At 33.7% G+C, this 72,089-nt stretch overlaps 4 protein-coding genes and 1 pseudogene across 5 annotated transcripts; 1 reads left to right on the top strand and 4 right to left on the bottom strand.

Moving 5' to 3' along the window:
- Positions 1-5,244: 5,244 nt before the first annotated feature.
- Positions 5,245-6,528, bottom strand: LOC123215392 (BAHD acyltransferase At5g47980-like). The gene has a single exon (XM_044635456.1). It carries the CDS (start codon positions 6,526-6,528, stop codon positions 5,245-5,247), a length of 1,284 nt encoding a protein of 427 aa, XP_044491391.1.
- Positions 6,529-21,453: 14,925 nt separating this feature from the next.
- Positions 21,454-26,075, top strand: LOC123217525 (two-component response regulator ORR21-like). 2 transcript variants are annotated; one of them, XM_044638599.1, is made up of 7 exons: positions 21,454-21,954; positions 22,764-22,916; positions 22,997-23,398; positions 23,565-23,641; positions 24,437-24,845; positions 25,167-25,594; positions 25,789-26,075. In XM_044638599.1, exons 1-6 carry the CDS (start codon positions 21,777-21,779, stop codon positions 25,592-25,594), a joined length of 1,647 nt encoding a protein of 548 aa, XP_044494534.1. In that variant the 5' UTR covers positions 21,454-21,776; the 3' UTR covers positions 25,789-26,075. The 2 variants fall into 2 exon arrangements, with proteins under 2 accessions (XP_044494534.1, XP_044494533.1); XM_044638598.1 differs by having other exon boundaries at positions 24,437-25,594.
- Positions 26,076-38,423: 12,348 nt separating this feature from the next.
- Positions 38,424-39,029, bottom strand: LOC123216560 (histone H4). Its single transcript, XM_044637012.1, has one exon. The coding sequence runs from the start codon at positions 38,889-38,891 to the stop codon at positions 38,580-38,582; it is 312 nt and encodes a 103-aa protein (XP_044492947.1). The 5' UTR covers positions 38,892-39,029; the 3' UTR covers positions 38,424-38,579.
- Positions 39,030-39,341: 312 nt separating this feature from the next.
- LOC123215382 lies at positions 39,342-53,276 on the bottom strand (annotated as a pseudogene).
- A 7,460-nt stretch (positions 53,277-60,736) lies between these two features.
- On the bottom strand, positions 60,737-61,321 carry LOC123215368. The gene is made up of 2 exons (XM_044635426.1): positions 61,129-61,321; positions 60,737-60,987 (listed from the first exon to the last, which is right to left on the bottom strand). Exons 1-2 carry the CDS (start codon positions 61,319-61,321, stop codon positions 60,737-60,739), a joined length of 444 nt encoding a protein of 147 aa, XP_044491361.1.
- Positions 61,322-72,089: the final 10,768 nt, after the last annotated feature.

Genomic DNA, 72,089 nt, shown 5'->3' with positions numbered 1-72,089 from the left:
ATCAAAAAATTCTTCGAAAATTTGGCAAATACGAATCGATATATAGTAAAACGGTGAAATTCGAAAAAACGAAATTAAAATTCGAATTCTAAAAGTTGAAATACCCTAGGATGGCAAAAATCAAAAAATTCTTTAAAAATCTGAAAAATACGAGTCGATATATCGTAAAACGTGAAATTCAAAAAAAGGGAATTGAAATTCGAATTCTAAAAGTTGAAATACTCTAGGATGACAACAATCGAAAAATTCTTCAAAAATCTGAAAAATACGAGTCGGTATATCGTAAAACCGTGAAATTCAAAAAAGGGGAACTGAAATTCGAATTCTAAAAGTTGAAATACCCTAGGATGGCAACAATCAAAAAATTCTTCGAAAATCTGGAAAATACGAGTCGATATATCGTAAAACAGTGAAATTCGAAAAAACGAAACTGAAATTCGAATTCTAAAAGTTGAAATACCCTAGAACGGCAACAATCAAAAAATTCTTCGAAAATTTGAAAAATATGAATCGATATATAGTAAAACAGTGAAATTCGAAAAAACGGAACTGAAATTCAAATTCTAAAAGTTGAAATACCCTAGAATGGCAACAATCGAAAAATTCTTCGAAAATTTGGAAAATACGAATCGATATATCGTAAAACGGTGAAATTCGAAAAAACGGAAATAAAATTTGAATTCTAAAAGTTGAAATACCCTAGGATGGCAACAATCAAAAAATTCTTCGAAAATCTGAAAAATACGAGTCGATATATCGTAAAACCGTGAAATTAAAAAAAACGGAACTGAAATTCGAATTCTAAAAGTTGAAATACCCTAGGATGGCAACAATCAAAAAATTCTTCGAAAATCTAGAAAATACAAGTTGATATATCGTAAAACGGTGAAATTCGAAAAAACGGAATTGAAATTCGAATTCTAAAAGTTGAAATACCCTAGGATGGCAACAATCAAAAAATTCTTCGAAAATTTGGAAAATACGAGTTGATATATCGTAAAACGGTGAAATTCGAAAAAACGGAATTGAAATTCGAATTCTAAAAGTTGAAATACCCTAGGATGGCAACAATCAAAAAATTTTTCAGAAATTTGGAAAATACGAATCGATATATTGTAAAATGGTAAAATTCGAAAAAACAGAACTGAAATTTGAATTCTAAAAGTTGAAATACCCTAGAACAACAACAATAAAAAAATTCTTCGAAAATTTGGAAAATACGAATCGATATATAGTAAAACGGTGAAATTCGAAAAAACGGAACTGAAATTCGAATTCTAAAAGTTGAAATACCCTAGAATAGTAGCATTCGAAAAATTCTTTGAAAATCTGGAAAATACGAGTCGATATATCGTAAAACGGTGAAATTCAAAAAAACGAAATTGAAATTCGAATTCTAAAAGTTGAAATACCTTAGAATAGCAACAATCGAAAAATTCTTCAGAAATCTGGGAAATATGAGTCTACATATCGTAAAACGGTGAAATTCGAAAAAACCTAAAATTTCATTTATAATGCTCCTACAATGTTTAATATCAAAATGCCCCCCAATTTTAATAACATTTCTTTGACCCCTCAATTATTTATTCCTAAAATTTCATTGAGAAATTTATAATGCTCTTATAATGTTTAATATCAAAATGCCCCCCTAATTTTAATAAAATTTCATTTAGCCTCTCATAATAAGTGATGAGGGTTTATATAAATGAGAGGAAAGGTAATTTTGGCATTTTAGAAAAAGTCATGGGCATTTTTGCTTAGGAATAGTGCTTTGGGCATTTTTGCTTAATGGGAGGGTATTTTGGTCATTTTTTATAATTTCCCTATTTTAAATTGTGCTGTACTAGACCATTTTGTTGATATCAATGTTTTCAGAATTGAACGGGATTTTGACCCCAGTAAAAGGGCACTCTATTCTAATAGATATTCAAATCGATAATTCGATAATAAGAGTAGTGAAATATTTAAAAAAATATTTATAATAATTTTATATAATTAATTATTAAATATATATTTTAAATTATTTATTAATTTAAAAAAATTAATTTTTTATTAATTAGAACAGACTTGGATTTTCACCTTATTGGATTTTTAAACCTATGGTGTAGATATTTTAAATTTTAAAGTATAATTTTTTGTTTTTGAAAATAAAATTTCCTTCATTGTTTATAATAATCGAGTCGTATATCATTTTATCTATAAAAAATCTAATTCTTTGTATTGTTAAGGTATTATATCGTAGGAGTAATCTTTTAATAAAGGTTAAATGACTTTCCCATGCAAGGTTTGATAAAATGACAGTCTCATTTGTTAAGTTTGAAAATGTCAATTTTTCATTAAAATCAATTGTTAATTTTAACAGTTAAAAAGTATTTATATTATTTTGTTTCAATATTATAATTAAAGTGTATTATGGGGTGTTCTTGTTATTTTTAAAAATTTACAGATAAATAAATATTTTTCTTATCTTATTTAAAAAATTATCATATTCACCAAGTATAATTTGAAAATATAATATACCTTCTATAGTTCATAATATAATATTTACATTTTTTATTTATGATGCATTTTAGGGGTGTAATGTCAATTTTGAAAATATTGGGAGGCATATTGAAATTTCAAATTTTCTAAAATACCCCTAAACTTTTTTCAAATTTCAAAAAACCCCTTTAAAAATTTCATTAATATCTCTAAATTTTCAAATGTTATAATTTACCTATAAATATATGGTTATATATGTCATTAATACCTCTATTTATATTAATATTAATAATTTTTTTATTATTTAATTAAAATTAATATACATTAGGATATAAAAATTATTTAATACACTTTTAGAGTAAAGTGTTATTTAGTTTGAAGAGTTTTTTGTGTTTTCAACAATTTTATTTAAAAAAAAAAGGTTAACAATATATTTGTTTAACAAATTAACATATGAACAGAAAATTAACTTTTTTTTTTAACTTAAAATATGTGAATCTGTCATTTCATCAAACCTTGGCTGAGAATTAATTATTTGATCTATTATAAATCATATAATAAAATAATAAAAAAATTTAGCTACTTTATATTTGTCTTGGAAGGTATTATAGACGCTACCTTAAAAATTAAATTTAAGATGTAACTCTATTATATTATCATTTCTTTAAAAAGTATCGGTAATATATATTTCATATTATACATCTATTATACTGTTTTTATTCGATACATCTTAAGATATATATCATTTTTCACTTATATTGTAAGATATATATCATACATTATAGAATACTAATAACCATGTCTCGAGGTGACTTCGTCGCTTCAAAGAGATCTGTGTTCAAGAAACAAATCTTCAAAGATTTCTTAACTAAGGTAAAGTTGAGTTGTCAGTCCAATAGTGTTGCAACTGAAATGCTTGATACATATTTCAAGATCAGCCAAGGGGTTTCCAAGGTGTTACATGATCAAATTCTGCGATAGTCAAATTCATGGAGAGGGTACCAAGAAATGGATTAAGCTGCGTAATCAATGTTCAACCACATCATCTCTCTAGGCCAACCCAACATAAAGGTCATTTACTCGTGGGACAATCTAATGTGCGAGCAAAATGTTTTACATTTAGAAGTGGTATAAAGAATGAGACTTTAAATGATCCCCCTTTTGTGTATACTGATGAGGATTATATTATATTCTGATTCATAGCATGTAATCACACCATTTTGTCCTATAAAGTAAGGATCATATGAAGGTGAAAGAAAATAGCAATCTCATCATACACATTGTTATGTTACTAAATTATATTAATCAATGTCGAACCTAGGATATTTATAGAGGGGTGGCCTTTACGACTCATCATGGTTAAAAGTGGATACGAATCGAGTCAAATTAGAAATAATTCGAATTTGATTCGAGTAAAAAATAGTTCAATTAGAATTTCAAGTTCATAACTCGAATTTATAGGTAAGATTCATAGTTTAAGTTCATGGTTCATTAATAAAACGACATCGTTTTACCTAGTAATAAACAAAACAATATTATTTTGATAATTACTTAACATAATTTCAATTGAACTATGAGTTAAGTTCAAAACATATTGAGCCTCTACTAGGCTCACAAGTTGGATTGAACCAAACTCTTTCTAACTTTAGTTTGATTTAAAAAATGAGCTGACTCACCCGATTAGAGTTCGATTGAAATAAATTCAAGTCAAACAAAATTATGTTAAGATAACTTTCGAAACCGAACCAACTCGATTCAAATTCAACCTTAGTAATTTTTTGTTAGTCAACTAGTAAAAACTTTTTAAAAATCAGCTAATCTTGAGCAAAGAAAATATTACAATGTCAAAGAAAATGAAAAGAAATAATGCAATAACATATGTATCTTTTACACGAAAAAACCTCTTTGATAATAGAGTAAAATAAAATAAAAAATCTCTTAAATCGAAGTTAAAATATTATATGTGAAGATTTAAATATTTGAATGTCGATTATTTAAATATGAAAGTATGTTAGAATGGTATACATAGTTATTTTCAATTTAACACAATTTTCCATTTTTATATATTTTGAAAACATTCAAAGATATTTTTATTATAAATTGTACGAAACTTGGGTAATTTGATATATCCAAAATTTTAATTCTTATTTTGAATATAACTTGGTTATTTTGTCAAACTCTTATATTTTTTTTATAATAAAATTATATGTACAAATAATAATGTGTTATCATGTATTTGAGTATTATTTTATTTTTAAAACAAATTTGAGGGTAACCTCGTGTCTACCCTCATAGTATAACAACTCCATGTCTAATATATCAATAACAAAATGAACCACCTCATTTTTAATTAGTATTTGTTTTTTTGCATAATACAAGATTATCCTTTATACTGGTAAGTCTATCTTAATTGAATGAATAATATATTTTTATAATAAAATTATGTGTACCAAATTTTAAATATTTACTTTGATATTTATATTATATATTATCATGTGATTGAATATTAATTTTATTAATTTAAAATTATTCAATCAAATGATAATATATTATTTAAATATTTAATTAAATATTTAAAATTGAAAATATATAATACTAATCGAACACTCAAAACTAAATATACTGTTCATATTTTTAAACCAGTCTAGTAGCTATTCAAAATAATTCATACAATATATATATATATATATATATATATATATATATATATATATAAACACTTGAATACAATGATAAGGTCATATTGTGTGTTAGGTTATTAGCTCATATTGCTACCTTTGGATTGACAGTGGCAAATTCAAGCAACTCTTGATCAGCTTCAAACAAGGCCATGTCTTCTCTGCTCAGACTTACCAGAGCTTCTACTCCTTCACCATCTCTCGCGTCCACCATGAAAACCGTATCCTTGAAAATTAGGCTAGGAAGGGTAACCCACGTCGGCTTTCCCCACCCAAAATCAACCTCATAAAGAGGAAATCTACACCAACTGGTAAACATATAATAATCTACATCATCTCTTCCAAGAAAATTTTCTATCTCACACATTTTTAGCCACGTCCTTTTCTCATCTTTAATCTTCTGCAAACCAGTTTTCTTAAATTCAGTTATTTCTTTTCTTAATTCACAAACCAATCCCTGCAAGTCGGTCTCCTTTTCAGTCGAAATTGCAGCGAAGAGCGTCCCCACAATGTTCCCGATACAGTTTTCCGGCAGTGGTGGCTCGATTCTTTTACGTAAGTTGGCAACGTGGCTTATTAATGACAGTCTTGGAAACCCTTTTGATGATTTTGAAATATTTATCATACATTTCCAGATTAACGCCGTGACAGCTTCCACACGCGTCGGCTGCTGCACGGTGGCTCCGGTTGCCTTGGCCTTGAGTGAAACAATCTTTGACGATTCAAAAACAACCCTCTTGGTAATTACGCCATCATGATGGGGAATTGTTATATGGGGCTTGGAATCTGATGGAGGAAAAATCGATGCTGCGTTGAATTCAGGAAATTTAACTCCATCGCTAGACCCCGAAATGGCTACTTGAGACCAACTATTTAAGACCATAGAAAGCGTTTCTGTGTCTGCAATTTTATGTGAAATGCAAACGCCGATTACCATTCCGCCGCATTTGAAGAAGTTGGCTTGAATAAATAGCAAGCAGCCGGTGTCAGCCTCCTCGGATTCAATCTCAACAGGAAGAAAACTTCTCAGCATTGAAGCATCAGGTTGATCAAGAATGTCAGATAAATTGCAGTTGACTTGAGCTTCAACGTATTCAGCTCCATTATCGTTGCACTCGATGGTGGTTCTTTCTTCCATTATGCCTGCAAGTGGATAAAACTTTGGGAGCAATTTCGATAAGGATGTCTTCAGGTGCTGCGATCTTTGGGTGGGCGGGCTTGGATGGTTGTTTTGTGGGTAGAAAAGAAGCAATGGTGTGTACATTACAGGAGCATTCTGGTCAATAAGGGAAAAGTTGAAATTTGTTGGGTGTTGGGGAGTTGGAGAAGATGGCTTTATTGTTTCTCTGGCAACTATCTCAATCTCCATTGTCATATGCTGTGTCTATTTGGCTATGTTTTCAAAATTTAAATCAAGTTTACCCGGGATGATGTGGTAATTAGCATTTACATATGTATATAGTAAGTCCTCCTATGAAACAAATATAGAAAGTAGTTAGAGGAAGACGGAACACTCCTGAATTTTCGGAATAAAAAATGAATATATATATATATATATACACACGCACACGCCCATATTAATTTTAGGTCCAATATCTCAAGGTCAAAATACTTATTCTAAACTCGTGATTGTTAAAAATTTGATTGGTATTTGTTAAGTATCGAAAATCTAAATTTCTATTTGTAAATTGCTAAAATTAACCAAATTAATTAATTTTAAAGTAAAATTATTATTTAACCATAATATATTAAAAATAATAAAACATTTTCTCGTTTACTCTCTTTATTTATAAAACTAACAATTTCTCTCTATGATTAAACCTTGAAAATTTATATTTTCCTTTCTAAGGCTTCAATTTTTTTCTTTCTTCTCCAATAACTAAATTTTGATCGAGAACGCCTTCATCCCATCATTCTCACTTTGCTTGATGATGAAGGTCAATGACAGACAAAGAAACCCCAATGCATGACAAATCAAAGACAACGAAGTGAAGAAATTGAATCATCGAATCGAAGTTTGTCTTTCTCTTCGTCGAATCAGCTCCAAATGACTAGAAATCAAAGGTGCTTCCATCGATTTGACTTCAAACGAAGAGAAAGAAGATGGGATTTGGCTTGATGGAGCACCAAACAAAGTACCGAGCCACGAGGTTGATCCACTTCAAATACCAGTAAGACCAATTACAAGGAGTCAAGCCAAGAAGTTGCAAGAAGCCTTAAATGGACTCATGGAAGAGCTTTGGTCCAAGTCAAGCATTATAGAGGTTGATTGGGTCAAGGTAAGCACTGAGGGACTAGTTAATTTGATCCAGTTCATAGTTCAAGAAGGAGTAAAGGAATCAGCCATAAGGGATAAAAGTCTAAACCAAGAGTAGCATGTCATATTCGATCACCAAAAAAGCATTCAAGGGAAGGCATCCAAGCATGCCTTGGTTAGACCTAGGATTATGTTATTAGTACCTTTTTGTAATGGATTAAGACTTGTTTTATTAAAGCCCAAACTTTTATTTAAGTTATGTGTTATATAATGGGCTACTTAAATTAGTTATTTTTAAAGCTTAAATGTCATGTTGGTTTTTAATTTAGATTATTGGGTATTTAATTAGTTAATGAGCTTAGACAAATTGGGTAGTCCATTGGGTTAAAGTCAAGTTAGGCCTTTAGGGTTTTAGACACCATTTTTGAAAATATTTTTTTTTGAAATAATGAACAGTAATGTATGAACAGTACCGTGAGTTCAACTTTGTTTCAAGATTTTAACTTCTTGATTCAAAACTATCAAGAATTTATCAAGGTTCATCTCTTGTGGCGTTTCAGTCACTAATCTATACCAAGATTCATATGAATCAAGGTCAAGGTGGAACTTGTTCCAATCCTAGACAAAGATCAATTCTTAATTAGGTTTCGCGTGTCATCGTTGAAGTTCGCATCAAATTTGGTATTAAAGTCACATCAAATCAGGTTCTTGTCATTCTTTTTGAAAAATTTTCTTGTTCTAGTGTTTCTTGGTGTTGCCAAAAATTTGTTAGCTATTTTCTTGAGTCTTTCTTTGTTCTCGTGTGAAATTCTTGTGTTTCCTTCCTTTCTACATCTAATCCGATCACCTAAGGAAGAGTTTGATCAAATTTCACCAAATCTTGATGAATCTTGATAGTGCCAAATTTAGGATTTATGATTCTTGTCTTGTATTTTCAATTTCTTTTGTGATTTTGATCCTTATTTCTTATGTTTTTTTGTGTTAATTGCCATTCTTGTGTCTTTTTCTTTGATTCTTAGAATTTTTGCTTGAAAAATTAGATTGATCTTTGATTAAAAAAAAAAAGCAGCAAACAAAAAACAAAAAAAGAAAAAAAAAAAGAATTGGTTATGGTCGAATAAGTGTGTTGTGTTTTGTTTAAGGTTTGATTGGTTTATAATCAAAATTTCAAACAAACCTTGGTGTGTGTAGTGTGAGTCGAATTGGGAAAGTAATATCTTGGGAAAATGTTGTTTTGTGTTGATCTTGAAATTCATAGAGAAAGTTTGTTTGCCAAGTTAGGAAAATAGTTTTTTGGTTGATCTTTTCTTGTTTTGTTTTTGAATTCTAGGGAGAATTTCAGGTTGGGCGAGAGTTATTATGAGTTTGTGTTGAATTATTTGAACTTTGGAAAGAAATATTGAGATTGTTGAAATTTAAAGCTTGAGTCTTAGCTTATTTTCTTTAAGTGTGTGAATCTTATTTGGAAAAAAGGTGTGAGTTTACTGAAATTGGGAAGTAGTTGACTAAATCCTATGTGAGTCACTTCATTCTTGATTTAAGTTTGTTTGCAAGTCATAAAAGAAAACAAAATCAAGAAACTAGTGTAGTGTAAATTTGGCTAAGTTGTTAAAAAAATTTAAAAAAAAAAGGGAAAAAAAAAAAAAAAAGATCAAAAAGAACAATTAGAATCACTTACCTCCTTTTAAGTTGACTCTTCATTTTTGTTGTCTCTTTCTAGTTTTCTTTTCTCGATTATTTCATTCTTTTATTTGTTTCTATCTTCTCAATTCTGAAAAATTTTCCTTCTTGAGTCTTTATTCCATTCGTTTGTCTTCATTAGTAATTGTGTTTGTCTCAAGGTTGTTCTTGGTGGGTTCTTTATAAAATTTAGATTATAGAATGTGTGAGAACATTAAAGTGAAAACACGAGCGTGAGTGTAAACACGCGAGTGAGCATTTGAGGATTCTTATTTATACATATACATTTTTTTTTTGTTATGAAATTTTAGACATGGTAGATCCAAAAAACATTAGTGTTGTGGAAGATTCAGGTAATACCGAGGCTTTTATAAAGCAAGCCATCCAACAACAATTTAAGTGTTTTTTTAACTTGATGAGGAATGTTAATGCTAGGTTGGATAGATTAGAGAAGCAACAAAGTGATAAATAGAGATCTAGTAGGAGTAACAGAAGAAGAAAAACACCTTTAGAGCGAGATGAAGAAAAGGTCAATTCTAATGGCTAAGGTGATGAGGGTAATGATAGGCAAATTACTTTAGAGAGCAAAGGAGGACGAAGATGGTATAAAAATAGTTTGTATAAAGGAGATAGACAGGGTGATAATAGCCTCAATAGTATTAAGATGGAAATTTCACCTTTTAAGGGTAGAAATAACCTGGAAGCCTATTTAAATTAGGAATGTAACGTAGATCAGATTTTCGATATCCATAGGTATATGGAGGAGAAAAAGGTGAAATTAGTGGTTTAGAATTCACCGATTATACGGGTATTTGGTGGGATCAATTACTAAAAAATAGATACTTGGGATAATATGAAGAGTGTGATAAGGCAGTGGTTTGTTCCAAGCTATTACCATAGGGATTTATGTCAAAATTATATGTGCTTTAGGCAAAGGACAAAAAGTATAGAGGACTATCACAAAGAGATGGAGATAATCATGATTAGGGCTAATATAGAAAAGGATAGGTTCACCACTATGGCTAGGTTCTTAAATGGGTTAAACAAGGATATAACAAATGTAGTAGAGCTCTAACATTACATAGAATTAGAGGATTTGGTACATATGGCAATAAAGGCAGAGAGACAATTACAATGAAATAGTAAAAGTGATATGGGGTCTTATTCTAGCCCTTGGAAACCAACTATGTTCGAACACTCAAAACCTAGGCGAGATGAACGCAATCGAGAGAAACCTAATACTAAACTGAAACCATCGAAAAGAAACAGTAACATCAAATGTTCTAAGTGTTTGTGTAGGGGTCAAAAACCTCTCAGTGTCCTAACAAAAGAACTATGTTGTTGAAGGAGGATGATAAGTATGAGACAGAAGAAGAGTTGAGTGATGAGTTTATGCCACCATTAGAAGATACTAGTGATGAAGAGTTAGAGTATACAATAGATGGTGAGGCACTAGTGTCTAGGAGAGCTTTAATTTTATAGTATAAGGCAGAAAATGATGAGCAATAAGATAATATATTTCATACTATGTGTCATATGAAGGGTAAGGTGTGTACTTTAATCATAGATAGGGGTAGTTACACTAATGTAGCTAGTACCGAGCTTGTAGAAAAACTTAGTTTACCTACACATAAACACCCTAGACCTTATAAACTTTAGTGATTGAATGACTGTAGAGAGATTAGAGTGAATAAACAAATGGTGATGGCTTTGTTTGTGGGTAGGTATCAAGACGAGGTTTTGTGTGATGTAGTACCCATGTATGCCAATCACATTTTGTTAGGTAAGCCATGGCAATATGATATAAAAGTGACACATGACAAGTTTAACAATAGATATTCCTTTATGATGAACAATAAGTTAATAACCCTTGTAACTTTGTCACTAGAACAAGTTTATGATGATCAAATGAGGAGGAGGAAGATGTTTGATGAAAAGAAAGAAAGTGAGAGTGAGAAGAAAAGAGAAAATTTGAGTAAGGATAAGAGAAGAGAGTGAAAAATTCGGCCTCGAGAAAAGAAGAGGGAGACAAAAAATGAGAAGAAAAAAAAGAGTTTTTATGCAAAAACGAGTGATATGAGGGTAGCCCTTATAACTAAACAATATTTATTATTGTTGGTCTGCAAGGAACCATTTTTGTTTTCCACTAACACTAACCATTCTCTTTCTAGTGTGTTTGTTTCTCTTTTGTAAGAGTTTGAAGATGTATTCCCTGAGGAGATTCCAGATGGATTGCCACTGGTTCACAAGATTGAGCACCAGATTGATTTCATACCTAGAGCAACAATACCTAATCAACCAGCCTATAGAAGTAATCCTGAGGAGACAAAGAAGCTTTAAAGGCAAGTGGAGGAGTTGTTAAATAAAGGATACATGAAGGAAAACATGAGTCCATGTGTTGTACTGGTGATTCTAGTGCCTAAAAAGGATAGGTCATAGAGGATAAGTGTTGACTGCTAAGTTATCAAGAAAATCACTATAAACTATTGGTATCTCATACCTAGGCTAGATGATATGCTTGATGAATTGCATAGATCATGTATCTTTTCAAAATTTGATTTAAAAAATGGGTATCATCAGATTAGGATGAAAGAAAGTGATGATGAAAAACTTCTTTTAAAACCAAACATAACTTGTATGAGTGGTTGGTAATGCCATTTAGGCTTACTAACGCACCTAGTATATTTATGAGATTAATTGCGTGCATTTATAGGCAAGTTTGTAGTTGTCTGGTGCATTTCTATCAAGACAATACAACTACACACACAAAAACTCAATTCTAGAAATTACTACTAATTTGACACAGTAGTAACTTTCTTTCAATTTTTAACCAATCAACTGACCTCCAAATCATGCAAATTATATATCATTCGAAAAGGCATTCAAAGAGCTTTCTAACGGTATATAATTTCAACCATAACTTAATCAACAAGGCATTCAAAACTAGCTTCAAAGTTTACTGGCAAAAACTAGAAATTGCAAAATCACACACTGTGAACAGTACCCGAGGCATACAACACACATTCAAGTCTTCACACTTTAGATTTCAAGGGTAACAAGAAAAAATAAACAAGGCATAAAGAAAAGTTCCACCAACCTTAGGGTCTTCCACCACCAATTCTTCCACCAAGAATGAATTGGATAAAGGAAAATGGAAAAAGCCAACAAAGTTTTGCTTCAAACTTTTATTATATCAAATTGTCTAAACTCTTACAAAAGCATGACCACCCTTTATATAGGGAAGAAGTGGCAGCAAAAATGGACTTTCCAATACAAAATCTATTCATTTTTTAATACAAAAATCTCTTGAATTAAGCTAAGTCATACCTCTTAATTGCTAAAGACAAAAAGTGAGTTGTTTTTTCCCTAAATCTAAGAACCATGTCTCCTATCTTTGTAACTAAGTTTCTATCTAATACTAAGCCAACTAAATACACAAGTTTGAGTTAAAATGGGCTTCAAAAGAGTCTTAGGTGGATTAGGCTTGGAAATGCACCATGTGAAGCTTATTTTAGGCCAAAAGAGCAAACTACTCAAGGGATTCTTGAGTCCAACTAATAAGGCTATGCCCAAAAGTGAAGTTGGGCTAAAATTAAAGGTGCAATGCTTCCTTTGACTTAGGATTTGCTAGAACTTCATTCTTCTTGGCTTCAAAGGTTGCATGGAGACTTAATGATAGCTTGGAACCCAAAAATAACAATAGAGCCGTGTATACATTATCTATTTTGATGATATACTTATTTATAGTCATAGTCTAAATGAGCATAATGGACACATGCATGATGTTTTTCTTGTGCTTAGGAAAGAAAAATTGTTTGATAATCTTAAAAAGTGTTCTTTTTGCACTGACCAGGTTATGTTCCTAGGATTTGTGATCTCATCTAAAGGGATTAAGGTAGATGAGGAAAAGGTCAAGACTATTCAAGAGTGGTCATCACCTAGTTCCATTACTGAGGTTAGGAGTTTTCATGGTCTAGCTAGTTTCTATAGGAGATTTATGCGAGACTTAGTACACTAGCTACACCGTTAACTAAAATAATTAAAAAGAATGTAGGGTTTAAGTGAAATGACAAACAAGAACGTGTGTTTGCTTTGATTAAAGATAAGTTGAGCACTGCACCTTTACTTGCTTTGCTTGATTTTCTAAACTGTTTGAAAGTGAATGTGATGCTTCAGATATAGGCATTGGAGCTATTTTGATATAGGAAAACTGGCCTATAGCATTTTTCAATAAGAAACTCAACAGAGCCACTTTAAAGTACCCTACTTATAACAAGGAGTTATTCATTTTGGTATGGGCGTTAGAAATGTGGCAGCATTAACTTTGGTCACGCGAGTTCATTATCTGGATAGATCATGAGTCCCTAAAACATTTAAAGGGACAAGGTAAATTGAATAAGAGACATGTCGATGGGTTGAATTCATAGAAATTTTTCCTTATGTCATCAATTACAAGCAAGGTAAGGAAAACGTTGTGGCAGATACACTATCACGCAGGTATACTCTAATCTCAACTTTAGATACTAAGTTGTTTAGGTTTGAGTATATGAAGGATTTATATGTGACTAGTGTAGACTTTTTTAGTATTTATGATGCTTGTGAGAAAGTTGCATTTAGTAAATTTTACAGGCATGATGGATATCTATTTAGGGAGAATAAATTATGTGTGTCTATAAATTCCTTGTGTGAATTACTTGTTAGGGAAGCACATGGGGCTAGACTAATAGGTCATTTCGGCATAGCTTAAACCTTAGGCATCTTACAAGGACATTTCTTTTGGCCACATATGAGAAGGGATGTTGAGTGTATTTATAATAGATATGTTAAGTGTAAACAAACTAAGTCAAAAGTTTTACCCCATGGATTGTATACACCCTTACTAATACCTAGTGAACCTTGGGTTGATATTTCTATGGACTTTATGTTAGGGTTGCCTAGGACAAGGAAGGGTAGGGATGCAATTTTTGTAGTTGTTGATAGATTTTCCAAAATGACACACTTCATTTTGTGTCATAAAATTGATGACGGTACTAATATTGTTGATTTGTTTTTCAAGGACATAGTACGCTTACATGGAGTTCCAAGGAGCATTGTGTCTAATTTAAATGTTAAGTCTCTCAGCTACTTATAGAAGGTATTGTAAGGAAAATTAGGTACAAAGCTCTTATTTTCCACTACATGTCACCCACAAACCAATGAGCAAACTGAAGAAGTAAATAGAACATTAACTTAATTATTGCGTGCTCTGACTGAAAAGAACTTAAAAACTTGGAAGGAATGTTTACCACACGTAGAATTTCATATAATAGGACGATGCATTCTACTATAGGTTATTCCCTCTTTGAGATCGTTTATGGTTTTAATCTACTAACTTCTTTGGATCTCTTGCCATTGTCTATTGATGAGAGAACTAGCTTAGATAGGAAAAGAAAAGTGGAGCTTGTGAAGCAGATTCATGTGAAGGTCAAACAAAACATTGAAAAACAGACTTAGCAGTTTGCTAAACAAGCTAACAAAGGAAGGAAAATGGTGGTATTTCAACCAAAAGATTTGATATGGGTACACATGCGAAAAAAACGATTTCCTCAACAATGAAAGTCAAAACTCCACCAAAGGGGAGATAGTCCATTTCAAGTTCTCGAGTGAATTGAAGATAATGTCTATAGATTGGATCTTCTAGGTAAGTATAATGTAAGTGCTACTTTTAATATGTTTGACTTATCTTTGTTTAATTATTGAGATTTAAGGGTAGATCCTTCTTAAAAAGGAGGATGTGATGAAACACCAAATATAATACTGAGCCTCAGGGTTGATCCACTTTAAATACCAATAGGACCAATTACAAAGAGGTAAGCCAAGAAGTTGCAACAAGTCTTCAATGGACTCATAGAAGAGCTTTGGTCCAAGTCAAGCATCATGGAGGTCGATTAGGTCAAGGAAGGCACCAAGGTACTAGTTAATTTGATCCAATTCTCAGTTCAAAAAAGAGTAGAGGAATCAGTTATGGTAGATAAAAGCGCAGCCCAAAAGTAACATGTCATATTCGGCCATCAAGAAAGCATTCAAAGGAAGGCGTCCAAGCATGTCTTGGTTAGGCCTAAGATTATGTTATTAGTATTTTTTTGTAATGGGCTAAGACTTGTAATTATTAAAGTCCAAGCTTTTATTTAAGTTATGTGTTATATAATGGGCTACTTAAATTAGTTATTTTTAAAGTTCAAATGTCATGTTGGTTTTTAACTTAAGTTATTGGACATTTAGTTAGTTAATAGGCTTAGACAAATTAGGTAGGCCATTGCATTAAGGTCAAGTTAGGCCTTTAGGGTTTGTAGACATTATTTTAAAAAACAATTTTTTTAGAAGAATGAACAGTACTATAAGTTCAACTTTGTTTCAAGATTTCAACTTCTTGATTCAAAACTATCAAGAGCTTATCAAGGTTCATCCTTTGTGGCGTTCTAATCACTAATGTATACCAAGGTTTGTACGAATTTCATTCGTATTGGATTAAGGTGGAAACTATTTCAATCCTAGACAAAGATCAATTCTTGATCAGGATTCGCATGTCGTTATCGAAGATTGCATCATGGCTTCTTCACTTTGTCGTCTTTGATTTGCCGTGCATTAAGGTTTCTTCATCTGTCATCGACCTTCATCATTGATGGCAAAAGGAGAAGGATAGGGTGAAGGTGGTCTTGGCTAGAGTCTAGTCACCAGAGAAAAACGGAAAAAATTGAAACCTTATAAGGAAAATGTAACTATTCAAACTTTAATTCTAAGAAAAAATTATCAGTTTTCTAAACAAAAATGGAAAATGAGATAAAATTTTATTATTTTTAATATAATATGATTAAATAATAATTTTACCTCTGAAACTAACTAATTTTGTTAAATTTAACAATCTACAAGTGAAAACTTAGATTTTTAATATTTAACGGATACTAATTTAAGTTTTCAACAAACCTTGGATAAGAATAAGTCTCCCAGCCATATCTCAAATCCATTCTATATATGAAAATTATAGAATTTCTATATTAATATAAAGTTCTCACTCAAGGTTCCACCAAATGACTTATTTATATTATTTTAGTTAAAAAATCCAAATTTTCACTTATTTGTTAGATTTATTAAAAAATCTTTTAATGTTTTATAAATATTGAAAAGATAAAAAATCCTCTAACTAAATAACATTAGGCCATAACTTATTTATTAATTAATTTTTGTGCATTTAATTTATATTGATTTTAGTTGAAAATTAAAAAATTAATAGTGTGCACAGTTTTGTGCAATTTAAGAGCTTTTTCAAATCAAACCGAATCAATTTAGGTGTTAAACTAAATTGAAAAAATACGATTTAGTTTAGATTGAATTATGATTTGAATATATTAAGATCATTCACTTCTAAATATATATTATTTAATAAAATTAATTGAATTACAATTCTCTATAACATAATATAAACATCTAAAATAAATATGAAACATATATACAATATATATATATATATATATATATATATATATATATATATATATATATATATATATATATATATAAAGAAAATAATAAAATAAACATAAAAAAACAAATTGTACACTTAATTATTTATATTGAAAAATTCTATAAAATATAGTTCATATATATATGTGTGTGTGTGTGTGTGTGAATTTAAAAAAAAAAATGGTTTGATTCAAATTAAAAATCGTTCAAATTGAAAACTGTTTTTCAAAAATTTATTAATCTAAACTAAATCATTTTACAAAACAAACCATAATTTTTAAGTGATTCGGCTTGACTTTATGGTTTGAACCAAATTATGCACTCTTAAAAATAATTAATCGGCCAAAGGACTATTTCCCACCCAAGTTTTAGTTCAATATCAAAAACATACTTGCGATCATTCAAAGACTCAAACACTCACGTATAGGCTAACTTCTGTTAGAAGTTTTTGTTAAAAGCAAGGGTAAAACTGTTATTTTAACAATAATATTAAAAAATATATGATTTTATCTCATTTTTTCCCTAGATTTTGAAAAATAGAAGGTTTGGAATTTTTACGGTTTTTTCTTCATAGATCAGAGCTGACTTTCCCCACCCATCTTTTGTTGACGACCAAAGAAGAAAGAAAGGCGACCACCTATCTTTTGTCCAAGGCTTGGACGACCACCCATTTATCACATTTGGACAACGTCACACAATTCGTTGATCTCAGCCACGACGATAACGAGATGATGTCGAATGACTATGAAAGATGTTGGGACGACGATGCTAAGGAGAAGAATTACACAAGAAAATGGGAGACAATTCTCGCAAAAGATGGGTAGAAGCTGGCTAAGATCCGTCGCCGTCCGAGCATCAAACGAAAAATGGGTGGTCCAGAAAAAAGGAGAGAGATGGTCAGACAATGTTGGTTGTTAGAGAGAGAGAGGTTTTACCAAAAAATCGAAATGAGAAAAAGTGAATTTTTCAAAACTTCATTATGGGGGGGAATTCTTATTTTTCAAACTAAGGGAGGAAAATGATATAAAATTTTTAGGGTTTTAGGTTTTAAGGATAAAATGATTATTTTTACCTTATTTCTATAAGGAAATTTTAACATAAGATAGCCTATGGATGGGTGTTTGAGTTTTTCATCTACTATCGATATGCTTTTAAAATTGAGCTAAAACTTCAATGGGAAATAGACCTTTGACCTAATTAATAATACAAATATTATGGGTTTGTATGACGTATTGTCATAATTTTGGATAACTTATAAATTTTTAAAATTTAGAGTTGATAATAAAATTTTTAGGGTTTTTTAGAAATTCCAAAAAACATTTACAATAACACCTTTAAAGAAATTATTAGAATACAAAACATTAAAGGTATAAAATGTCATATTAAACTATTATAACTATAAATATATTTATATATCATCATATGATTGGATGTTATTAAATTAAAAATAGTTTAGGGTGTTTTTAAAATTTTTAAATTTTAATATATCACTTAGTAGTTTTAAAAATTACAATTATACCATTAATAAAATTAATAGAGTACAAAAAATTAAAGGTATAAAATGTCATATTAAAACTATTAGGATTATAAATATATTTAGATATCATCATGCAATTAGATGATTTTAAATTAAAAATAAATTAAAAGACTATTTCCCACCCAAGTTTTAATGCAAAAACAAATATATATCATGTGGTTTCAAAAACTCAAATACCTACTCATAAACCAACAGTTGTTAAAATTTTATATTAAGACTAAAGATAAAATCATTATTGTATCAATAATATTAAAAAATATATAATTTTATTTCATTTTCCTTTTGAATTTTGAAAACTTGCATTTCACCCCCAATCTCAACTTTGAAAAGTTACTTTTTCACCTCTAAATTCCTAGAGTTTTCTCCCTTCTCCAGCGACAGCGATGGTGGCCACCACTGTCTTCACCTTTAGCCTTGCTATCTCCCTCCTTGATAGACATTTGTCTCCATCGATGAAGACAAGAGACAAGATGAAGTCGTCTCGTCTCTCTGTTAAGAAAGAGATGAAGATGATTTATCTTTGTCTCTTCATCGACGGAGATGGAGATGATTCATCTTCATCTCTTCATTGACGGTATCTCTATTGACAAAAAGACAAAGACAAATCGTCTTCATCTCTTCCTTGACGGAGAGACAAGACGACTTTATCTCGTCTCTCATCTTTATCAATGGAGATGAAATTTTTCATCTTCGTCAACGTTGTTCATAAAGGAGGGAGACGATCAGGCTAAAGATGAAGATGGTGACGACCACCATTGCCATTGTCGTCGTTGTCGCTAAAGAGGGGAAAAAAACCTTAGGGATTTGGAAGAGAAAAAATAACTTTTTAAAGTTGAGGGTAAGGAGTGAAATACAAGTTTTCAAAATCCAAAGAAAAAATGAGATAAAAATATATATTTCTAATATTATTGATAAAATAATGATTTTACCCTTAACGTTTACAGAAAATTTTAATAGCAGGTGGTCCATAGATGAATGTTTAGAAGTTTAAAACCTTGTATATATGTATTTATCTTTATATTAAAACTTGTATAAAAAATAGTTCTTTGATCTTAAAAATAACTTAAAATATAATTCTATAATACATTTTAAAATTATTCATTATTATTATAATTATCATATATTTTAATAAAAAAGGAATAAATTTCCATATATACCCCTAGATTCTGAAGGGTATCTCTGGCGATGGAGTGTGATTCTAGAATAAAAACAAAAACGCATGCTAAGAAGTGGTGACCTGGCAGTGGGGACCACATGTCATATCTTTCTTTTCTCCTGTCAACTCATCATTAAATTTTCCTCTCAAATTATCCTTATCCAATGCCAATTACGCTCTCTCTTTCTTCTCATTATTGTCATTATTGCCCCTACTCCTATCTTACTGGACACGTGTCTCTAAAAACAAAATAAAATATAATTGACAAATTTGTTAAATAATAAAATTTGAAAATATTCTGAAAAAAATTAAAATTTTAATATATATATATATATATATATATATATATATATATATATATATATATGCCATATGAATTAAAATAAGGCCAAATGTGTTTCCACCCAAAGTTTGTTGAGTTGTGTCGTTCTTACCTTTTAATTATAAAAATCTCATTTACTCACCTATAAATAATTAAAATTAACAAAATTTTAATCTTTTAAAATTTTATCTTTTTTCCTCTTTAAATCCTAAAATCTAACAATTTTCCCTAAATCAAGTTTTAAAAACAATAGTTTACCCTCTAAGGTTTAGTTTTCAATTTTTAGTGATATCTCTGACACTAGTGTCAACACCCTCTCTCTCTTAACACTTCCTCTTCTTTTGGTAGTGTCTCTCTTATTATCTCTCTCTTTCAATAGACTATCAAGCTTTATCTTTCCTAACGAAGATAAGTCATTTGGAAGAAGAAGATGACTCGTCTTCTTACGATTGGATATTTTGAATTAAAAATAAAATAATATCTAATTACATTATGACATATCATGTGTATACACAAATTGTGTATACATAATATTACTCTTGTGTTATTTCTTGACATTTGATAAAGTATACTGTTTTGCTATGAATCATGTCGTTATTTGTGTTTTCACACAACTTTATTTGTTACATAATTTGAGTTATTTTGGGTCAGATCAGGTTAACACAAAAATATTTTGTCACATTATGACAGATCATTTATATACATAAATTATGTACCAAAAGTGTATATACATAATATTATTTTTATGTTATTTCTTGACATTTGATAAAGTATATTGTTTAATTATTTTTAACAATATTGATAAATACTCTAATATTCATGATAAAATATTTTAATTATTAACAATCTGGCTTGTGTATAACTTTTCCACCAAATTTCATATATTAAAAAAAAAGGCAAATGACTATTTCTCAACCAAATTTTAACCAAAAAAATATATTTTTATTTCTTAAATTTGTAAAAATTATTTTTTCACATTTTTTAAATTTTTTTAAATTTTTATATAATTATTAAAATGACAAAAAAAACTCTCAAGCTAAATAAAACGTTACCTTTAAAATTTGATTAAATAATTTTTATATTCAAATTTATATTAATTTTAATTAAAATTAATAAAAAAATTCTAACACAAGTATAAATAAAAATATTAATAACATATAATTATATGTTTAGAGTAAGCTAAATTCTTAAAAATATTAAGCATGTTAATAAAATTTTAAAGGTTTTTGGAAATTCAAATAAGTTTGGAGATGTTTTTAAAATTTTTAAAATATTAATAAACCCCTTAATATAATAAAAAACAATTACATTCTCAAATAACCAAACAAAATATAACAAATTAAGAATGTGAATGTCATACTATAAATATTAGGCTGTAATATATTTTAAAAATATATAGGGTTAATATGATAATTTTTAAAATAAGATAGTAAAAATATCCATTCAACCCCTAGTAAATTTTATAAACAAGTTCAATCTAACATATTTGTTATTGTAATATTTTGAACATTGGGGATAAGATGCAATATTTAGATGAAATAACATAAAATCTTTTTTATTGTTAAAACTAGCAACTAACTTTGATGAATAGTGGAAAAGTGATTTTTCCAAACTTAAATGGTGGACCGTATTTCATGAAACCTTGGGTGGGAAATAAGCATTTGGCCTTAAAAATTTATCATGTAAATTTTATAATTTTTTGTAAAATTTGACTGACATCATAATATTATTTTAATATTTATTATCATTCAACAGACCCTGCAGTAATGTTACCGGGACGGTATGTTCCGCGTACAGACAACTGTATTGCATTATTAACTGTCTCCCTCACCTTCTAAATAATGTACAAGTCGTTCTTGCTCCCAATCTCGCTCACTTAAAGGTCTCGCCACGCGCTCTCTCCTGACTCAGTGACTTCAAAAGAATTCCTCAAAATCACTTCAAAATTTCTCAAATTTAGCAACGAAACAGCCAAAGTTAATTACTTGCTTAAAGATTCGATCCCTTTTGATCTCTCAATTCTCTCCTGAATTCTAGGGCTTATCCTTTATATTCACCTTCATAGATCTCTCACTTCATTTGTCCGTCATTCCAGCTCAGCGATGAGTGTCAGCTCTTTGATTGCTGACTTCGAGTGAGAGTTTTTGTTATTTTGTTTTGTGGTAATGGCTGCCTTGCAGAGACCAGGGCAACAATGTACTGGTAACTATGGAGCTTCTTGTAATGGAGCTGACGTGGCGGTGCCGGAAAAGTTTCCTACTGGTTTACGGGTTCTTGTTGTGGATGATGACCACGCTTGTTTGAAAATTGTTGAGCATATGCTTCGCCGGTGTCTTTATCAGGGTCAGTTTTTGTTAAGGGTTTGTTTGGGTGAGGAAGAAATTGTATTGTTGAATTATTGGGGGAATTTTTTTTTTTTTTTTAGTTATGCTGGATCGTCTAACGTGGTCTTAGTGTGGGATTTCTTTTGTGTTGTTTGATCGGTTTGTTTTCATCTTCTTCATTAAGCATATGTACTTTATTTAAAGTTGAATATGGGGAGTTCTTTCTCTTCGTTTTTGGCTTATCTATGTTCTTAGACAGGGGATTATAAACTTAATGTTCTATTTATTGTGATTTTTTTAATGTTTGTTTGAGATGGATGACTGTCATTATTCTTCTGGTCTAGTATGGACTTTTATAATTGCATAGCAGCATATGGTTATATTTCTGCAAATTTGATTTTAAGCAATTACTAAAACAATATTGGGGCTTGCTGTTTTGGGTATTGTTGCTTTCAATTATGCATAAGAATGTATTAGGCGACTTTGATTTGGTAGAAGAGATTCACTGTGTTTGGAAAACAACAAAATCATAAAGCTTTTTGTTGATGAAATATACGTCAATTTAAGAAGGTTTTTAGTATGTCTTCTAGCTGTAACTCTGAAAAGACATTGGATTTCTTTTGGTCACAAGGGTTTATTGAGACCTGTGCCTGACCTTTCATAAAGATATCAACTATCACTCATCATTGGTTCTGCAATATTTCACATTTTTAGAATTTATGGAAATCTTTTATGGGATATTGTAATTTTGTGTATGGCATAATTTTTGCAATATTAGCTGTTATAAATTTTTGATCAATTTTTTTATTGTTGTTGGATTGGTTGCAGTTACAACATGTTCCCAGGCAACTGTTGCGTTGAACACTTTAAGGCAGAGTAAAGGCTGTTTTGATGTAGTGCTAAGCGATGTTCACATGCCCGACATGGATGGCTATAAACTCCTTGAACATATTGGACTTGAAATGGACCTTCCTGTTATCAGTAAGTATTTTCTTTATTGCATTGTAATAGAATGTTTATTTTGCTTCTTTAAGTTGACATGATATTTAATGCCTTTTCAGTGATGTCTGCTGATGGAAGAGTATCTGCTGTTATGAAAGGAATCAGACATGGGGCTTGTGATTACTTGATTAAGCCTATACGTGAGGAAGAGCTTAAAAATTTATGGCAGCATGTTGTCCGGAAAAGGTTGAATGAAAATAAAGACATTGAACATTCAGGAGGCAGCATTGATGAGAATGATCACCGGAAAAGAGCAGGTGATGAAGTTGAATACGCTTCTTCTGTTGATGAAGGAACAGAAGGAACATTGAAAGCTCAGAAGAAGAGAAGCACTGCTAAAGAAGAAGATGACAGTGAACTAGAAAATGATGATCCTTCCACAGCAAAGAAACCTCGTGTAGTGTGGTCAGTGGAATTACATCAGCAATTTGTCAGTGCAGTAAATCAGCTTGGGATTGATAGTATGACACTGAATTGTTTTTATCGTTCCTTTAAATTGATGCATCATATATTTGGTCAAATATGGGATGATGCCATATATTTCTTGTTCTTCTCTGAAATAATTTCATGAATATTCATTGCTTATATTTACCATTGCTGACTAAAATATTTTGTCTGCTATGACAGAGGCTGTACCAAAGAGAATTCTTGAATTGATGAATGTGCCTGGCTTAACTAGAGAAAATGTTGCGAGTCATTTACAGGTTTGATTCTTACTTATGTATCAAATTTAACCATTGCACATCTTATTTTGTTATTTTAGTCTCTTTTTTGTCATCATTAAAGATGCACAGTATATGATTGCTGTACGTAAACTGAAGGAAGTAGGAGATGCTTTTTCTTGAATAGAAGCATAAAATTAAACAATTAACTGAAGGATCAAGGCATTCTGTTTTAAGGGAAAATGGAGAGTTGTAAAGAAGAATCACTGCTACCAATTTTGTGAAAACTGTTATTGCCTTAAATTAATTTATTTATATTAAAAAAATTATTGTCATGATAGTATCGTGACAATTTTCTATTTGTCTAGCTTAAACGTTAATAGCTTAATCATCATGTTAATCGCGACTTTAGCATACCCCAAATGAAGAAGAATCTTAACTTAAGTTCTAGTAGTAATCCTACGAAGCTATTTGCTTCCAAAATTAAATATTTCATAACTTCAGTCAGGCCGGAAATAGAATTCGTATTTTCTATTTTATTTGAGACTGGCTACCGTATAAGTGGGATTTGTTTTTCCAGTTTTAGATAAGAGACTTCCACTGATTATTGATTTTATCACTGTCGTTGTATTGATGTATGTAATTGATGATATACTGATAGGTTCATATAAGAAAATGATGATTGATGGGAAGAATTGCCATTGTATAGTTTGTCACCTGACAACTTCTTAATTTCATGTTTCATATAAGGGATGCAGGTTGTGTTTCTACTGTTGTATCTTTGTTACTTGTATGTTAAATTCAGTAGTTTTGACTTAATAGGATAATACATTGCAGAAATTCAGACTATATTTGAAGAGATTAAGTGGAGTGGCTCAACAAGGAGGGATTTCTAGTGCTTTCTGTGGGCCTGTAGAACTGAATGTGAAACTTGGTTCGCTTGGACGATTTGACATCCAACCTTTGGCTGCCTCTGGACAAATTCCTCCAAAAACATTAGCAGCCCTGCATGCTGAACTTTTAGGTTGCCCAACTGGTAACTTAGTTACAGCAATGGACCAGCCAGGTCTTCTACAAGCATCTCTACAAGGATCCAAGTGTATTTCAGCCGAACATGGCATGAATTTTTGTCAGCCATTAATAAAATGCCAACCCAACATTTCTAAAAATTTCCCTCAATCCATGATCACTGTTGATGATGTAGCTACTGGGTTTGGAGTGTGGACTCCTAATGATCTTGGTGCAGGTACTGTAACTTCTGGTAGCACTCTTGGTGGATTGAATCCCCAAAACAGTAACATGCTAATTGATATACTGCACCAGCAGCAGCAACGTCAACAGCATCATTCTACACTATCTGAACCCAGCCGTTCAATTAATGTGCAGCCTTCTTGTCTTGTGGTCCCATCTTGTTCATCAGCCAGTTTTCAGGCAGGAAATAGTCCTGCTTCTGTCAATCAGAGTTGCAGCTATAATAGAAGTGCTCATATTGATTATAGTCTTCTGTCAAGTCCGAATAACTCAGTTAATATTGGGCAAATCTCTGACTCTGATTTAAAAACTACAGGTGTTCTTAGTGGTTACTCGGCTCCAGGTTCCATTTCTCCTTCTGCATCGTCTTGCTCAGTAAATGCTGATAATGGTACAAACCAGCAAGTTCATAATTCATTTGCCTTTAGAGCTTTCAGACAAGTGCCAGGGCTTGTTCCTAATGTTGCAGATATCCGAACTTCTTACGGTACTAAATCAGGTGAAGTTCTTGATCAAGAACCATTAAGAAATCTAGGATTCATTGGTAAAGCTACATGCATACCAAGTCGCCTGGCAATTGATGAACTTGAATCACCTATCAACTACTTAAACCATGGAAAACTCAATTGGGATAACAATTGTAACAGAGTGAAGGAGGAGCCAAATTTGGAATTTGGGGATAATGCGAAAATGGGTGTCCCATTGTTACCCCCAAATGATCTCATGAGTGTTTTCTCAGATTAGGTAAGTATTTTTCTTGGTTTCAATTTCTTTCCACTACATATGCTGCTATGGGAATGAAGTGTTGTTCTACTTTTTGTTACTTATATTTCTTCTTATCCAATGAGACAAAGCTGTTCAAGCTCCTTATATATCTAATGTGAGAACTTTGGAGATAGGAGATTGGTCAATTCTAATTTTAGTTGACAACTCTACAGGTTGTGATGTATGGGCATATGTAAAATCGAGGAAGACGAAAGCTTCAAGTGTATTATTTATTTAAGGTAGATATAATTCCAGGTATGTGCACCAAACTCAGGTGCAGTTGTAGTGGGAATATAGCCTCTCACTCTCTGTGTGAGATGGGTAAGTAGCTTGTATGTTTCATCAAGTGCTGGGAATGGTTCTGTTTCTATTTCTACAGACCATCCACTGAAGTCTGAGTAGTGTAGTATTACTATTACTATCTACTTTGCAATGCTCATTTAGTTTTCCATCTCTCCAATTCATCACCCTTGAATCATTTTATATTATGCTTGCGCAAATGTGTGATTGTTGAAAGTAATGTTTTTAGACTCGGATTGGGCATTGACCCAGTGAGGGTTCCAATTCAGGCCATTCCCAATCCGACAAGTTGAATCGGTCCGGATCCTTCTGTTTAGTTATCAGAGAATTTTATACAAAAAAATGTTGATAACTAAATGGAAATATGGTATGGTGGTACGTTTCAAACCCAATCGCTGATGTCAGTAGAAAAAATCAGCTCTTTTTGTAAATTCATTACTAGAAACTTGAATCTAAGATCTCAACTGTTAATTTAGAGCGTGTGTCTCTCATTAAACTAAACTAAGCTTATTTTGTAATTTGAATTATATTTTTAATGATTAATTATATAAAATTGTTTTAAATACTTTCATAATATTTATTTAAACAGTTGTTAATTAGTTCTACCATTGGTTGGATTACACTGCAGATTGATGTGCAATCTGACTCTGAATATTTCAGTTTTGCTGAAACCAAACTGCGGGCCAAAACCCTTGGTAAAAAACTCAAAATGGAAATACTCGCAAGAATCTTTGAAAATTGATATTGTTACCATTAGAAAATTTTAAATGTCATATGGACGTTGGTTGGACAAATGGACTAAGAGACTAACCCTTTGATCAGTGATGAGGTATGAAAATATTAGTTAGAAGGTCATGTGTTTCAAGTTTTTCATGTGTGTAATTTCTATGGATAAATAAATAAGCCAATAATTAAAAAAAAAGTAAATTATGTTTTTAAAATATATTATATTAACTTATAGCAAAATATAATTAACATATTCACCCATACAACAAACCCTTGGTAAAAAACTCAAAATGGAAATACTCTTTTTAAAAGTATGTATAATTCAGTTCAAATCGTAAAATTACATGAAACTGTTTAAAAATTACCGATTGGATTTTAAAACTTTTTTTTTTTGCGTTAATAAATTTTGAAAGAATAGTTATGATTTGAGTTGCGGTTTGGATAGTTTTCAATCCAAATCAAATTATAAATTATATTTTTTTAAAAATACATATAAGTCAAATGACTATTTCCCACCCAAGGTTTGATGAAATGACAAATTCCTACAATCTAAGTTTGAAAAAAAACCATTTCCCACCCATATGTTAAATTTATTTAAAATTTTTCATAAAATTATTGAAAAGACAAGAAAGTCCTCAAACTAAATAACACTTTGTTCCAAAATTTTATTAGATAAGTTTTTGCATCGCTAATTTATATTAAATTCAATTAAAAAATTATAAGTGTAAGTATAGATAAAGATGTCAATGATGTATAATTGTATGTTTGGGATGAACTGTAATTCTTGAAAATTTGTATTAATTATTTTTTAGAGGGGTTTGGGAATTTAAGAAAATTGAGGGTGTTTCTGAAAATTTAAAAGTTCAATAAGCCCCTCAATAGTTTAAAAAATGAAAGTTACAACCCCAAAAAACTCAACATTATGAAACAAATTATAAGTTTACACTACTTGTTTTTTTTTTATATATATAGCTTGTCATTATTTTACATGTTTATTATATATATATATATATATATATATATATATATATATATATATATATATATATATTTCATGTTCATTTTACATATTTATTTGATTTCATAGATTTCAATAATTTAATTATTTTTATTATGTAGGAAATATTTGCAATTGAATCATTATTTTATATGTTTTTAATTTGGTTGGGTTTGATTTGAAATTTTTTGCAAATCGTTTTTCTAGCTTGGCTTAAAAAAGTTCTTAAATCATGCCAATCAGACTGTGCACACTCCAAACTCTTTCCAATCTTAATATTCTTTAGTCCAATCTCCTCTCCCACTCAAACAAAAACACATAGAATCACAAAATCTTCTCTCCTCTTTCAAATTTCTTAATCTTTCTTTCCCATCGACACCCACCTAATTCTAGATTACACACCTCGCTGCACAACTTGCACATTTTGTCGCTCTCAAATCCAACAATAAAATAAAGGTGTGAATTTGAAGAGTTTGGTTCTGGAAAAATAGCTTGATGCATAAGACCCACAATTACAAGAACAACTGACTTTATATATATATAAAAAATTCCTCTTCAATAGTCAAGAGTCTATCCCTATTTGGATTTATTCATATAGAATGATTCAATTTAACAGCCTAACAACAAATTAAAAGGTCATTACTTTATTTTAATATTGCACTCGACAATACAAATGAGTCATAAGAAGAAAAGCCCTTTGGTGGTGGATAGAGGTAGACCTAGAGATAAGTATAGGGGGTCAAGGTTGGGTTTAAGTTAAATATAAAGGGGTAAAAAAAAATAATGAATTTAAGGAGTAATAAAATTTTAGGAACTATATTGATAGTTTTTTTTAAATATAAACCAATAACTTTTTAAACTTAAGGGAGATTAGTTGACCATCCATGACTCTCTTAGGTCCGTTATTGGCGGTGGATTAAAGCGAGGAGAAAAAGTGTGAAGCTTACCTTTTATGAGAAAAGGAGTGGTTACAAGATAAATTGGTTGTTTTGTCTTTTTATTATACAATTTTCTGTTTAAGAAGTTTGATTTTAAATGGAAAAATGTGATTTTTGCCATCAAATGGTGAAAAAGATTTTTTCGAACCAAACCTCGGGTGGGAATATGTAATTTACTAAAAGAAACACAAATGAAATTACTAAAGGATATATATTTTTAGAACTATAAAACTATATGTATACACTTTTGAATATATAAATGATGTGTCGTTGTATAATTAAATTATTTTAAATTAAAGATAAAGTAGTACTCAATTATATGATAACACATCATCTATATACTCAATTATATGCGCAAAAATATGTTTGTGCAAAATTCATACCAGCCTATTGGGAAAAATCTTTGGTAACTAAATGAGTCTTATACCGCTCAACTAACCTATTAGCACAATGTTTGACTTTGTAGACCTAATGACAACCCACCAAATTATGCTAAGGAGATGGCGGAATAAGAACCCAAGTATTGTTTCTCATAAGGGCATTATATTTCTCACTCATTGCTTGACGCCAATGTGGAAAAAGCTGGGTTTGTTTAAATGTGGTAGGCTCAAGGAATGTAGGATTAAGAGCTTCCTTCTTTTGTTATTATTGGATCTAGGTCCACCCATAACGAGTCGACCTGATCCGGTTTAATGTAACTGCGATGGGCAGTTATGAGAAGGAGTTGGAAAACAGTTGGACATATATAAATTGTCCAAACTGCCTCCTCATTTAAGATAACGTTATTTTTTCAGAAGAAAAGGATCTTTCTTCCATTCTCTTGCCAAGGCAATGCACAATAGATTATGTCTTCCAAAAAAATGGAAATCAGTACATAGGCAAATGACGTCGTGGAAATAGACTAACATTAATACCTCGCATAGAATTCAAAGAAGCTTCATCGAATATCAAAACGGGTACGCGAAATTTGTATTTACAGTTTTCACAGATTTTGATCCTGGCATATTTAATTATTTCCAACATTGGTATCAGAGCCTAGGATACGTATTTGTTATGTTTTTCTGTGAATCGTATTGCGTATATTGTGAAATTAAAATTTACATATGAATTTCATTTTCAAAATTCGTTTTTGGACATGAATTTAATTCGGCTAAAATTGCATGAAATTGGTGTTGGGAAACATGTTAGATGTATGCTTGGAATGATATTACATGTTTTAAATTAAAAATCGACTCGAATTAACACCAAAATCAATCGAAATAGACCCAAAACTGAGACCATAGGTGTCTTTTGCTTTGTCTCCATTTCGACGGATTCCGACACCATTGACGCCGAAAATTGGAACGAATAGGCTCAATGTCGACAGGGCTACAAAAGCCCCATGGTTTTGTCATTAGAAACCGCTGGAAAACAACCAATTAAAAGGACAAGACTTTTAGGGTTCATCGCGCGATTTTGGATCGCAATCGAATTGGGAAAACCCGATTACCTGACCCGATTGGTTAATGGATTGGTCAAACCCAATGGTCAACAGGTCGACCTGGTCAATTGTTGACGGGTCAATGTTCAAATAGTTGACCAGTCAACAGTCAACATTTGACCTCATGTGATGACTAGTTCTGGCACGTGAATTGAGTTGTTCGACGTGTAGAGGTGCGTGAGTTGAGTTGTCTGGCATGTGGTGGCGCGTGTGCGAACGTGACAACCTTATTTAAGCGCGTGATGGCGCGTTTGACTCATTCCTAGCACGTTGAAGTTTGTTGTAGACCCTTTACAGCGCGTGCGATGTCAACTCGACACGTGAAGGGGCGTATGAGCTTATTATGGCACGTGATAGCATGTGAACATCCATTTCCAGTGTGTCTTGGCACGTGAAATCTGTTTTCTGATCTTTGGATGTTGTGTAATACTCGGATTTGTATATGAGATGTGTTTCATGGGTCTTACAACGTATAATGACATGTAATATCTTATTCTGAGTCTCGAAAACACATATTGGTATTTTGAAATACATATTTCTACTTCATGCAAGTTTGTTAACTAGGGACCATTGTATTGTATGTCGAAACAATTAATACTCTGTTGAATTCTCTTAATTGAAAAAAAGAGAATATCCATGCATGAATATGAGCCTCATAATCACTGATCTTATTCAGGATAAGAAGTTGAAACTTTTTTTGGGACTGAGTGGATTCATTACAGCTTACTATAGAGCGACGCTTAGTAATGTACGATAAAATATCCATTATTTTATCATTATTCTGAAAACTATCATGATACGAGATATTTGACCTAACGCAAATGTAATAGAGACTTTATCATGGATAAAGTGACTTTAAGATCGATACGGGTTGATGAAATGGTCTTAGTCAAAATAGATGATGCATTCATTGTATCATATATATTTGTTAAGTGTGAGAATTCTGAGATTGATTGAATTTAATGAAATTCTCATCCAGAATTAATATTGGCGCAATTAGATTAAAGTTTAAAATGTCAAGCATTTGTATCATGGAAGATGATTAGGAACATAGTGAACTTTCAATTCCGTGCCTTATGTGAGATACTTTGAAATTTTAATACGTAATTACGACAATTGATGTGTATTTGATTACATTGATAGCGTTGTGTCTGATAGATATGTCTCTATGATCTAGTTAACTATAATATATTAGAAAATGATGGCTGATTTGAATGAGAATGATACTGAATAGAGAGAATTAAACCATGTGGCGTTTGAAATGCACAATATCCTAGATGAGCAAAAGGCTTTGGAGGTCGTAGATCAGGTTAAGATAGAGTTGTGGTTGACTAGGGAATAGAAACGCAAATGAGTGTCTTGCACAAACGTGATGTGGACGTGCATCACGCATGTAAGAAGCAAGATCCACTTCGTGTGATATCTTGATCAATTTCATGAATAACAATCTGGTATATGAGTACTAGTAATGTTCAATTGCATATGTCATAAGTATGGTTTTAATTAAAAAGTTTGGAGGAATTGTAGTCCCCAAATAAAGACAGTTGATTATTGAATTTAATTGAATGTCAAATCTGATCATGAAACTAAAGTCAGCTACACGTAACCTAATACATGAACAGTAGGTTTATTTAGAAAAACGATTTCTTCTCGATAGTGGGAGCGTATAAAGGTACATATGACCCACAGTGAGGAAAGAAGGACTTTTATTAGTTGTTCTAGCCACATAAAATTGGAGGACAAATGCCCTTGAGGCAACTGAATTTAATACTCATGCATACGTTGCAGAATCAACTTTTTAAAGTAAGTGGCTCAAGTCCTAATATAGGAAGGAGATCGTTTAATGCTCAAAGAATAAGAATAAGAAATTAAAATGAGAAGAGTGGCAAAAGTACTAGAAGAAGAGACGGAAACAAGATGAGTAGTTGCAATAGAAACAACAAGAATTATATCGTCTGTGAATGAACAGAGCTGAAAATGATAATCTTGTTCAACATAAAGTGATGAAACTTTGTTCTCTAGTACTATGATATTAACTGAGTATTATCCTACGTGGATTATAGACTCAGAAGCCACTGACCAAGTAACTCATGATAGAAGATCTTTAGTAGATTTCTATAAAATTCTGAATAAAGTGAATTGGATATATGTAGGCAACAACACAAAGGTTGTAGTAAGAGGAATAGACACAAGTAAATAAGTTTTGCAGATGATCAAATCCTATACCTACACGAAATCTAATATGCTCTAAAAATATTTAACAAATCTTGGTCAAAGTACTTGTTCTTCTTAAACTAGGATATAATTTGAATTTCTCTGAGTGTTTTATTGAAATATGATAGAATTGATTTCTACAGATTTGGTTTGTTGGTTGAATGGTTTGTTGGTGTTTGTCACCTTACATTTTTGATAATGTTAAGTTTTTCATTATTTGTTTCTCCTATGTGTATGGATATGAATGCAAATATATGACATGTTATATTAGGGCATGTTGGCCAAGATGGGTTGAATAAATTGGCCTATAAAAGTTTATTAGGAACTTTCACATAAATAGAATTGTCCATATGTAAGCATTGCCTAGTTGGAAAAACTTTTAGAAAACCATTTGGCAAATCTATATGAGTTTGACTTCATTTGCAATCTATATACTTAGGTATGTATATTTTCCTATGAATGTAAAGTTTGAGAATGTATCTTATATTTCATTACTAGTGATGATAACAATGCTCGATTCAGTCTTGTCTACTTGATCTCTCATAAGTTAGAGCAGTAAACTGCTTTAGATGCTATATAATTGAGGTTGAAAATCAATTAGACAAAATAAATAAGAGTTTTGTGAACTCACCGAGGTCTTGAGCATTTGTTCCAAAAGTTCAAGGAACTGAGTAATGAAAGAAATAGTATGGTAAATAGAAATTTCAAAACTTCGCAACAACTAGTGTAGCGAAGAAGAGTAATTGAACTCTATTGGAAATAGTTAAGTCAATGAAAGCGTAAACAAAACGTCAAGTCACTTTGTGATGATATGATATTTATTGCTGCTTGAGAACTTAACCGATTGCCTACTAATCCAGTTGTTTTCACTCTATATGAGTTATGATCAGATAGAAAATCTGAGTTAATTAACTGCAATCTTAGTGGTTAGTAATATCAATCTATAACTTTTCCTATAAGATAGAGTAATTAGGACTGAGAAGAAATGAATGTATCTTTATTAGATACACTGAGCACTCTAAAAGGTATGTGTTCATTAAGGAGGATTTCATTGGAAGATTAACTGAACTTGTATTAGAGATACTACATTCGTTGAGGATATTTTTCTTAATAGGGATGAAGTTGATAAAATATTTCATCTGAATGAGATGAGAAAAGAATAAGGATGGGTATATCTTAACGACCATTAGTTGAGTCCTAAGAAATGAGACCTATACTTGTTTTAGTTAGTGGGAGCAAATGCAATTAAACTCCAACCTATTTCGAATAGTGGGAGTAATGATCTTCAATTGTTTGCTTTGATCATCTCACTCTAGTGGGAGCATTGAGATTAAGCTTTAATCTATTTCGGATAGTGGGAGCATTAATTCTCAATTGCATTGGAGTGGATGTCCAAAAGTATTAAAGTAACGTTTTTAAAGTGAAAACAAGGTTTTCATGACCACTCCGCAAGATGATGAAGAACCTGAAATAAATGTCTCATCTTTTGATAAGAAAATTTTGAAATGCATTGGAAGAAGAGATGAAATACAAATAAAACAAACTAATTTTAGGTTTTGGTTGACTTATCGCCAGATCGAAAATTCATTGGGAATGAATAAGTTTCCTGAACTAGTCGTAAGACGGATGACTCAATAAATAGATATAGTTCGCTTAATAGCGAAAAACTATACCCAATGAGAAGGTATAGATTGTGTAGAAAGATATTTTTCTTCATTTATAATATTTACTTCAATGTATTTGGTTTTAGCTATAATAACATATTTAAATTTAGAATTACACCAGATGAATGTCAAGACAATTTTCCTTAGTGGAAAACTTGACAAGAAAATCTGCATGAAATGAGATATAGATCTCTTTGTTATAAGTCTGAAGCACAGAGAGTGCGAGCTTCAAAGATATTAAATGACCTAAAACTGTCATCTAGATATTTGTACTTGAACTTTGAAATGATTAATCAAGACCATCATGTCTATGTGACAAAGTCTGATGACAAATTTGTAATTTTATTAATGTGTATGATAATGTATAGATAGCTAGAAATGATTTAAAGTAAGTGATAATCATCAAAGGATGGTTGTCCATATTTTTTACTTGTAGGATGTGGGAAAACAGAATACATATTGTGAATTTAAATTTAGAGGAATTGTTCAAAGAAACTTTTGACTCTGTCATAAGAGCGTAATATTCAAAAGATTCTAGAACAATCCAATATGGTATACTGTGAATCCGTTGATATTCTTGTGTCAAACGACAAATTATTGAGCCAAAAGAGATATATCCCAAAACTTGAGATAGAAGTAGAGAAATGTCAAAGGTTACCTATTCAGATGTCATCAGATGTATTATGTATGCTATGGTACATACATGCCCAGATATTTATTTTTTATTGCGCTAGTTAATCGATATAAGAAACGTTGAAAAGAGCATTGAAAGGTTGTATGTAGAATTTTGATATTTTTAAGGCTCTGTGGATGATTGATTATGTGATTAAGGATCGAACTTGCATTTGATTGGTTATTGAGATGCCAGTTGGGGAAGTGTTTTTAAACCAACGCAAATTAAATTACAGCTAAGTTTTCTTACTTCAAAAGGGCCCATATCTTGGAGTGATAAGAAACAAAGATGCGTAGCCGTATCCACATCGGAAGCCTAGTATATAGCCTGTTCAGTAAATGTGCAAGAAACTATTTGGTTGAGAAGATTCTTTGTGAATCTGAGTAAACATGATAATATTGTCGGAGCAATGGTTGTCTGTTAAAATGAAAGATCTTGAATTTTTATAAGATAACCAAACGTATCGACGCTAGACACAACATAATAAGAGACACAATTTCCAAGGAGGAAATGAATGTACAATATAATTCTACGCATTGTATAGTCTTGATCCTTTGACTAAGATTCTTCCAAGAAAAGTATATCTTGCATATGTTAAATTTCTTAAATTGCGTAGACTGTGATTGATGAGTGTTGAGCTTATATATTGTACTAGTGACACAACGTTGAAAACTATGAATTTAAGTTCATTTTATGTTTTTAACTTACGTCCCGAAATTCTTGGGTTTTCACTGCATACACATCGTTTTTAGCTCAACAAGATTGTAATGTCACACAAGTTAGAGATTGACTCACTCACACGAGCAATCGCCTTTGGCGTTGAGAGAGCGAGCAAAGATGAGACATTATTCTTGAGAAATGTGATGCTGAGAAAGCATACCAATGAGAGACAAATTTCTCAAGAAAAGATTTATTGAAATAAAAATATCGCCTTGATGATTAATCAAAATGAGGTCATAAATAGATACATTTGAAAAATGACCGATTTGGATTCCCTACGTCTAAATAACTTGTGAATGTCAGATGTGAGTTCTTAATATAGATAAATACCTGCAAGTGTGAAGATGATTAAAAAGTCAAGTTAGGCACTAGAGGTAGCGATTGAACTAAGATCTGTACAATGTTGTGAATGACATTTGAGAAAATACACACTGTAGCACATGATTCATACCATGTGTGCATAAGTAAGACGACCAGTTAAAGTAGTAGAAGGATGAATCTCTGCTCCTTCACTGTGTAAGACTTTATGAGGATTAACTCATGTTTGTACCTTTTGACTCTTTACTGTTGTTCGATATTTACTCTTAGTGTTGCTATCTTAGCTTGGAACCTATGACCACGCATGATTCGATCTATGGAACATGACTAGAAAAACAGCTAAGTTTAAATTGAGAATTTCGAGTAAAAGAGGAAGACTTATATATATTACGGGTGTCCATTGGTTGGCCGATCTTGTCACTCATATGGAGATTGGACTTGATCATGGATACATAGGAAAATAACACAATGATAAATGACGGATTAAATGGCGCTAGTGTTATCGAGTAAGTCTGGGGTGCTATGAGCCTAACGCTTTATTTTTGTTTTATTTGGGTTGAAGCGGCTATGCTAATCCTAACAGATGCATAGTATTTAACTCCCAAGTGCAGGTTGCTCGTGCGGTCGCACGACACATTTGCAAGTATGAAACGTACTGCTATATGGGATTTCTGTGGCTAAGCATTTGGTTCGGGTCTTTCATGATGTGTGAGTGGGAGATATTGGATCTGGGTCTACCCATGACGGGTCGACCCGACCCGGTTTAATGTAACTGTCATGGGCAGTTATGAGAAGGAGTTGGAAGACAGTTGGACATATATAAATTGTCCAAACTACCTCCTCATTTAAGATAACGTTATTTTTTTAGAAGAAAAGGATCTCTCTTCCATTCTCTTCCCAAGACAATGCACAGTAGATCATGCCCCCAAAAAAATGGAAATCTGTACGTAGGCAAATGGCGTCATGGAAATAGACTAACGTCAATACCTTACGTAGAATTCAAAGAAGCTTCATCGAATATCAAAACGGGTACGCGAAATTTGTATTTATAGTTTTCACAGATTTTGATTCTGACATGTTTAATTATTTCCGACAGTTATAAACAAACTAATGTCCTCTTCCTCATCTTCAGAAGATGGCAATAGCGGTGGGGGTGATTACGAAGTTGCTGTCGTTACATGGCCCATTAGTTGCTTTTAGTAAATTAAGCAGATGAAGTCGGTTTTATTTTAGTAACACGGTTGATGTTTTCATTATTCTTCTTTCTGAATCTAATAACAAGAGTTCTTTCTTGAGCTCTTTATGTTTATGCTGAAGTATAGAATTTGATCAAACCGCTCAGACGTAGCAATTGTGTGCTTGTTGGTTTAGTTTGATTTTGAATATAATTTTAATCTCATCTTTAGAAAATTTACTTTTGCTGATTAAAGATATTTAAACCTACGCAAAAATATTCAATCTGGTCGAAAAGAAAAATATTTCCAATTCAATGGGAAGTAGAAAAAGAATTCAAGATTTATGAACAGAAAAGTTACTCTGTTCACTGACCGTCAATTCTGTCCTTAATCAAATTAATAATCTCAACACGAATACGCTTAATGCAAGAGATTATATTATATGAAAAACAAGTTAGTCAAATGTTTTTTTTTTAATTAAAAAAATTATTTTTATTTTTATTTTTTTAATTCTCTCCAACGGTCAACTTGGCGCCAGCTCCAACTGTATAAAGGAAGCAGCTGCGGCAACGATTTCGATATTCATTCCTTGTGTTTTTCTTGATTTTCTTGATTTCTCTTCCGCTCTCTGCAAGTGGCTGATTTTGTTGATTTCTTTTTCTCTCGCAATGACAATGAAGACATCAAAAAAGAACCCAAAGAGACTCCAATGTTTGAAGAAAAAGAGCAAGGAATTGAGCATTCTTTGCGACGTTGATGTTCTGTTTATTTGCAAACACGAAGACCCATCTTCCAGTACCAGCTCCTTCGATTCTTGGCCTGAGGATTCCGAATCTTGCCTCCAACTGATTCATAAGTACAACAAAATCACGAACGCCAAGAATGCTGCTTCTACTGATTTCTCTGTACTGGGGAAAGGGAAGGGGAAGGGGAAGGGAAAGGAGAGAAGGCATGGGGATCATTTTACCCAGAAATTGCTTCTTCTTGAATTGACTCAGAAAGTGAAACATGAATATGCAGAGTTGACTCATTTACTGCACGGTGTTGAAAAAGCTCAGATGTGTGTTGAGGAACGGGTCGTATTAAGAAACATAGAGTCACGGCTTAGTGAGGATGAAGAATATGATGAGGGTATTTCTAATAGCCCCTTTTTTATTTCTTCATTTGAGGAGGAGATATTTCAGATTTTACAGGAATGTGTGAGGACTGAATCTGTTGAGAATATTGAATTAGTGGAAACTTCATGTGGTGAGGAGGAAGTTGAACTGATTCCCTGCAGTCAGCCATGGATACTGTTTGACTACTTTGGTCAACCTCGATTGGAGCAGATTATGTATGGGAATTGAGAAGATTATGATTTGTTCCAAATATATATTGTTGAAGTCTGAAAGACTCAAATTCATCATTACTCAATGATTAATAACCCTTTCTTTTTTAATGCTCTTTTACTTGTATCAGTTGTGTTCAATAGACGGGTAGATGAGTAATGGAATACTGAATGTTAAGTTAGGCTTCCTGGTTGTATGAGGAAGAGAGAGGACCAACAATCATGAGCTGGGGCTTTTATGCTATACTATTCTTTTAGTCTTAAGCGAGAAGAGAATTACTCATACAATGTTCATTATTATTATGCTGCCACTGCCATTTTCTCTATCAATCCTTCAGATTCAGAGATGAATCAATTCCCATACAAATCTCCTTTAATTCATTACAATTTCCATTCATACGCAAGAAAACAAAACTAACCCTAACCCTAACCCTATCCCCCGAAACCATACAGAGTTCGCCCCTGTCGTTTCAAAGCATAAACGACGTCCATGGCCGTAACAGTCTTCCGACGAGCGTGTTCCGTGTAGGTCACGGCATCTCTAATCACGTTCTCCAGAAAGATCTTGAGAACGCCGCGAGTTTCTTCGTAGATTAAACCGCTGATACGCTTGACTCCGCCACGCCTCGCCAGTCGCCGAATTGCCGGCTTCGTGATCCCCTGAATGTTATCTCTGAGAACCTTACGGTGCCGCTTTGCTCCTCCCTTTCCCAATCCTTTGCCTCCCTTTCCTCTTCCTGACATTCTTGTCTGTTTTCCTTTGTTACTCTCTGGATGTTTGTTTGTAAAGTTGGGTAGAAGGTGAGACGGGGAGGAGGTTTATTTAGGAAGAGATGAGGCATGGGTAGCCGTTGGATTCGCAAGTGATCCGTGGGATTTGTTTCATTGGGATTAGAGCCGTTGGATTGTAAGATCTTGAATGTGATTGGCGAAAACGGAAGAGTGGGTGATTTTGGTGGGAATCGTGTACAAGGAAGGGAAAAAACCCTTTTTCTTTTTCTTTTGCGGCTTCCAGACAAGTGCCAGTGCTCGTTCCTCCGAACTTGTTATATATGGTGTTAATAAAATCAGGTGAAGTTGTTGATCAAGAAATCTAAGATTCATTGGTAAAGCTACATGCATACCAAGTCCTCTGACAATTGATGAACTTGAATCACCGATCAACAACTTAATCCATTTGGATCGCTTTTGCAACTCAAGCCTTTTTGCTATCATCTCTCGCTCGCTTGTACAACTCAAGCCTTTTTGCTAAGGCTGCTCGCCTCTCCATGAGTTGTGGATTCTCATTCAACATTGCACCAAGCCGCTCCTTCTGCATAGAAACAAGACAATAAAGTTGTCAAATTTTTGCTGAGAACAATTACACACCTCTTTACTATCAACAATGGGAAATAACGTCTAGGTAGGAATGTAGCCTAATCAATAGCATAATGCCCATCTACAATGAGTTTTCTGAGAACTGTTTCAGCAAATTCCAGACTATTTCAATGAGTGAAAAGTGTCTTTGATGTATTGGGATGTTTCTCTTTATCAATTCAGGTAAAGATTTCTCAAGCTTGATGCCATTTATTTATTCTCTGTTATTATTACTAAACTACATAAAATTAAGCCTTTTTTTCAGCTCAACTAAAAATATGTAGCAACAAGACTTTACCTCCTTCCTCCCCACTTGAGCATAAAAGTTATTGAGTAGAGATCTCTTGGCCGATAGGACTTGGCAATACACCACAGCTTTGGGAAACCATGCCAATATAAGCACTGACATTTGACCCTAGCATAGCAGAATTTATACATTGTACATCATAATACCCAGCAACTAGCCTTTAGGAACATTAGTGCCATAGCTGTGGCAAAACAAAATTCAATGTTTCATGTTACCTAAACCTGAATATTTATTCATCAGCACTGAAAACCAGATTGGGAAAGAGGTTTAAATCGGGTGATTTTTCTTGCCATCCGAGCCTTCATATCGTAGAGATGGCCTGTATTATGTTTTCCATTTTCTATGGTTGTATTAAGCCATTTGGCATTTGTTTTATTTTCAGTAGGCTATTTCCTTTACTCATTAATGACATTGAACCAATTTCTAAAAGAAACAAGATAAAACATTGAATGTAGATAATGTGATGCATACCAACTCTCCTAAAATGATTGTCAGGATAACGATCCTGATTTGGTGCATTTGGATCTTGTTGGTTAAGATTCTTCTCTGGTTCAAGATGAAGCTTTCGGAAAAACTCAACCGCCAGGTAGCTAGATTCCATATCCACCACCCTTAAAACTGTTCTCCGGCCTTTTTCACGGAATCTTTCCAAAGCATCATTTGCAGCAGCAGCTATGTCAGATTGAAGAGTTGGAAACCGCTTTAATTCCTACAGTTTGTATAAAGCAGATCCCACATGAACCAGGTCTACGAAATTTGAGTCATCTCAAGTTTCATCTTATGAAATGAATGCAGCATTATTGATGGATAATAAATACAAGTACAGAATTAAATCAGTTGCAAATCAAGCAGAAAAGAACAGTTTGGAACAATGATTTTCACTTAAATGGAATGACTTAATTAATTGACAGAGAAAATCGTCTTTACATATATAAATTTTACTTGAATCCACAGCCAAAACTATCTCCAACTAAAATTTTCATACCTCAGTCTCGGCAATAGACTTTCGTACAAGTTCTTTCAATATAAAGGGTACCTAAAGAAAGACAAAAACATTTGCAGCCTATTCATTGATGAGAATTTGAGGAAAATTGGCAACTTTCAAGTAAAAGCATTTTGTTTAGAGCAAAAAGATAAGAAGGAACTAATAAAAGTTAGTAGTCTACAATATATATAAGGCCAAGGACATTGAGCCTAAAGTAATACGTAAGAAATATCACACAATCTTATATTAGCAGTTCCGCTTAAAAATGTGCACTAGCACTAATTCAAAAAGATTATCTTGAAAAAGTAAAGGTAAGAACATTACAGCATCTACAGAGGCTTCAGCTGGGCCTTTGAAAAAGCTGATAGACCCATCAATGAGTCTTCTGTAACCTTGTTCTGGAGCAATTAAATGTGACTGGTAACCATCAGCCTCTGAAACAACTTTTTGGACATTTCTTGTAGATAGATGCCGATCAAAGGGAAGCTTTTTCAAAGCTGCCGGAAGTTGGTGGTCAAAAACTCCATATATCCGGTCTCCACCACGTCGCCTAGAATAGCAAGTTATGACATTGTTAGACGATAAAATAAAAATTAGCTATAGCACACAGTCTGATAAAAAAAGGTTCACGATTTTCAAATATTGTAATGTTAAAAAGGCAGTACTTTTTAAAGTTCTTTCTCTTTCGTCAAACACAAAACAGAAAAAAACTTGGCTTTGATACAATGTTAGGAAGTAAATTCCGAAAGCTTAAGTGATTAGGTAGAGTGGTCAAAAGAATTCATTAATGCATTGTGCAAAAATGAAGCTCTTTAGGACAGATGCAAATCAAGAAGCAAATATATCAAGAGGAGATTCTAATTTTATATTACAAAAATGGATAGTCATGAATTGTTGCAGTCCAGCAGAGAAGGTTGCTTGCCAGAGCTTCAAAGCTTGAAAGATACAGTAGTCGAAGAAGAACTAATAATCCATGGCCTAAGGCCACAAGAAGGATCAAGACAAAACAACCAAGAACCAAAATTGACGATGTTAGGCACATATGCAACTGCTAAATCTCGCAGAAAGGGGTATGCCTTCCTTGAGATGCACATTGAATCTAAGGTTCACATTCTTTGATAATACATTATTCTTGTTTTTCGTAACTAAAATCCACCACTTAGCATTATGTTTTCAAGCTCAAACGATTAAAACCAATAATTTAGCACGAGTATTTTCAAATGATATTACATATGCAATATTAATCAATCAAATCAATCAATTACCAAAAGTAACACACATTGGATGATCCAATTCTGAAAACAAACAAGAAAGGCAGAAAAAAGTCATGTCCTTTGCCCTCCGTCCAGGTGTTCCTTGAATACATGCTCAAATGCACGACACATTTCCAAGATTGTATACAGCTGGGCCTGCACAGAAAGATAAGTTTAACTGAGCAAATAAACTAGGTCTATGAAACAATTTCTTGTATACTTATGTAAACTAATTACCGGTAGGTCTCAATCCTTACCCCTGAATCATCTCCAATAGATCTGCCTATCAAGTCCAGCTCGGCATTAATCTCACCAATGGTCTTATTAATTAATGCAATGATACTGGGTATGCACTGCCTGATAACAACTTCCAAATGCTGTCAAAGAAAGGAAAAATAAAGAAACAAATCAACAAGAGAGTTTTCATAGCTCCAGTAACGATAACAGAATTGTATATTGAGGCCAAAATTGGAAGACAAGAAGGAGAGTGAAAGACCTGCAACAGTAGTTTTGCAAGATATTCAGATCCCATTTTACTTGCCAAATGTCCATAGTCAGGGCTACTTTCAAAATATTCACGCTCCTTTTGGCGAGCAGCAATCATGTCAACATTCTTGTTGATATCAGCCTGCGAACGATTTACAATTCCAACCCAGGGATGTTGCAGCCTGTATGCCCTTCCTTCAAGAACCTTAAAACATATACATACAGCAACTTGTGTTTATACTTTTATGCAAGTGAAAGGTTGTCATAGAAACAGAAACAGTGAGTATGTTGAATCCATACATCCAGAGCATTGGTTCCCTTGTCCATCAGATCAAGTTTTGTCAGCACTCCAAAAAATCTTTCACCTAAATAAAAAGAACAGAATGGAATAATATATACCTTTAATTGATGCCACTACAAAGCAATGCTTCAGAGTGGACCGAGTGTCATATCCTTAAACATAAAGTGTAATTAACAAACCTGTTGGATCAACCTCTCTTGCAAGCTTTATAGCATCTGATGTAGCAATATCTTGATTAGCAGGAGATATAGCCAATATAATGCAGCTAGGCTGCAAAATCCAAAGTGGCAATGTCTTGATTAGTAGGAGAATTACCCAACGTAATGTAATTAGGCTACAAAACTAGAGAATATATATAAAAAAACATGACCATACACAGGGCAAAGAATTGTTTACACTTGAAGCCATCATCAATGTAGCGATGTGTTAGGGAAAGAGTCTACGTGAGGAAAAAGGGAAAGAAGAGAGATGTAGAAGAGTTGGCACGTGGTAGAACTTTAGAGGAGCGACAGGTAGCAGACAAACAAGAAATATCAATTTACAGACAACCACAATTCGGGACCACTATGATTGTCAATATTGAGGTGGCAGCTGAAAAAGAGGTACAAACAGTTGGAAGAGAGAATAAAAGACAGGAGGCAGGAGGAGAGAAGGAAGGAGAGGAAATAAGAAAAAGGAACAAAGAAGGAGAGCCCAACCTCTCAAATGTTGGTGTGGAGTCTTGAGCTTAGAGTTTCTTTCACTTGTTTAGTTTGTTTGATTATATTATTACTATTGAGTCGGTTTGCAAGAGAAAACAGAAGTATATTCAGATTTCATTGATATTATTATTATTCGTGTTTCGGATACACTCGGAAATCTCAATTTATCATTCTGTTTTAATACAACTTTCCTTACAACTATTATTGTTTTATTGCTCTTGTATCTACTTCTGTCTAGCCATTGTGACAGCACCATTTACATCAACATAGTAGCTTCTGAGTCGCTTACCAGAACTTGACACCAGATATCTATCATTTGGTATCAGAGCATGACTAGAATGGAAAGCCGGGTGGAAGGAATCGAAACAGAGATAGCAGGAATGAAAGAAAGAATGGAGGAGATGAGTCGACAGATGATTGGGATGAACAAGGAGATGAACAATAGGATGGGAAACGTGGAGGCCAACATAGAATCCCTCCACGGCTACCTCCGTGAACTAAGAGATGCCATTATTGGAAAGGAAAATGGAGAAAAAGGTAAGGCACCAATGGGGTAGGAAACGTCTCCTTTTTTCTCACCACCCCGCCAAGAGGTGAATGCTTCTCCACCTCTGAGAAGCGAAGGTGTGTTAGGAGGAGAGGAGACCTCTTCAAGGGAGAGGCAAGAAGGAGACCCGACATGTGAACGCAGGGACAACCCCTATCAACGACTCAATCTTCCCGTTTTTAGTGGCGACGAAGCTTTAGAATGGGTTTTTCGATGTGAGCGATATTTTGACGTCAACCATTTAAACGAAAAGGAATGCCTTACGGCGGCGGGAGTATGTATGGAAGGTATTGCACATGAGTGGTTGAAGTGGAGAGGAAAGCAGAGGGAATTTACTAGTTAGGAGGAGTTTAGGAATGCAATGTTGAAACGGTTTAGAGCAAGACATGAAAGGACTCCACAAGAGGAGCTTCTGGCACTTTGAAAAATAGATTTTGTTTAGGACTACTGATGCAAGTTTGAGTTACTGTTGTCAGCAGTGGATGATATGTCTGAGGAAACCCTCGCTGATCTGTTTATGAATGGTTTGACTAAGGAGGTCCGAGCAGAAATGAAGCTTTTTCATCCACGAGACCTGGAAGAGGTGATACAACGCGCGCTGGAGGTAGAGGAGAAGAATGAAATCATAGAGGGAAGACCCGTGAAAACCTAACCGAAATACCTTAGCAGCCCAACCCGTTACACCAACCCCATCATCTTAACCAATCCAGCAAACCAAAACCCAACCCGAGCCCAAAGTCAGTCAGCCTCCAGCCCAAGCATCCATTTCCATCCAAACCCTAATAGAAATCATAACCCAACCCACCAACCCATGACCGACCCAACCCGAAGCCAAGCAGACACCCATTCCTTTCTCCAAAATCATAACACCTTTCACCCAAATGTAACAACTATTAGGTCACCAATTAATCCGAGTGTGTCGATAGCCACTATCAGACAAGACGATGGCTCATGAAAATTGTCTGATGAGGAGTACCGAACAAAGGTAGAGAAGGGATTGTGTTTTCGTTGCGATGAGAAGTTTGTGCCTGGACATAGATGTCGCTACCGACAACTACGGATATTGATCGCTAGTGAAGATGAAAACGAGGAAGGGAACGAGGAGGAAGAAGAACCAGAGGTTGTAAAGGAGAGAGAGATGGAGGCTATATTAAATTCAAGCTCAGTGATGGGAATCAACACTCCAAAAACCATGAAAGTGCTAGGGACAGTGAACAGTAGAGAAGTGATGGTACTCTTGGATAATGGAACCACCCATAATTTTATCTCAGAAAGGTTAGTCGGTGAGCTTAACATTCCGGTGCGACCTATGAGATTTGTTGTGGTACTAGGGGATAATAGGAAGGTAAGTGGACTGGGAAGATGCGATGGTGTGGAGGTGTGTATTCAGGGGATTGTGATTGTTCAAAATTTTCTTCCATTTCAATTAGGAGGGGTTGATCTCATTTTAGGGGTTGATTGGCTTAGTAGATTAGGTGAAGTAAAAATAAATTGGAAGAACCAAACCATGAAATTCGTATGGGCAGGAAGACGAGTGGAAATAAAGAGGGACATGTCGCTGACTTGTCTAGAAGCTTTTTTTAAAATTGTTATGAAGTCTGTCTGTAGGAGAGGAGAAGCTTATTGGATAGAGCTAAAAGGACTGATTGTTCTACCCATGGAATGAGTGAATTGCTGGAAGAATTCAAGTCTTTGTTCTCTGAACCCCACGGCCTTCCATCTCGACGTTCAAGAAACCATGCCATACGTTTAATCAGTAAGGCTCAACCATCAAATATTCGGTCATATCGTTACCCCTACTATCAAAAGGATGAAATTGAGAAAATTGTTCACGAAATGCTTGCGACTGGTATAATCAGGCCTAGTGTCAGTCCATTCTCAAGTCCAATAATCTTAGTTAGAAAAAAAGATGGTGGGTGGCATTTTTGTGTCGATTATAGGGCATTGAACAAGGTTACTATCCTTGACAAATTTCTTATCCCGACTATCGATGAGTTATTGAATGAATTGGTAGGAGCCGAGATCTTCAGCAAGCTTGACTTTAAAGCAGGTTACCATCAAGTATGGGTTCGAGAGAAGATGACATTTCGTATGCACGAAGGGCACTAAGAATTCCTTGTCATGCCCTTTGGCCTCTCGAACGCTCTAACCACTTTTCAGAGTGTGATGAATGAAATTTTCAGGCCTTATTTATGTAAGTTTGTTTTAGTATTTTTTAACGACATACTTATATACAACAAATCTTCAGGATCATCTCGAACATCTAAAGAAAGTGTTAAAACTTCTGCAAGAACACAATTTTGTGATCAATAAAAAAAATGTTTTTTCTGGTGTAGGAGAATTGAGTACTTAGGACAAATTGTATCCAGAGAGGGAGCCAAGAAAATCGAAGACATGCAAAATTGGCCTGTATTGAAGGATTTGAGGGAACTAAGAGGATTCTTGGGGCTAATAGGGTATTACCGAAGATTTGTTAAGGGTTACGGAAAAATTGTAAGCCCTCTTACGAGTATTCTAAAAAAGAATGCTTTTAAGTGGGACGCAGAAGCATAAGAATCTTTCAAAAAACTGAAAGATGTCATGATTTCTATACTTGTTTTGGCCATGCCAAACTTCCCTAAAGAGTTTGTGGTGGAGACCGATGCCTCAGGAAGTGGTTTAGGTGCGGTGCTCATGCAAGAAGGGAGACCCATAACATTCTTAAGCAAGATTTTGTCATTACGGAATCAAGGAAAGTCTATATATGAGAGAGAGTTGATGGCTATTGTGTTGGCTTTTCAAAGATGGAGACATTACCTCTTAAGGAGACATTTCAAGGTGAGGACTGACCAGAAGAGTCTGTGTTTTTTCACAGAACAGCGTATAATTGGCCTTGAACAACAGAAATAGGTGGTTAAGATGTTAGAATTCGACTTTGAAATTGTATACAAGCCTGGATGCGAGAACAAAGCAGCAGATGCTCTTTCTAAAAAACCACAATTCAGCGAAGAAATTAGAGCAATCTCAGTGGGGCTAGTGGTTGAAACTAAAGATATTCAGTAAGAGGTATTGCAAGATGAAAAACTCTAACGACTTATTCAAGGAATTCTGAGTTAGCAGCCTGAGCATCAAGGTTACTCACTTAGAAATAGCAACCTCTTATACAGAGGACGCATCGTCCTGCCAAAAGGATCCAAACTCATCCCACGATTCATCCAAGAATTTCATGTCTCTCCATATGGGGGGCATTCTGGATTTTTTAGGACTTATATGAGAGTAAAATCAATTTTATTTTGGGAAGGAATGAAAAAGGATATCAAGAAGTTTGTGGCGGAATATGGTGTGTGCCAAAGGGTGAAATATGAAACAGCCTCTCCGGTGGGATTACTTCAACCATTGCCAATTTCGACAAATATATGGAAAGATCTTTCGATGGATTTCATTACGGGGCTACCGAAGATTAAGGGTATAGACACAATACTGGTGATGATCGATCGCCTCACAAAGTATGACCATTTTCTTGCTGTTCGGCATCCATACACAGCTAAGGAGATCGTTGAAGTCTTTGTGAAAGAAATAGTGCGCCTTCACGGCTTTCTAAAGACCATTGTAACTGACAGGATTTGCGTCTTTATGAGTCATTTTTGGTTAGAATTATTTAAAGCGACAGGAACCATTTTAAAGTTTAGTTCGGCATACCATCCTCAAACGGATGGGCAAACCAAGGTTATCGATTGAAGTCTCGAAGATTATCTCCGTTGCTTTTGCCTAAGACAACAAAAAAATGGACAAAATGGTTAGTATAGGCTGAGTACTGGTATAATGCGTTTTTCCATAGTGCGGGGGGATGACCCCTTTTAAGGTAGTGTACGACAGGGATCCATCAACATTCCTTAGACTAGTAGAAGAGGACTCGAAGGTTGAAGAAGTGAATGATTTGATCAAAGAGAGAAACCTGGTGCTAGATCAATTGAAGGATAATTTGAATAAGGTGCAATCTAGAATGAAAAAGAATGCAAACAAGCATCGCAGGGATATCGAATTCAACATAAGGGATTATGTGTTCCTTAAGTTCTAGTCGTACCGTTTTCGCTCATTGGCATCACAACTAAACGAGAAACTGAGTCCTCGATAATATGGGCCTTATGAAATAATAGAAAGAATCGGAAAGGTGGCATATAAACTGAAACTACCTGAAACAACGCAAATCCACCCTATTTTCCATATCTCACAGCTTAAAAGACAAGTGGGATTCGAAACAATCTGTCATGATCTACCGATTGCTTAAATGAAAAAGGTGAATTAGAAGCACAACCTGAAGGAGCAGTAGCTCACAGATACAATCAGCAAGGAGAATTGGAGCTGCTAATTAAGTGGAAGAAATTACCTGCTTGTGAAAATTCTTGGGAGCTTTATACAAAGCTCAAGCAACTTTTTCCAACATTGCACCTTAAGGGCAAGGTGCCACTTGATGGGGAGGGTAATGTTAGGGAAAGAGTCTATGTGAGGAAAAAGGGAAAGAAGAGAGATGCACAAGAGTTGGCATGTGGCAGAACTTTAGAGGAGCGACAGGCAGTAGACAAAGTAGCAGACAAACAAGAAAATATCAATTTGCAGACAACCACAATTCGAGACCACTATGATTGTCAATATTGAGATGGCAACCAAAAAAGAAGTACAGGCAGTTGGAAGAGAGAATAAAAGAAAGGAGACAGGAGGAGAGAAAGAAGGAGAGGAAATAAGAAAAGGGAACAGAGAAGAAGAGCCTAACCTCTCGAATGTGGGTGATGGAGTCCAGAGCTTAGAGTTTCTTTCACTTGTTTAGTTTGCCTGATTATATTATGTTAGGACTCATGTATATTTTTCTCATAGTAAAGAAGTAAAAAAAGGAAACAGAGTAGGTGGCAGCAAGGGATTGGAGCAAGTAGAACAGTCAGCAATTATTTTATTGCAAGGTCAATTTGGAGAAGAAAAGTAACTTGGCACAGGTTTGGCGGGAAAGCAGTTGGCAACAGAGGAAAAAGGAGAAAAGGCAGTTGTAGGACGAGTAGAAGAGATGGGACACAAGACAGAAGGAATGTAGGGAGAGTACAGGCCTCTTGGAAGCCTGAAGTGAATAGTGCATATAAATATTTTGCTGTATAATTGCTGTTTGTTCTTAGTTTTGCTTTTGTTGTAATCTCTTAGTTGAAATGTGGAAATTACGACATGTAATGTGTTAACTTTTGTAATTTTGCTGAATCTGAATGAATACAACAAGTGTTCTGCTCTGTTCCATTCACATTCATATTTAGTTACATTTCAATTGTGGGTTGTGTTTGTGGAGTTGGGGAACTTGACATTGGTTGTTGGATGATTTGTAAAAAGGAAGAGCAACTACTGGAAAAATATTGATACGGGTACTTATCATATTATTACTATTGAGTTGGTTTGTAAGAGAAAACAAAAGTATATTCGGATTTCGTTGATATTATTATTATTAGTGTTTCGGATACACTCGGAAGTCTCAATTTATCATTCTGTTTTAATATAACTTTCCTTACAACTATTTGTTTTATTGCTCTTGTATCTGTTTCCGTCTAGCCATTGTGACAGCACCATATACATCAACACAGTAGCTTCCAAGCCGCTTACCAGAAGTTGACACCAGGTACCTATCACAATGCAATTGAGAAAGTAAGATATGCTAACTCATTTAATTGGAAATAAAAACTACAAACAATCTCTGAAGAAGTGAGATAGATGATAGTAGAAAAAAGATTTTATAGCAAGCCCTTTCTATGGGAGCTTAAACTGGATTCCACCAACAACTTTGGGATCCCTTCTAATAACATTATGATAAAACAATGTTGGCTTTACTATGTCAAAAGTTTTAGAAAGCAAAATCTACAACAATGATAGCATACCAAAAAGTACACTCATTATCACAGAATAAAAACTATTGGAATATCTGCCTGTTATCTGCATTTTCTTAATGTTAAATACATTCATGGAACATAAGCAGAGCATTCTTACCTTCTCAACATAAGAGCGAACCATGTTTTCAATATCTTCAACAAAACTATCAGACTGGCCCTCTAAAAAAGACAAAAATTAAATGATTAAATGATAGAGAAATCTCTTGCAAAAGAAATCAAAATTTCATTGATTTACCTTTCATATTTGAATATACTGCTCTAGAAATTACCTACAGCAACCTTTGTGGGTTAGGTTAACAACTGCCAAAGAAAACCACAAACTTTATGTCATACATCTAAATCAGCTGAGTCTAGGAAACCAAAACCCAAAGGTTCACCAACTTAAAGAAAAAACGAACTCATTAAAAAGAACTTGAGAGCTTGAAAATCAAAGGATATAAAATGACAAGAGAGGCATGCCTTAAGAAGTCAAAAAAAATCTTGAACAAAAAGGAAAGAAACTTCACAATGATCATTAAAATCATATTTCAAGCCACTATAAGATTCAAGTCAAAAAAGAAGTGAATAGTTTTTCTACAGTGGCTAAAGGATTTAACTTTATGAAGCTTTCAAAGACTGATCCGTAGAGCCAGTTATCACCAGGTTACAAATGTACAGCTTGAATGCAGGAGAAAATATGATGAATTACTAAAAGATGGATCTAAAAGCATCTAAATCACAAAGGCCTTGACCATCTGTGCCTCGACATCAAAGTGGAAACTTCTTCCTTAGCTATTAGGACATAGCATCCACAGAAGCCGATTCAATTGGTTGCTGCAGAAAAAATTTTGTAATACATTCCAACTGTCACATGAAGTTTCATAATGTACAAGTGCACATAAACTTATCAGAACTTGAAGCAACTCCACCTGGAAGTATCTCATTGATTCCAAACAAAGCAGGTTCATGATATTACTCAATATCCCAGAAACAACTACCACCAAAATTTCTAGTAACTCCAAATAGTCTTAGATGCAACTATATACAAAAGGAACCGGATATTATCATTTCAGCAGCCGACACCATCATGATTCAATTCCCCAATTAACTGGGTCTAGCAAATTTAAGTTAATCTTAAAGATCATATTCCTCAGTTATATATTTCTTAAATCCAGTGTATTTGTTCAAGGCAAACGAGACTGATTCCAACGTACTGATGGAAACCAGTAAAATAAATGACATTGCTGTGCTGGTAGATATTTAACAAACTCATATTTTCTCTTTCTTAAAAAATAATTAACTATATCATAGTTATGACATATTTCACTATTAATCCTAGGGCAAAAAAAGAATTCAGAAGCCATGGATAAAGTCAAGAGCTCCACAAGTTCTTTTAAGTAGCTCTTCCAAGCAAAGTAGTAATCTTTTGAGTTACAAGTCAATCAAATAAGTTTTCATAAGCACATTGCAGCAATAGCTACACTACATTTAGAATGTTTTTAAGAGGATATACACAAACCATTTGGAGAATATATGCTCAGATGAATTGGAATGTTAGAGATGTGCTTAGTCTTTCCAGTTATTTATCTGTTTCATCTTGTATTTCTCTACGCACAGCAGCTGGATAAAATAATGAAGTCCTGATTGTTTGTTGAGAAAATAAATGGTTCTTTATTGCGAAAAGTTTAATTCGTTGTATATAATACAAAAGAACATAACAAAAAATACAAACTGCTAAATGGTAATCATCATCAATATACTGAGCTATTTGGACCTAATAGATTTTGGTAAGTGTAATATAACTTCTTATATTATGAAAAGTGAAGCAATTAATAGCTTCCATTTCACTAAAAATGGTAGAAGACAGAACACTCAATCAAAAATCTCAACCGATTCATGGTTGTGCACTTGTCTAATGCTTCATTGTAGTACATATAAAGAAATGAGTTCCAACACAATGGTCATATAAAAATGACTCAAAAAGAAAAACAGATTAAAAAACAAATCCAAAAGATTTTTTGTGGCCATGGCAGATGCAGAATATCTATATGATTGGATGATTAATTATATCACTTGTCACAGAGGACGAATGTTACAGTGAGTTTCCTTATTCTTGACCATGTCTTAACTGTCAAAAATGTATTCTCTAGCAGCAGACATGCACCTCTTTTCTGGTGCACACCAGAAAACAAACCAGAAGGAAAAAAATGTGTGAAAATATTTTCGGCAATTAAATTGAAGTTATATTTGAAAAACAGATTGAAATAGAGACCAGCACATAAATAGAATTCTAGATCATGGTAGCACATGCATGATGCCTGTATTGCCGCGCCGCCCGGCCCCAACACACAATCCCCTCCCCACCCTCCCCCCAAAAAAAATCCCCACATTCCATAAATTTACCATACCAAAATCAGTAAACCTCTTCTTTGGAGCGTGAAGAAACACGGCATATTCAGATCCCCCCTCAGTCTTATGAAGTTGCAACGCTAAGGGCCTCCTTGTGACAATACCTTTCAATCAATAAAGATAAAAATTAGAAGAAAATATCTTCAAAGCAAAGGAATATAATATTCTTTACCAACAAATTATCATAAATGCGTATCACTAGCACGTCATATCAACCCTTCAGCATATATTAAGAAGAAATTATGATCATTTAAATTCATGCCAATAGTCAAAAGCTACACTTAACTGCTTAAGAAATGTGAAAAACGTCTAAAAACATTGTAGGTAGATTATTCACAACTTTGGGACCCATAAATGAACCCACCAATTCACTGAGTTTATGCGTCTAATGAGTAAGCTAACTTCAGATATAACATCAATCTCTTACATTACCAAAATCTAATAAATGGCAATATCCCAAATCTCAATTTCTGAAAATTTCCCCACAACATAACAAATGGTAAAGAAACACAAGAATCAACATCATTACCAGATCGACGGGGCAAGAAATCCCTCCCAACAACGCTTTCCAGAACAGAAGATTTCCCAGAACTCTAAAACGACAAAACAAAAACCCAGAAATCAACAATGTTCCTGGATGAGTGAAAGGATAAAAATGAAAACTTTAAAGCAATGAAGACCTAAACCTGGCCACCACCAACAGCAACAGAAGGGAGAGCTTCCCAGAGGGACATGCCTTCGCCGCCATGATCGCCAAGAACAGTGCAGGCGCGTTGAATCTTATTGATGAGACCAATCAGGCTCTGCGACGTGGCCATTTAGAGTAAGTTTAAGACAAATAGGAATGTGAAAGCACAGGTGAATCGAATCAGAGAAGGGACTTTCTCTGTAATAGAAGGAATGAAGAAACACTGCTGTTTGCATTAAAATGATCGTTGCACCTTTGCATGTTGATTTTTAAAAAAAAAATATTATTACTAATTAAAATTTAAAAAAATGATTTTTTAATTAAAAATAATAAAATTTTATTTTACTCATAATAATAATTTAATTCACGTGAATAGTTTAATTCATGGTATAAAGTAAATTTATATTTTAAATTAAAAATAAAATAATAATAATTAAATAATTTAAATACATAATAACATGTTAATTTTTATTTATATTTATTAATATCTATTATTAAGATTAGATTCGAACTAAATCATATTCACACATAAACTAACTCAAGTTCAATTCTAATCTATTATGACAAATTTAAACCGAATTTGAGTTTCTCAAATACATTGTCAAATAATTGTCGATACATGAATAATGCTATTGAAAGTAAATGGTATTATCAGTAATATAAATAATATCATTGATAAAATAAATAATATTATTAAAAGAGAACTCGAATCAAACTTAAATATGTTTAATTTGAATATGACAAATCAAATCGTATATTGATTTAAGCCAAATTGACCAATCCCTCCCACTATTTGTTTGTACATATAGAATTGGACTTTAGAAAAGAAAAAAATTCTTTGAACTCTATTTTACTTTGAAATTTGACTTTTATGGTTCAATATCTTTGTTTTTAGTTGGGTTACTGTAATTTCTTTGAAATTTGACTTTTATGGTATAAAATAAATTATGAATACAAATATTTTATGTAGTAAAATTGAAGTAGATAATGTAATAATCTTACAACAAATAACATTAAGGCCAAAGGACTATTTCCCACCCAAGGTTTGCTGTTTTTTCAAGTATCTCTCTTTTAACTTTGAAAATTTTAAATATCCACTAATGAGCAGTTAAATTTAATGGAATCCTAACCCCTTAAAATTTCATCTCTTTTCCCCTCTTAAACTTTAAAAACTAAAGTTTTTCCCTAACCTAAGTTTTAAAAAATGACAGTTTCCCCCTAGGGTTTGGTTTTTAGATCTTCGATGCCAAATCTGGCGTCGTTGCCAGTCGTTTATCCCTCCCGAAGCTTTCTCTCCCTCCGACGGTCTCTCTCCAGCCATTTGAATACTCAATCGATGTCGAATGAGGCTTGGAAGACGACATCATCTTCCCAGACGAAGACAACATCTTCGTCTTCATTTGGTAAGACGAACAAAGATGAAGAGCTTCGTTTTCCCCGACGAAGCTCTTCGTCTTTTAGAAGAAGATTGATATCGAACAGACATCCAAATGGGCAGAGAGAGACCGTCGGAAGGAGAGAAAGCTTCGAGAGATATAGACGGTCGGTAATATTACAGGATTTAGCATCGGAGATCTAGAAACCAAACCTTAGAAGGAAACTGTAATTTTTTAAAACTTCAGTTGGGGAAAAACTTTTAGTTTTCAAAGTTTAGAGGAGGAAAAGGAGATTATATTTTAGTTTATTTTTAATATTATAGATAAAATGATGATTTTATTCTTACAATTGTTAAATTTAACTATTTATAGATGAATATTTGAAATTTTCAAAGTTAAAAAAGGGATACTTGGGTAGGAAATAGTCCTTTGGCCTAACATTAATTTGTGTTATTAAATAATATTTTATCATTTGGAAATATACCTCAAAAATAAGAAATTAATTTATAAATCTAATAAGTAACTATTTTAAGGCTAGGTACACTTATGAGTAATTAATTAAATATAAATAATGATGTATAAATATGTTATTTGATATTATTTTATTTTTAATTTAAAATTATTTAATTATATAGTAATATATTATCATCGATATTTAATTTAATATTTATTTTAAGTATACATAATTTTTTTATTTAAAAATAATATTAAGAATCAATATGACATTTATTAAAACCATACAATTACATAATATTACTTGTTTAACCATTTACGCTTAACCTTGATTGGAGCATTTCTTTACTAAAATCCTTGGATCAGTAGTTGATCTGGTAAGGGAAATTATATTAAATGCCCTAAATTAAGGGGGTTTAAACAAAATTACCCAAAACAAATAGGGTTAAGAAAAAATGCTCCTTTTTGTGAAATGACCAAACTGCCCCTATATATAAACCAAGAATTTTTCTTATTTTCCACATTATTTTCCACGGTTCCACTGTGCAAATTCAAAGAATTTTGCCTTTCTCATGATCATCCCACGGGCGAAGAGATTTCAGTCGATTTTCATATTTTTCGACAACCGAAAATTGCAAAGAAGGTTAGTACATCTTCCCTATTCTTGTTTGAATCAACTTATTGTTCATATTATTGAGATTTTGAAGTTTGAAATTTTAGGATTTCGATTTTGAACAATGCATAAAATGTTTTGATTTTTGGTTGTTTTCGTTGAATTTCTTGAAGTGTTTTATGTTATAGGCTATGTAGATTTGATTTGTATTGAAATTGGAGACAGAAACGACAATTTTTTGGTTGAAAAATGGGTTAGAAGCCATCGGCGCTCGATCTGTGGGAACAGTGAAACCCACGGACCAAATGAATTCTCCCATGAGCATGAGAGATCGACCATGGGTTGGGGGGAAAGTTAGCTTTTTCAAACTTCTAGGGACCGGGGGAGGGGGTAGTCCATTGGGGCCGTGAAATCCGTGGGTTGGGGGAAAATTGACATTTTTTACAATACAAGGGCTGTTAAAGATTAGAAAATTGTTGAAGGGGCAAAGGAAAAATATTGGACTTGTTTATAATAGAAATATTTTTAGGGGGTAAATTAATATTTTTCATATCTAGGGTTTTTTGACGTGTAGTTTTCGAATTTTATATTCGTTTTCCCTGTTTTAGAGTTTTTCGAGATATAGTTTTCGAATTCGACATTCGGTTTTTTCATTTTTGTGCTTTTTTAGGCACATTTAACAATGTAATAATGAAATTTCTGATCGATATTTTGGTTTTTTCGTTTATAGAATATATTGACTCGTATTTTCGAATTTCAGTTTCGTTTTTTTGAATTTTGCCTTTTAGGATATCTTGACTTGTATTTTTTAGATTTCCGAACGATTTTTTGATTATTGGCATTCTAGGGTATTTCAATATATAGAATTCGAATTTCAGTTTCGTTTTTTGATTTTCACCGTTTTAGGATATATCGACTCGTATTTTTAGATTTTTGAACTATTTTTTTATTGTTGACACTCTAGGATATTTCAACGTATAGAATTCGAATTTCAGTTTCGTTTTTTTTTATTTTCACCGTTTTAGGATATATCGACTTGTATTTTTCATATTTTCGAATGATTTTTTGATTGTTAACATTTTAGGGTATTTCAACGTATAAAATTCGAATTTCAATTTTATTTTTTTGAATTTCACCGTTTTAGAATATATCGACTCGTATTTTCAGATTTCTAAATGACTTTTTAATTGATGACATTTTAGAATATTTCAACATATAGAATTCAAATTTCAGTTTTGTTTTTTCAATTTTCATAGTTTTAAGATATATCGACTTGTATTTTTTAGATTTTCGAAAGATATTTTGATTGTTGACATTCTAGGGTATTTCAACATATAGAATTTGAATTTCAGCTCTATTTTTATTTTCGTCATTTTAGGATATATCAATTCGTACTTTTCAAATTTTCGATTGATTTTTTACTGTTGACATTCTAGGGTATTTCAACGTATAAAATTTGAATTACAATTTTGTTTTTTTTATTTTCACAGTTTTAGGATATATCAACTCATATTTTTTAGATTTTCGAACGATTTTTTGATTGTTGATATTTTAGGGTATTTCAACGTATAGAATTCAAATTTCAGTTCTGTTTTTTCGATTTTTGTTGTTTTAGGATATATCGACTCATATTTTTCAGATTTTTGAACGATTTTTCAATTGTTGACATTTTAGGGTATTTCAACGTATAGAATTCGAATTTCAATTCCGTTTTTTCAATTTTTTATCTTTCTATATTTTTTTTAATTTGTCATTTCTATATTTATTTACATATCTATTTTTTATGAATGTCTTACGAATTTTTAAAATTTTTTGCAGGATACTTCTCGTAAAAGGAAACGTGTCAAAGGGGACCTACGAATCCCCGATGAGTCCAGACACTTTCGGATAAAAGTTATATGTCATGCACAATGCACCACATTGTCCAAGATTACATCTACACTGAACCCGGATCAGCTTCGACTATTTGAGAGGACATGTTTTGGGCATCTCTTTTGTCTACCTGATACTAAATTTTCAGAGTGTTTGTTCATACATTTCTCCAACGATAACTACATTGGCCCTCTATCAGAGATGAGTTATGGTTTAGGGTTAACGGGGTTGATGTGAGATTCAGCCTATTTGAGTTTTCTCTGATGATAAGGTTATCATTTAGCCGAGTCACTGTTATTTCATCGTATATTCCCAGCTCATCCGAACATAGGATTAGAGATACATACTTTTAGGGCTATCCGAAGGTGCAGTATCATGATATAGAGCGTGTTTTTTTGGTCAGGCCATGGGAGGATGACGACATTGATCCCGTCAAGATGACCTTATTGTATTGTCTTCATATAGTGTTATTAGGAAATAATCGATGAAAGAAAGTATCTGTCGAATACTTATAATTGGTTGATCATCTGGATGGGTTTAATTCCTATCTCTGAGGCGTTGTCATGTGGCAAATGACGTATGAGTCAATGCCGCAGGCAAGTGACAGAGTCTACTTCGAACGGATGTCTAAAATACGTAAATATGACCTTTATGGATTTCGTTTCGCATTTCAGGTAAGTATAAATTTATTGATTATATATATTAATCGATAAAAATATGAATTAATTAATTTTAATCATTAATGGTTATATTGCAGTATTGGATATATGAGACGTTAAACACCTTGTGTGATTGGGTTGATATGATTGATATTCATGCGTCTCCATGGATGTTTAGGTGGCATACGCAGGACACCCCTACTTGGAGTCATATGGGCACTATTTTCATTGGTGACTCGATATGTAATCGTTAATTAGTCAATGAATTGATTCATTGAATATTGCAATTATTTTGATTTATATATCTTCATGAATAGGATGATGTCATATTTCTGCTTCGTCTGTCATCGATTGAGGAGGGTCTACCTTGGTATGTAGATAACTGTAAGTACACCGGTTTGTCGAATGTTGATTCCTCCTCATCGTCTTCAATGCCTCTCCCGATAGGAGACGGGGCTTCTCCTGTCACGTGACATTCAAATATACCCGTCAGGACTCTTGGGACACTTGAGGAGCCTACTCAGCCTCCTATTATTAAGCAGCCTTCATGTCCCCCTATAGTTTAGGGCCCAACGATTGAGACCACAAACCTTCCTAGGGTTGAGGACTGTACTACCCATCCTGTCACAGAGGAGTGTCCCCCGTCATTGATCATTTTGTCCTTCTAGTTATTATGTTTATTTAACAATGTTTTGTCTCTTTTTCGAGATGAGCGGTTGTGGTTACTTATTGATATCCCTAGCTCCAACAAAAAGACAATAGATATTAGTTCACAGGAGGAGAACTTACAAGAGGATGTTTTCGATGTAATCCATGTTAAGTTATATCCATTATAATTAGTATATAAATATTTATATATACTAATCACTGATAATTTCAAAATTATAATTTTACAGTCCGTTGAGGGTGGCACGCACGGTTGACTTGATCATGATAGAGGATTCTCCAGCCAAACCTCATCTGGCATACAAGGATAAGGTAACATTAATTGATTAATTCGTAATTGTTACGTAAAATGAAATAATGAATTAATAGTTGTATGTACTTACAGTTGGTTTGTACAACACATGGTCGGATCATCCAAAAAGGTCCGTTCGTTCGCACCCTGTATACAAATCCAATCAAAGGGAGGATGAAACGACAACTCAAGACCATTCCATCCTCTGTCGCAGAGCATGAGGAATCTTTCCTCACATGGTACACCGAAGTTGTGGCATATGACGCGCATGATGTTTACTTCATTGGATCGAAGTCAAAAGATAATTTCTGAAGGATTGTGGTAGAGTTACGCAAGTGGCTGATCGATGATGTAAGTTGTCTGTACTATATAATTTGGTTAAAAGTTTGATATATTTGTCAATAACTAACATAATTCAAGTTTTTTATACCATTTCAGCATGTGGATTCCTTTTTGGTTATATTACATCAACACCATAATGATCACTGTGTAACTGTTTCATAGCGTTGGATGATTGCCCACACATTCTTCATAAGACATGTCGAGATGGCCTAAAATAGCAAGTCAATTACAGTGTATGACTTTAAGGTTTCATACTCAGGGAATATAGGAAGTCTCAAACGTCGGATGCAACCGTATAGCATTCATACCAACATTATTAGAGGCAGCGAATTTCTGGATAGCTTTAAGGTGTACACCATGACATGATCCCCTAGTGTTATATCAAGCGACGGATGTCCCTCAGCAGGGAGATGGCTCCGGTGGCTGTGGTATGTTTATGTTATATTTTTTTAGTGTTTGGCATTGTCATGAAGCATAGATTTTTCCCGAGAGTTGTCTACCTCTATACATCGACGTTTAGCGTCGCAGTTGTATTTCTACTGTATCGAGTAGATCACGAATCTATATTTAGTTCAATCATTATTTATTTATCATTCTTCAGGTGTTGTTATGTATATATTAATTGTATGTGTTTATGTGTATAATGTACTTTATCTATCATTATATATGTATATGCATTTGATTTTATTTTTTAAATAATTTTGTCACGAAAATAATTATATGAGACTATAGTGATGTTATTAGCTTTAAATTATGGTATTAGTGAAATACTCAAAAATATTTTTAACATGAATATCATTATTGTTTATTTAATATAGTTTAGGTTCAAAATGACATAATTTAATGAGTTGTATAAATTTAGCTGAATACATAGGTAAAGCATGCATTAATCAAATCAGGAAAAGTTAATTCTAATAATTGGAAGATTAATGCTCATTTTAACAAATATGAAATGAAGAAATTATTCACACTAAATTTATTACATTACATGTGAATACAATTATACATTTGATACAATAATGAAAATGCATCGATTACATACCATTTGAATAACAGTCGTGAATCATATAGCTAAAAAAACTAAATAGAAGTTTGTCAAGATCTCAACCCTTTACCTTTTTTGGATGAACATTGTGGGGCAAAGCTTGGGACAGGTTTTGGGCTTTTATATTAGGTTCGGACATGTCCCGGTTCCTTACAACAACTATAAATCCTAGGTGTAACATTTTCTCCTTGTGAAAGATGTCAATTTCTGTTGGAAGGGCGACCCGGACAACGACTATCGAGAACGGGGGGCAAGATAACTCTTTCTTCTAGTGAATGCAACCATTCTAATTGGTTTCCAAGAGGATTGATAGGTTCTTGATATATTGCATGGTGGAACTCCGTGCAAAAGAATGGATGAACCTATGCATTGACATTTGTGAGCCTCATGTGTCTTGCAATAGCAATGGCATATTTGCACGAAATACATGAAAGCTGAAACTTTCTACACGTACAAGACATTTCATTGAAGTCCATAATGTCTATGTATCCACCAAAACCAACAACCTGATACCGAGTAGGTGTAATTGGTCGAACCTTTAAGCGTGCAGACTTTGACAAACGACGGCTAATCTTCTCCTCTATCCAAAGGTTGACAAAGTTAAGGCATTCATCTGTAATTTCAAAAAAAATTAACAACACATTTGTAAATAACAAACATAAGAGAAGAAGTACATGATCAAATACATAGTTATTAACAATTTGGTATGTACTTGCATAGTTTCTCCTCTCGTAAAACCATCACTGTATAATACCACGAATAAACTTTACGAGCATCGTGATAGGTAGACCCCGTGCATGTCCGATAAGGGCATTAACTGACTCCACAATATTAGTCGTCATGATGTTGTATCGATGCCCTGAAAAGTGTGTTTTGCTCCAGCGCTCAAATCTGACCTCATATAGATAAGCCCCAACTTGAAGGTTCATCGCATCAAGAGATCGCATCATAGCCTAAAAATCTATTTCTGTGTATGATTTTGCGGCTTTCCAATATGCACATGTAACCTGTAAGGTGGTAAATAATATGAGAACTTTATGATCAAAATGTATAAAAAAGTTAAACAGAATAAAATTTTAATACTTGTTTAAACACATTACCTTTGAGTCTCATTTGTACTTTGTCCGCATGTTACACAGAAGGTGATGACAACAACATCCATGGTGGACATCTGGAAAGACTTCAACCATTGCAGAGTATATATGTAACATCCCTCCCTCGAAATACTACCCACCGAAAGAGAAATGTTACGAATTAATATTCGTAGCGTCTATTTTTTTTTCTTTTTAAAAATACTTTAAAATAAATGCATCATTAAAAGTGTTTAGGAAGTATTCCAAGAAAACTAAAAATCTGGAAGCGAACAAAAGATGTATATACTCATATGAAGACTCATCTGAAAGTATCTGAAAACAGGGAGTAATCATATGTAACTGTACCATAATCTCAAAAAGTCAAAAGTCGATAAGAACATGCCACTGTATGCATGTAATATAAACCAGAGATAACCTGCTCTAGCCGGATCTACCTATGCTGACCTGACCCTGCCTCGCAGCTACCTGGATCACCTGTACCTGCAATCAGGAAAGAAAAGGGAGTGAGTGATAAGAACACTCAGTAAGGGGAAAAAATCAAGTAACCTATCTTTTTTTTTTTTCCTGTTCTAACTCACTTTTGGGACTCAACCTCACATCCTAACCTCTATGAGAGATTAATGGGGTAATTTAGTTCACTCTTTACTATTTGGGTCATACTTTGTCCCATCTGGTGTCTATTTAATACTTTTTGGAAGCTAACTATAGGGATTTGACACTTTTCTAAGTTCAAGCTCTTTTTCTTTCACTACACTATTTCTGACTCTGAATTAAGCTCTACTGCGAGTGGACCCTACTGGGGGTCTATGTCCTACTACGGATGTGTCCTACTGCGGACGTGCCCTACTGCGGGCGGTGTAGTGTAAAGTGCCCCCTCATAGTTTATAGCATGCATACGGGTCTTATATCTTACTAATTTTGCTTCCATTTAAATTTATTCATAACGCACCAGACATTACTCTTAGGACGACCCCTAAATCTTGAGCCCCAAATTCTTTTTCTTGTTTTTCTTTCTTTTTCTTTTCTTCTTTTCTTTCCTTTCCTTTCCTTTCTTTCCTTCCTTTCTTCTTCCTTTTCTTTCTTTCTTTCTTTCTTTCTTTCTTTCTTTCTTGCCCAGAATTATGAAACACTGTTCACAGAACAGTCATTTAGCAGGGCAGCCTTCTTTTTCATACAATTTAACATCCCAAACGGTCTCTAATTTATACAAGCTATATATCGTTGAAAAGAGGATTCAATGATATTTCCAACGAGCTATAATAGCACTCATAATTCAATAGATAAGGCAGTCAAAACGTGAGCTAAACTCTGTGATAAAATTACGAAATACTGTTCACAGAACAGACATTTAGCAGGGCAGCATTCTTTTCATACAATTTAACAGCCCAAACGGTTTCTAATTCATACAAATTTTATATTGTTGAAAAGAGGATTCAAAGATCTTTCCAACAAGCTATAATAGCACTCATAATTCATTCAATCAGGCAGTCAAAACAGCAGATAAAGTCAGTGGCAAAAACTGCCTCCCCTGTTTATTTGATAAAGCAGTCCTTTCGGTTTATACAATCTTTAACAGTCCAAATGATCTCTAATTCATACAAGCTATATATCATTGGAAAGATCATTCAAAGCGCTTTCCAACAAGATATAATATCACTCATAATTCATCAAATAAGGCAGTCAAAACATGAGACGAACTCAGTGGCAAAACCTGTAAATATTCTGTAACATTCTGCCATGAACAAAATCACATATATAGACATCCCAAATGGCAAAACAACATTCCTCAACATCAAAATCATCATTTATAACATAGATCTAAGGAACCAAAAGCCTAAAACATGTGACATATCAAGGAGGAAACCCCTTACCTTATTTCAAGTCAAATCTTTGCAAGTTGGCTTCCTCCTCTTTGTTTTGCTTTCAAAGCTTCCAAGGTGCTTCTCTTTTTTTTCTTTTTATTTTATCTTCCAATATCTCTTCAATTTCTTCCTTTGGCTGAGGGTATTACAACTCTTCCCCCCTCACAAGAATGTCGTCCTCGGAATTTACAAAAACAACTCTGGATACTTATCCTTCATGGTTTGCTCCATTTCCCAGGTAGCCTCCTCTAACTTCTGGCTTCTCCACAAGACTTTTACTAGAGGAATATGTCGGCTCCTTAGTTGTTTAATTCTTCTGTCAAGTATCTGAATCGGTTTTTCTTCATAACCAAGGTCTTCTGATAACTTAATATCTTCTGTATTCACAACCTGGGAATGATCACCAAGACATTTTCTTAACGATGAGACATGAAATACATCATGAATCCGGTCCATACTTGCTGGTAAGGCTAATTTGTAAGCCACTTTACCAACTCTCTCAAGTATCTCATATGGATCAATAAATCTGGGAGCTAGCTTGCCCTTCTTTCCGAATCTCATCAAATGCTTGAATGCAGCAACCTTTACAAATACAAATTCACCTACATTGAATTCCAAGTCTCGGCGTCAATGATCTGCATAGCTTTTTTGTCGATCCTGAGCCTGTTTTATTCTCTGCCTGATCAGTTGGACATCATCAATCATTTTCTGGGTCAATTCAGGCCCAAGGGATCGGGATAACATATCTCTCTCTCCTATCTCATCCCAGTGAAGAGGAGAACGACACCTCCTACCATATAATGCCTCATAAGGTGCCATCTGAATAGTCATCTGGTAGCTATTATTGTAAGCAAACTCCACCAAGGGCAACATTTCTACCCACGTAGCTTTATGATCCAAGCAACAAGCTCTCAACATGTCTTCCAAAATCTGATTAACCCTCTCCGTCTGACCATCTGTTTGAGGATGATAGGTTGTACTAAATACCGAATTAGTACCCAAGGATCTTTGGAGACTCTTCCAGAAAGCTGATACAAATCTCGTATCACGATCAGATACGATGGTCTTGGGTACACCATGTAATCTAATAATCTCCCTAACATATAATCTCTCCAACTGATTTGTGGTAGTAATATCTTTGATGGACAGAAAATGAGCTGACTTAGTCAATCTATCAACAATCACCCAGATAGCATTACATCCATTTTGAGCTCTAGGGAGTCCACTAATGAAGTCCATGGAGAGATGCTCCCATTTCCATTCTGAAATAGGTAGAGGCTGAAGTAACCCTGCAGGTCTCTGGTGTTCGGCCTTAATTTGCTGACATGTGAGACATCTAGTAACAAACTCACCTATATCCTTTTTCATGTCTGACCACAAAAAATGCATTTTTAAGTCCTGATACATCTTTACACCCCCAGGGTGGGCAGTGTAAAGAGAACTATGAGCTTTTGTAAGAATTCTCTGTCTCAATTCAGTTATCTGGGGAACATACACTCGATCTCTAAATTTGAGAATTCCATTCGATACTTGAAAATCTACCTCAAGAACCTCTTCTACTTTTTGAATTTTTGGTTGAAAACATTCATCTTGTGTCTGAGCCTCTCGAATTTCATCTATGAGAGTAGACTGAATCTCTAATCTGGCGAAGGCTCCAATCACGAGGTCAATCTACTCTCGGTCCATCTCTCTCTGAATTTCTCTCTGGACCGTCAATTGTGATATCATCATGTTTCTACTGAGGGCGTCTGCAACCACATTAGCCTTGCCTGGATGGTATTTAATATCACAATCATAGTCTTTTACTAGCTCGAGCCATCGCCTCTGCCTCATATTTAATTCCTTTTGAGTGAAGAAATATCTGAGGCTCTTATGATCAGTATAAATATTACATTTTACCCCATACAAATAGTGTCTCCAAATTTTCAAAGCAAAAACCACCGCTGCTAACTCCAAATCATGAGTGGGGTATCGAGTTTCAAATTCTTTCAATTGTCTTGAGGCATATGCTATCACCTTGCCTCGCTGCATCAACACTGCTCCTAAACCACCGTGTGAGGCATCGGTGTATAAATCATACTCAACTCCCTCCTCTGGAAGTGCTAACACCGGAGCAGTAGTCAATCTTCTTTTCAATTCTTGGAAGCTTGTCTCACAGACATCTGACCACTGAAATGGCATTGCTTTCTTCGTGAGGGTTGTAAGAGGTCTAGCTAATCTGGCAAATCTTTCCACAAACCTCCGATAATACCCTGTCAAACCTAGGAAACTACGAACCTCTTTGACTGTCTTTGGTCTCTGCCATTCAACTATTGCCTCAATCTTACTGGGATCCACTGATATACCCTCTGCTGAAATCACATGCCCCAAAAAGGTAACTCTGTCTAGCCAAAATTCACATTTTGAGAATTTGGCATATAGTTGTTTCTCTCTCAATCTCTGGAGGGTAAACCTCAAGTGTTGTTCATGCTCCTCTCGACGGCAAGAATATACTAAGATATCATCAATGAATACCATAATAAATTTATCCAGACAGTCGTAAAATACCCTGTTCATCAAATCCATAAATACTACAGGGGCATTTGTCAATCTGAATGGCATCACTACAAACTTAAAATGGCCATACCTCGTTCGGAAAGTTGTCTTAGGTATATCCTTCTCTGTCACTCTTACCTGGTGATAACCAAATCTCAAATCTATCTTGGAGAAGACCACGAATCCCTTCAATTGATCAAATAAATCATCAATCCTGGGTAACGGGTACTTGTTCTTAACTGTGGCTTTATTTAGCTCTCAGTAATCAATGCACATTCTCATAGATCCGTCTTTCTTTTTCACAAATAGGATGGGAGCTCCCAAGGGGAATGGCTCGGTTTGATAAAACCGTGATCTAATAACTCTTGAAGCTGCTTTTTCAATTCTTGTAACTCGGCAGGGGCCATTCGATAAGGTGCTCTTGAAATAGGTGTTGTGCTAGGTGCCAACTCTATGCTAAACTCAATCTCTCTCTCGGGAGCTAATCCTGGTAGCTCACTTGGAAACACATCTGGAAACTCACGTACCACTGGTGTTTCCTTAATAGTTGGGTTTGACTCAACCTTGCTCACTACATGAGCCAAATATCCTGTACACCCTTTCTTCAACATTTTACTAGCTTTTAACATACTGATCATTAAACTCCGGATATGACCCTCACCGAACTCGAATTGATCTCCAGAGTCTAGGTTAAATCTCACTTTCTTCTTTTTACAATCAATTTCAGCTCCGTATCTCTCCAAAAAGTCCATCCCTAAAATCATGTCAAAATCTGGCATTTCAAACACAATCAGGTCCATTAGTAACTGTCGACCCTGAATCATAATACTCTGTCCTAGTAGCATCATCTCACTAATGACTAACCCCCCATTAGGCAACTCAATCATAATTTTCTAGGCTATTCTAACAGATTGTAACTTTAACCTCTCAAGCAAACTCTTGGCTATAAAACAATGAGTAACCCCACAATCAATTAAAACATAAATAGGAGTATCAAGATAGAGAATCTGACCCGTGACTGCTGATGGGTTAGCCTCTGTTGGGCCCTGGGTGATCGTATAAACTCTGGCTGTGGCCCCTCCTATAGGCTGCTGCTGCTCTACTCTCACTGGGGCAGCTGTACAGAAACGAGCAATATGTCCAGGCTGACGACATCTAAAACAAACTGCCTGACCTGTCAAACACTCTCCTCTATGGTGCTTCCCACATTTCTGGCAAGCTGGTATCTCAGGTCCTATTTGTTTCTTTCCACTCTTCCAGTTCTTTTTCATGCCTCTGAACTGGAAAGGTCGTTTACCTTTCCTGTCTCGCTCTAGAGGAGGGCCTCTATGTACTGAAGCTGAACCACTACTCACTAGGGGAGCTGGCATGGTAAAAGGAGGTGTAACCTTTTGCCCTGTGGTCTGACCAAACCTCCTCCTAACAAAAACCTCTACCCTCAAAGCTCTATCAAGGGCCTCTGCATAAGTTCTAGGTGGCTGCACCCCAGTCATAACATCTCGAGCTATCTCTAGATCCAGCCCATACACAAACTTCTGCATACGCCCTATTTCTGTGCTAGCTATCTCGAGGGTATACTGGGACAATTGATTAAACTTTGTGGAATATTCTTTTACAGAGTCTGTCCCTTGCACTAGATTGATAAACTCCTGGGCCCTGATACAAGTAACATCGGCACCCCTGTACTCTGCCTCAAATCGATGCCTAAACTCTAACCATGTCATTTCTGAGACATTGACTGTCTCCCTGACTAAGTTCCACCATATTCTTGCCCCTGACTTGAAAAGATAAGTGGCATATCTCACTCTTTCTTGGTCAGTCATGTCAAACAAGGCCATGGCACTCTCTACTGATTCCAACCACTCTTCAGCTGCTAATGGGTCTCTTGCACCATCAAATTTTTGAGGTTGGTGCATACTAGGGAGGTTAAAAATATGATGCAATTGAGTCCTCACTGGGGCTGCTGTAGATGCTGAAGTAACCTCCCTCATATCATGTCCCTGGATTGGCGGTGTATAAGTCGTCTCACTTCCCTGTGTAGGAGCACATTTGTGCTCTCTCATCATCTCTCTAAAAATCTCTCGCACATCATGTGCACTAAGTGCCCCCTGGGGTACCTGAGGGGTTGCTCCTTCATTCTGGCCCCTCTAAGAGGGATCTACTGGTGTTTGACTCATAGGTCCTGAAAATGAACACAGTAGTTTCATAAAACTCAGCAGGTATAAATGAAAACTTAACTTACAGTGATCGGCTGCGAGGGTGGTCAGCGTGGCTGAAGGGTATTTCATCTCTGTGTTACTTTGATTACTCCATTTTGTTTTAAAAAACATCTTTTGGGTTCCAAAATCATGCTCTGATACCAACTATAACATCCCTCCCTAGAAGTACTACCCACCGAAGGAGAAATGTTACGAATTAATATTCTTAGCGTCTATTTTTTTTTCTTTTTAAAAATACTTTAAAATAAACGCATCATTAAAAGTGTTTAGGAAGTATTCCAAGAAAACTAAAAATCTGGAAGCGAACAAAAGATGTATATACTCATATGAAGACTTATCTGAAAGTATCTGAAAACAGAGAGTAATCATATGTAACTGTACCATAATCTCAAAAAGTCAAAAGTCGATAAGAACATGCCACTGTATGCATGTAATATAAACCAGAGATAACTTGCTCCAGCCGGATCTACCTACGCTGACCTGACCCTGCCTCGCAACTACCTCGATCACCTGTACCTGCAATCAGGAAAGAAAAGGGAGTGAGTGATAAGAACACTCAGTAAGGGGAAAGAATCAAGTAACCTATCTTTTCTTTTTTTTTCCTGTTCTAACTCACTTTTGGGACTCAACCTCACATCCTAACCTCTATGAGAGATTGATGGGGTAATTTAGTTCACTCTTTACTATTTGGGTCATACTTTGTCCCATCTGGTGTCTATTTAATACTTTCTGGAAGCTAACTATAGGGATTTGGCACTTTTCTAAGTTCAAGCTCTTTTTCTTTCACTACACTATTTCTGACTCTGAATTAAGCTCTACTGCGAGCGGACCCTACTGGGGGTCTATGTCCTACTACGGACGTGTCCTACTGCGGGCGGTGTAGTGCAAAGTGCCCCCTCATAGTTTATAGCATACATGCGGGTCTTATATCTTACTAATTTTGCTTCCATTTAAATTTATTCATAACGCACCAGACATTACTCTTAGGACGACCCCTAAATCTTGAGCCCCAAATTCTTTTTCTTGTTTTTCTTTCTTTTTCTTTTCTTCTTTTCTTTCCTTTCCTTTCCTTTCTTTCCTTCCTTTCTTCTTCCTTTTCTTTCTTTCTTTCTTTCTTTCTTTCTTTCTTTCTTGCCCAGAATTATGAAACACTGTTCACAGAACAGTCATTTAGCAGGGCAGCCTTCTTTTTCATACAATTTAACATCCCAAACGGTCTCTAATTTATACAAGCTATATATCGTTGAAAAGAGGATTCAAAGATCTTTCCAACGAGCTATAATAGCACTCATAATTCAATAGATAAGGCAGTCAAAACGTGAGCTAAACTCAGTGATAAAATTACGAAATACTGTTCACAGAACAGACATTTAGCAGGGCAGCATTCTTTTCATACAATTTAACAGCACAAACGGTTTCTAATTCATACAAATTTTATATTGTTGAAAAGAGGATTCAAAGATCGTTCCAACAAGCTATAATAGCACTCATAATTCAGTCAATCAGGCAGTCAAAACAGCAGATAAAGTCAGTGGCAAAAACTGCCTCCCCTGTTTATTTGATAAAGCAGTCCTTTCGGTTTATACAATCTTTAACAGTCCAAATGATCTCTAATTCATACAAGCTATATATCATTGGAAAGATCATTCAAAGATATTTCCAACAAGATATAATATCACTCATAATTCATCAAATAAGGCAGTCAAAACATGAGACGAACTCAGTGGCAAAAACTGTAAATATTCTGCAACATTCTGCCATGAACAAAATCACATATATAGACATCCCAAATGGCAAAACAACATTCCTCAACATCAAAATCATCATTTATAACATGGATCTAAGGAACCAAAAGCCTAAAACATGTGACATATCAAGGAGGAAACCCCTTACCTTATTTCAAGCCAAATCTTTGCAAGTTGGCTTCCTCCTCTTTGTTTTGCTTCCAAAGCTTCCAAGGTGCTTCTCTTTTTTTTCTTTTTATTTTATCTTCAAATATCTCTTCAATTTCTTCCTTTGGCTGAGGGTATTACAATATAGCATGATATCAATATGAGATTATTGCCAACTCGGAGAGGTCATGGATGCATTCTTTAATCTTCCTGATAAATCAATACTACGTGTCGTCATCTTTTTTTTTACCGGCACCGAACCAATGGGGTATATCTAGTTATTACCATCAAGACCCACCGTAAGGAATATATGATCTAGATATCAACCTTTAAGGAAAGCAACATTAATGCAAATAACAGTTCAGAGATATTCTCTAAATGCACGAACGGAACATCCTAATGTCATAAAAAAATATTTAAATCGATGGTCATTATCCGTTTCAATAGCAGTAATAGTTCCTAGGTTAGTACGCTGTAGATTTTAACAATAATCTGATAAGAACATAAATGATTCCTTGGGTGAACCCCTCAATAAATTTAAAGCTCAATTTCTTGGCGTCAAGCTTGTGAATATGAAATGTCAATTTTATACCGATCGACGATGTCCACCTGATGATGTTGATAGTTGTGGAGGAAAATCAGGAAGCCACCTAAACAGATCAGTAGGGACATTATCAAAAAATAGGTCAGAATAATTTTCACTACCCAAAATAGGATCTTTAAGTTGCAAACTGTTCATACCCTTGGTAACAATTGGCATATACTTGGGCTCTGTCTCTTCAAAATAAATATCGGACATATCATTTTCATCAAAGTCACCATAATCGGGAACCCTATCTTTCCCTCCATGAACCCATGAGTTTGCAATATACAATGAGTCATTACTGAAATCAATCAATTTTTCCAAATTATATTCTTTTTTTACTCCACTAATTTCTTCTTCATCTTCATCTTCTTCCTCATGTCCTTCAATTGGGGTACATATAACAAAAGCAGGAATACATTCCTATACGTATTGAGACATATCAATAAGACCCTAGACATCTTCATCATTTTTTATCTGTACGGGGCATCGAGCTCAATTTTTCTTGGCCTTATTGATAGTTGAAGATAGTTTTTCATTGGATCAAGATCACAAGACTCTTTCAAAAGCTAAATAAATCTCTCAAGTGTTATTCCATAAGGAATTTTAATCAATAATTTAGATCCTTCAACATATTTCATTGTGTTGTCATCATCTTGAATTCATTCTCCTTGGTAACGAACCAATGCATAACCATTCATTTTAATTATCAATCCTACAATGACAAATTTTTGAAAAAAATTAATCATTTATAACAAAAAAATCTGTAATAACTATTTAAAACAGTCTTACAATGATTAATATCAAAATACCTCTCATATTTTTCTAATATTTTATTTAACCCCAATAATTATTTAACATTTATTTAACACCCTTGTATGTTATCTTATATCAAAATACATCTATCTATTTTTAATATTCAATTTAAAACGTTTTTACAATGTTTAATATCAAAATATCCCCCATATTTTTCTAATATTTATTTAACCCTCTATAATTATCTAACATTTTATTTAACACCCTTATATGTTATCTTGTATCAAAATGCATTTATCTATTCTTAACATTTCATTTAAAACATTCTTACAATGCTTAATATTAAAATACCCCTCATATTTTTTAACCCCCTATAATTATCTAACATTTATTTAATAATCTTGTATGTTATCTTGTATCAAAATGTATCTATCTATTCTTAACATTTCATTTTAAAAGTTCTTACAATGTTTAATATCAAAATACCCTCCAAATTTTTATAATATTTCATTTAGCCCCAATACTTATCTAATATTTCATTTCATACCCTCGTATGTTGCTTTGTATCAAAATACATTTATTTATTCTTAATATGTTATTTAAATCCTTCATGTATTATGTAATATCAAAATACTCTCATATTTTTTCTAATATTTTATTTAACCTTCTATAATTATCTAACATTTCATTTAACACCTTTATATGTTGTCTTGTATCGAAATACATCTATCTATTCTTAACATATTATTAAAATCCTTCATAAATTATGTAAAT

This window comes from Mangifera indica, chromosome 5 (assembly GCF_011075055.1).
Source record: "Mangifera indica cultivar Alphonso chromosome 5, CATAS_Mindica_2.1, whole genome shotgun sequence".
NCBI classification, from domain to species: domain Eukaryota; kingdom Viridiplantae; phylum Streptophyta; class Magnoliopsida; order Sapindales; family Anacardiaceae; genus Mangifera; species Mangifera indica.
This window is presented reverse-complemented; position numbering and strand designations above follow the sequence as displayed.

What these genes read in the sequence shown, in the direction of transcription:
- LOC123216560 (XM_044637012.1), bottom strand. Translation starts at nt 38,891, where the DNA reads ATGTCAGGAAGAGGAAAGGGAGGCAAAGGATTGGGAAAGGGAGGAGCA.
- LOC123215392 (XM_044635456.1), bottom strand. Translation starts at nt 6,528, where the DNA reads ATGGAGATTGAGATAGTTGCCAGAGAAACAATAAAGCCATCTTCTCCA.
- LOC123217525 (XM_044638598.1), top strand. Translation starts at nt 21,777, where the DNA reads ATGGCTGCCTTGCAGAGACCAGGGCAACAATGTACTGGTAACTATGGA. An exon ending in AATGGACCTTCCTGTTATCA is followed by an intron (nt 22,917 to 22,996) that starts GTAAGTATTTTC and finishes ATGCCTTTTCAG; the next exon opens with TGATGTCTGCTGATGGAAGA. An exon ending in AAATCAGCTTGGGATTGATA is followed by an intron (nt 23,399 to 23,564) that starts GTATGACACTGA and finishes CTGCTATGACAG; the next exon opens with AGGCTGTACCAAAGAGAATT.
- LOC123215368 (XM_044635426.1), bottom strand. Translation starts at nt 61,321, where the DNA reads ATGCGATCTCTTGATGCGATGAACCTTCAAGTTGGGGCTTATCTATAT. An exon ending in GCTCGTAAAGTTTATTCGTG is followed by an intron (nt 60,988 to 61,128) that starts GTATTATACAGT and finishes TTGAAATTACAG; the next exon opens with ATGAATGCCTTAACTTTGTC.